At 39.4% G+C, this 72,089-nt stretch overlaps 4 protein-coding genes across 10 annotated transcripts in view; 3 read left to right on the plus strand and 1 right to left on the minus strand.

Annotated features, from left to right (window-relative positions):
• The first annotated feature begins 11,313 nt into the window (after window positions 1-11,313).
• On the plus strand, window positions 11,314-32,030 carry LOC104909038 (uncharacterized). Of its 5 annotated transcripts, none has more exons than XM_010698218.3 (11): window positions 11,314-11,611; window positions 12,608-13,333; window positions 13,424-13,785; window positions 16,337-16,408; window positions 17,470-17,568; window positions 20,692-20,751; window positions 23,125-23,190; window positions 27,427-27,555; window positions 28,172-28,222; window positions 30,537-30,677; window positions 30,774-32,030. In XM_010698218.3, the coding sequence occupies exons 1-11, from the start codon at window positions 11,431-11,433 to the stop codon at window positions 31,836-31,838; spliced, it is 2,952 nt and encodes a 983-aa protein (XP_010696520.1). In that variant the 5' UTR covers window positions 11,314-11,430; the 3' UTR covers window positions 31,839-32,030. The 5 variants fall into 5 exon arrangements, with proteins under 5 accessions (XP_010696520.1, XP_010696521.1, XP_010696517.1 ...); XM_010698219.3 differs by having other exon boundaries at window positions 12,608-12,964; window positions 13,076-13,785; XM_010698215.3 differs by having other exon boundaries at window positions 12,608-13,785.
• Window positions 32,031-35,896: 3,866 nt separating this feature from the next.
• LOC130589927 (glutathione S-transferase T2-like) lies at window positions 35,897-36,367 on the minus strand. The gene has a single exon (XM_057391571.1). The coding sequence runs from the start codon at window positions 36,365-36,367 to the stop codon at window positions 35,897-35,899; it is 471 nt and encodes a 156-aa protein (XP_057247554.1).
• Window positions 36,368-60,883: 24,516 nt separating this feature from the next.
• LOC104909039 (hypothetical protein) lies at window positions 60,884-65,559 on the plus strand. Its single transcript, XM_010698221.4, has 10 exons — window positions 60,884-61,724; window positions 61,827-61,921; window positions 62,344-62,411; window positions 62,497-62,540; window positions 62,696-62,773; window positions 62,859-63,012; window positions 64,394-64,546; window positions 64,637-64,747; window positions 64,870-64,935; window positions 65,019-65,559. The coding sequence occupies exons 1-10, from the start codon at window positions 61,381-61,383 to the stop codon at window positions 65,115-65,117; spliced, it is 1,212 nt and encodes a 403-aa protein (XP_010696523.1). The 5' UTR covers window positions 60,884-61,380; the 3' UTR covers window positions 65,118-65,559.
• A 148-nt stretch (window positions 65,560-65,707) lies between these two features.
• LOC104909040 (uncharacterized) overlaps window positions 65,708-72,089 on the plus strand; it is an 11,478-nt gene continuing 5,096 nt past the window's right edge. For all 3 annotated transcript variants that reach the window (XM_057391027.1, XM_057391029.1, XM_057391028.1), the window contains exon 1: window positions 65,708-72,089. This exon is cut by the window's right edge. The gene's annotated coding sequence lies outside the window, so the exon portion shown is untranslated.

Here is a 72,089-nt window from a genome sequence, read left to right on the forward strand (position 1 = left end):
TTGGCGTTTTTCATTGATGAGCCTAGGCACGTGATGTGGCTGTTGAGCCGATACTACAAGGACAGATGCTTCACCTTTTACACTTTCATCAAGCCTTGAGGCCTCTAATGGCAATGATACAATTTTTTTAAAAAAAAAAATATTTCTGTTTTTTTTTTCTTATAAGTCAACAAGTGGTAGGGGATGAGTTGAGGGGGGGGGGGGTATATGTAGTTGAGATTTCTGAAATTTTTAGTTTCGAGGGAAACAAAATTTTTTATTTTCATTACTCTAAAGCTGCATAATTGAGATTTCGTTGTTTTCCCTCCTTTATTTTTGCCTCAAGTTTAAAGTTGTGTAAAGCTGTGTTTCGTTGTGTAGTAAAGTACTCCTCCTTTTTGGATTTATAGTTTTTATATGCACGCGATGCGTGTGAAGATACATAGAAAATTAATTTTTCTTAGGGTTGTACAAAATTAAATTAATTGTTAATTATATCTAATAAATTAGGGATATTTGAATTGTTGATGGTTTTATTTGTAATCCCCCACATTTTTAAAGGATTTTCATAAATATATTAAGTTATTTATGTAATTATATTTAAATCCAAATGAGTTGGAAAATGATTTGACTTTTAAAAAGGGTTGACTATTTTAAAAGTCAACTAAAAATATTTTTTCTAAGCTTAATAAAGTTTGTAAAATTTTAATTAAGCGTGTTTAAATAAGAGTTTAATTATTAAAAGTATATTTGAAAAGAAACTTAATGGAATCGAAAGCCCAAAAGAAATAAAAAGGGAAAGGATAATTTGATGACTAAAGTCCTAACAAGCCCATCTTGTTAGTCATCAAAAGGTTTTAATTATTGAATTCCTTTTCCTAAGCCCAATAGGATTAGCCTATTGTTTTAATTATTGAATTCCTTTTTCCTAAGCCCAATAGGATTAGCCTATTTAAATATCCTAAAACCCGAATTTTGCCCTACACTTATTCTCTCTCTCCTCACTTGCACGTGAGTTCCGAAATCCTCCCTCTCACTCGACATTTTCTCTCTCCTCTTCCTCTTGAGCGTGATTTCCATCTTTTCTCTCAAAAATCGTTTCTTCTTCGCTAAGTAACGTTTCTTGTCGAACAAGAAACGTCACAAACCTTTTCTTGAAGCCGAAATTTGCTGGCCGCCGGTTCCTTGCTGCTGTCCTCAGTCCGGCGCCCTCTCTGCCTCCTTATTTTTGGTTGTTTTCTTTACTTCTCCTTTAAGATTCCATTAAAGTTCTAATTTTTATTGTTATTTTATTATTATTTGCATGATTTCGATTTGAGTTATGTATTTTATTATGAAATATGTATTTTTCGGATCATATGTATAAAAGAAAAATTTCAGATTTATTATTTTAATTTTAATCATGAAAGATGTGATTTTTAGGGTTTTAAATCACTAGAAATCGTATATTTAGAGTATGAATATGAATTTTGATTGGAATACGATTTTTATATTCATTTAAAATATTTTCAGAAGGTTTAGAAAATTTTATAGTTGCTGGAAATTCAGAAAGTTAATATTTTAAGGTTTTTAATGGTTTTTAATCACTAGAATAGTTTATCTATACTAGGGATTAAAAATAATGAGAGTTTAAATTTAAAAACGATTTTTAAAGAAGTTTAGAAGGGTTTGGGACGTTTTAAAGTTGCTGTATTTTTTTTAGTACAAGTATTTACTTGATTTTTGGTTGTTTTAGGCGGAGAATTCACTGTAGGGGACTTTTAGTGCTTAAAAGTGGCCTACCGTTACGTTTATACGAGGTACGTACATAGTCTACGTGCTAAATGGTTAGAAACATGCTCTAGGGATGTTTTTAATTTGTAGTATCATGTATAGGACCTTGTAGTTCATATATATGATTTACTGAGATGGCTTTACATGTTATTTGCTTGTATGCTACATGTAAACTAAGAATATGTTTAAGTATGACTTGTTTGTATGGAAGTTTGATGCAAGCAACTAAGTTTAGTTTGGTATTAATTCGTGAGTGAATTAATGTAAGTAAATTGGAATCATGGATTCTTTGAGTTTATCGATTTATCTTATAAGAACCGAGGATCTTATTTGGTAATTTGAGTTATACCTATATAAAGGTACAGTTTACTGTTGGCTAGGTTCAACAGGCAAGTTAGTAAAGAATAAAAGAGTTAAAAGAGTCTTGGATGCTAAGTTGTGAACACTTATTAATTCTAAGATTAAAAAGGAGTTTTGTGATGTTATGTGATTGTAAGTTGTGAGTATTATGTGCTTGGTTGGTGTCAACACAAGTATAAAATGAATTGCAACGTAAAGTGAACGAGAATAGGTTATAGACTTTAGACTGGTGCACGTCTAGAGTTGGACACTAAGGGTTGGGGTACATAGTCCGCCGTGATATGTATCTTCGAGGTTGGATTGATCACCATTCCTCTTTAGTCTAAAGGTTCCTCGATATCGTAGGTCATTCTGGTTTACGGAGTCATGACCGTATTTCCTATTTCAGTATAGTCAACTCGTCCCAATAACTATTCCATTTAAAGAAGAAATAAAAGTTAGAGTCTAGTTCAGTAAGAGTCATCTGCAGTTGTTATGTTATTATTATTTTATTCTACAAATTGTATTATAGTATCATGTTTAGGATTATTGTTGTCTGATATGTAGTATCAGCTTTGCTGATTACGTGCTTGTCTGTGTTTGTGATCATGGCTTTGCCTATTGATCCTGTGGTGATCCTTCGGGGGAGCAGAGTCAAGAAAGCATTGACATTACAGGTTCGAAGATGCATACCATTGGGGAATCTGGAATGGAGAGGCTTTTGTGATAGTAGTATTTAAGTTGTTTCTAGGAGTTTATATTTTCAGACTTTAGCTTTGAGTTGGTGTGTTTCAGTTCAAGCATTGTTTGACTCTTATTTCATAAGTTAATAAAGTTGGTTTTGTTTTAGTAAGTTTTCCGCTGCAAAATTCTGAGTAAGCCGAAACGTTATCACACGGGCGATAATGCCTGGGTAATTCTCTAAGTTTTATATTATAAGTATTTTCTAGAAAGAGAGAATTATCGGGGTGTTACATTATTTTTGTAATGTCTTTTTTTATTTTTTAAATTAATTAGGTAGTTTTCTTTTTTATTATTTAATTAAAGTAAGTAGTTAGAATAAGATATAATTAGGGTAAAATGGGGTTTCTAATATTTTGGTGTCCTACCCCTCTTCCCATATAGAATAGAGATAATATTTAATTATAAAGGACCCACTTGCATTGTAGTACTTTTTTCTTTTTAAATTGTTTAATAAATCAGATTCCAACCCATATGCAAGAATTTTCCGTTTCCTTAATATTTGTACAAGATTCTAAGTAGGAATAAGGAAAAAAAAAACAAAGGGAGTACCTTTTATCAATTAACTATATAATGCTTTTTTCCAAGTCAATATATACCATATTATAATTGACCTAGCAATATGTTCTTTATATTATTATTAGATGATTTATAAGTTACTACTGTGCTATAATTCCATGAGTCATATGTTCTTTTTTTTTTACATATTATATTCTTATTTATATAAATTATCTAAAAAAATCTTATTTACATAGGAAATAACATTGAATGTATCAAAATCTTAAAAGAACATACACAAACACAAACAAATACATCTTCTACGTCGTCACATCGAATTTTCTATAACAAATAATAACAAAAAATAGGAAAAATGAGAGCACCAAAATAATGTAAAAATACCTACTCTTCCTTCTATGTCGATTCCATCCAACATATCTTCGTCATTGTTAACGTCATCCGAAACTATAAAACGACAATCTGAATCATCTCGAAATTCATAATCAACCATTATTGGTATTATTTTTTATTTTTATTTTTGCAAAGTGAATGTAATCTAGTACTTTGTAATATTAGTGTCAATAATAAGTCGAACTAAAATATAATAGTGTTTGCCAAAACAAAAACTAATAGATAATAGTAGTTTATTTTTATTTTTTAAAAAAGTTTAATGTGATGGTAGTGGAGTTCCCTCAGCAGCAATTCGAGGGAATTATTAGCCGCAATTCATGGGACTAGAGACCATTTTGTTTCTTTTTTAAAAATTTATTTACATTTCATCACTTAAGAGGATTGCGTTTGATATTATTTGCTCTGCGTTTTGGAGCAGGAGCACGTAGAGGAAGGTGGTCTCTAGTCCACCATCCATGTTTTGCCAAATTACAGCTTACAACCTACAAAATTAATAAAAAATGCCACGCTAACTAGAAAAATCTTTGTAGGCTCAAGGCAGGTACATACGGCAAATGCAAGGTGATGAAGAAGGACACGAGCAATTATTATAAAGTTCTTCAGTACCATCTTCACACAAATTTCAGAATAATACAAGTTCTTCATTATCTCAAAACAAGTTTGTTGCTTCAATTAAATCAAAACAAGCACTTAAACAAACTTGCGAAATAGTAGCATTGCACTCTAAAGTACTGAGTATTGGACTGATAATGGTAATAGAGTGTATAATTCTTACTCATGAAGCTTTTGTTGTAACATTATGAGTGTAGTTACTCATGAGTGATTAAAAGTGATTTTTTTTAGGGTAAACGAACCAATATCATTAAGAAACGTCAAGCTCCGCCAAGGCTAAAACACCTTGCGGAAAATCATCAACAAAGAGTTGTTCCATGCCCATAGAGGGAGGAAGTCTCGCAACCAAATGGGCAACAGTATTCCCACATCTTCTAACATGAAAACATCGAAAGAAAAGAAATTATCACCTAACAAACAAATATCATCTACCACAAGATCTAAAGGAGAACGACCCGTCTTTCTAGCTATAATAGCTTTTGACAAATTGAGAGCATCCACTTTGAGTTCTACTGCCTCAAACCCATGTCTCTTGGCACATTGCAAACCCCACAACGCAGCAGCAACTTCGGCTAAGGGAGCAGGCCAGCGGGCCCTGACTCGACGCAAACAAACCAACTTGACACACCCATTTTCATCCCTCACAACCACCCCATGCATGTGCCTTCCTCCCCCAATACGGCTGCATCAGTATTAATTCTAAAACATCCCGAACCTGGAGGGTTCCACCTAGTCTGAGAAACCATAGAAGGGATCAGGGAGACCCCATAATGTACCACCTCCGCATAGGCTTGGTATTCTTTTACCAGCTTCACAAAACCCGCCACACCCACAAACTTGCTGCTCCATGGTTCACCATGATAGGCGGAATTCCCATAAGACCAAACTGCTCATGCTATTGCCATGAAAGAGAGGAGTTCAGAGGCTTGAAGTTTGAATTTGATCCACACACAAAAATCCATGAACAACGTAGTTGGGCCATCTACAATATACAATATAGTGAGAGAACATAGAGTTGCTCCAAACATCAGAAACAAGAGGACAATGAAATATAGCATGGAGAATCGACTCAGAAGCATCTGCACACTGGAAACACGTTGCATCTTCCACAACGTGACGATCATACAACCTACCCTTCATGGCTAAAGCACCCACACACGACCTCCAAACAACGTGACTTAGTTTGGGGGGTCCGCCAAGCTTCCACACAGATTTCCAAACCTCACCCAACTCACCACCAAATCGATCCACCCAGCCCCTCAAGTGACCTAACCTCCCTAGCCAATAACCAGATTTTGTCGTATACACCCCATTCGTGTTTGGCCACCAGTACAACACATCCGCTGGTCTCCGCTCACTAAGTGGGATTTCACGAGTCAAAGATGCATCATCTTCCGTCAGATGTGTAGAAAGAGCCTCCTCACTCCACCCACCGTGAGCATCCATCAAATTCGCGACTCGCAACGTAGCAGTGGACTCCATGTTGGGCGTGGGAACTAGAGTAGAAGAGTTGCCAGGGAGCCATGCATCCTCCCACACTCCTATTTGACTTCCATCTCCGACCCTCCACTTCAACCCTTCCAACAGAAGAACCTTAGCTCCCCAAATGCTCCTCCATACAAAACTAGGGTCATACCCTCTTAGCGCATAAAAGAAGGTACCATTTTTGCAGTACCTAACACTTATAACCTTGTGAGTCAGAGAGCTTGTATCACACAATAACCTCCACCCTTGTTTTTCTAAGAGCGCATTATTAAAATTTCTAAGATCCCGGAAGCCCATTCCACCATAACATTTCGGCAAACACAACTTCTCCCAACTAACCCAATGCATCTTACGTTCCGTACCTCGAGCAACCCACGAAAATCGAGCACACATGCTGTTTATTTCATCAAGAATACCACTAGGAATCGCAAACAAACTCATCATATACGTTGGTATAGATTGAATCACCGCTTTCAACAACACTTCCTTTTCGGCACGAGATAACAACTTCGCTTTCCATCCCTGGAGCTTTTTCCACACTCTCTCTTTTAGCACAACAAACACCATTTTTTTTATCTCCCGATCACCGTTGGCAAGCCCAAATATTTTTCGTGTTTCTCAACTTCCTTCACCCTAGACATATTTTGTTAGCAAACCTCCTATCTACCTCCACATTTTTACTAAACGACACTTCAGATTTATTGAAATTTATTTTTTTGACCAGATGCTCTTTCATACGTACGGAGGATATCAGCCACAAAAAAGCATTCCTGAAGTGTAGATCTAGTAAAAAAAATACTATCATCAGCAAAAAACAAATGAGAAATACGAGGCGTCGTATTACATACCCGAGCTCCATGAATTAATCCATCATCAGATGCCTTGGCCAACAGACTTGAAAAAGCTTCTGCACAAAGGAGAAAAAGATACAGAGACAACGGATCTCCCTGCCGGAGTCCCCTCGACGGTGTAATACACCCCTCCACACGCCCCATTTAGCTTGAAAGAGTAAGATACACCGGAAAGACAAGCCATTATACGTTGTATCCACCCATCACAGAACCTCATTTTAACCATCACCCTTTCTACAAAACACCATTCCACCCTGTCGTACGCCTTGCTCATGTCTAACTTGAAAGCCATCAACCCCCTTTTTCCGTTTGCCTTTCGTTTCATGTTATGAAAGATTTCGAAAGCAATCATCGCATTGTCTGTTATGAGTCTCCCGGGGACAAAAGCACTTTGGTGGACATAAATCAACTCAAATAAGAATAATTTCAGCCTATTTGCCATCATCTTAGAAATAACCTTATAAAGCACAATACAAAGACTTATAGGCCTGAAATCACCCATTTGTTGAGGATTTGAACATTTAGGAATTAACACAATACAAGTTTTGTTCATAGAACCCATATTTGCATTACCCTGCCACCACTGATTTACAAAATGCACAATATCTCCCCCAACAATATCCCAGAAACGCTGATAAAAAGAGCATGCATACCATCAATGCCGTGGGCTTTATTTGGGTGCATATGAAACAACGTCGTCTTCACCTCCTCTGATGTTGGTTCGACAATCAATATAGTATTGGATTCATTTGTCACTTTTGCCGAGATCCCTCCACGAGTAGCATCCATATCTGATGGCCGAGACGTCGCAAAAATATTAGAGAAATAATCACAGATTATTTTTCCAATGTCATCCTCTTTGTCTTTCCATACACCCTCTTCATCTTTAGGTCGGACAATTGAATTGTGTTTTTTCCTTTGTCGAGCCTTGTGATGAAAGTAAGAAGTGTTTTTTATCTCCGTCCTTTAACTCATTAACTCGAGCCCTTGCATGCCAATAAGTTTCCTACAATCTATGCATATCATCTAATTCCTCCACCAATTCACGACATTTACCAAGCATCACACCGTCTGGAGTACAACTTTGCCACCTCTGTAACTCCTCCTCCTTCTTCTTTATTTTGTTCTTCATATCGCCAAAAGTAGCTGCACCCCACCCACTCAAAGCCCGTGAACAATTCTTAATTTTTTCCTCAACACTCACGCCACCCATCTCCTCCCACACTCGCTTCACGATCGCATGACACTCCGGGTTGGACAACCAAAGAGCCTCAAAATGAAACAGTTTCCTTCGTCCCCTTCCGTTGTTATCATCTTGAGTACACAAAAGAATTGGAGCATGGTCTGAACGATATATGGGAAAATTGCGGACCCAAGCATGAGGGAAAAGAGCCCCCCCCCCCAACTCATCACAAGCAAGAAACCTATCCAACCTCTCCCTAATGATCGTGTTTAGATCATTGCCACATCGCCAAGTAAAAGAGCTCCCATGAAACCCCAAATCATGAATATCACATAACTCCACAGCTTCTCTAAACGCATCAATCATACAATCCCTCCTATTTGCACCCCCATCTTTCTCTGAGGCATAGATAATTTCATTAAAGTCCCCAAAAAATATAGTACAAAGCGATGTCGAACTCCTAATATCCCTCATCAAAGCCCAAGTGTGGTGCTTATTAACTCCCTCCGGCCACCCATAGACCCCAACAGCTGCCCAAATAGGGACATCACCCTCGTTACACACTTCAGCTAACACATGATGCATGGGTGGAATAAGACACAACACGTACATTCATATCATGCCACCAGAAACCTATCCCCCCTAACAGACCACTACTACTCAAACACAAACTATCACTGTACCCACACTTCTCTTTTACCAATTGCAATTTCTTCGAATCAATCATGGTTTCCATCAGAAAAACCATATTAGGCCTCTCTTTCCAACACCAGGCTTGGAGAGTTTGAACTGTCTGAGGGTTGGCCAACCCCTAACAGTTCCAACTGAAAAGTTTCATTGTTGTTCGCGGGGTTGGACATTGCCAACCTCCGCTACTGTCAAAGAGTTAACCCTCTCGTCCATCAAATGTCCGACCTTTAACCTATTTTCTGAGATATCTAGCTCTGTCATTACACTATCCATGCCATCCATCCCACCTCCATCCCTCTCACACTCCTTTCTTTTTACTTTTCTATTAATAACCATCCCATCAACATTTTTCTCCACCTGCCTACTAGGAATCGTGCATTTAAACTGCGGCCTTTTTTTGCTTTTGGTGAAGAATTCCCCATCATTTTAAAATAAAGTCCCTGGCCCCCTTATATTAACTTACCCCCTAACACTTCCATGATTTCCCCTGCATCTTTATTACACTCAACACCCCCAAAGTCAACCCCTCCTGCACCAACTCATTTTCACCACTTACCTTCTCCACCTCACCTCGCGTCTCCCTCTCACACTATGAAAACCTTCCATCCACATCTCTCACACGCTGTTGATCACCAAGATCTCTCTCAACAGATTCCTGTAAAGCATCGAGCTTTACATGCTCCTGAGTCACCACATCATTATTAATCTGGGGACTCTACACCGCAAATTCCTCATCCTTTTGTGTCTCACCAATATTCCCCAATACACCAGATTCAGCAATCACCTTCCGAGCATTGGTGAAAATTAAGAGCTTTGCAACATTTCACAAAGTTCTTCGCTTCTTCTTGCATTTTGGTGCGGCCCCGTTGAGGAGAGGCACGAAGCCATACCCCCCATTGTTTCTCCATACTACGCTCCTCCTCAGGAATCCTCTCACAGTCCCTTTCAATGTGTCCTATTATACCACACGAATAACAATATGTTGGCAGTCGCTCATATTTAAATTAAATCAACGAAAGGCCCCCGTCCTTGTTTCAAATACGTTGAATTCGTCTCAAAGGTTTAGTAATATCAAGACGGACCCGGAATCGTGCCGATTTGTCCCATGCTACATCATCGCTTTCAATTTCCATCACCTTGCCTAACACCTTTGCAATGGATCTCACATGGTTCTCTGACCTACTGTCCAGTGGCAAGTTAATTATAAATTCGAACCCAGAAAGGGCAGCGGGTTAGTTTGATATTAGATGGTTGCACACTACCTTTAATCTCTGTCATCATAACTAAATTCTGATCGAAGGTCTAGGGGCTTCCGTCAAGAATTTTTGCCCTATCTCTAGCATGGGCAAATTGAACTGCAAAAAGGTTGTTTTCAATCGGCCTAAAAATCGCACCTTTGGAAATAGCCCAAATTTGATTCATAGTTCGTTTAAATGCATCAAAATTATAAGGACGATCCGTCAAAACCTTACCAACAATCGAAAGTGATATGTCCCTGTTACACCTCTCGTCCGCGTCACCACTAAGAGATATTATTTCCTCCTCCTCCATAATGGTCAGATTTGCACAACGTTGTATAAGATCATCAACCATGGAGACTGTAGTCCTACCCTAGATAGAGTCACCACGCTTGAAAAATCAAGTAAAACACTCAAACCCTAGCAGAGCACTGGAGAGACTCTATAAATTTTAAAGTTTTTAATTGATTAGTCATATATTTAATGTTCTTTCTGATTGAAAGTGATTTTACTCTTGAACTATGTTGATTGTTACGCATGAAACTTTCGTTGTAAGATTATGATGGTTAGGTTACTCATGAGTGATTATAAATGATTTACTCATGAACTATGTTAAATTGAGTTATGACTTGAATTAATCATTTAGTTGAATTGAATTCTTCATGAATTTGAACAAGAATCTCCCCCATCAAGCAAAAAAAGAAAAACTCCCTCCCCCAGTCCCCAACAAACCGCCTCCTGCAAAAAAAAAAAAAACATGGTTGCTAAATGCAACCTCACTTTACTAACGCAACCCAGTAAAATACCTAAAATACGCCTCATAACTCGATTCACCATCTACCATTTTCTGCCTACTTTCTCCCTCTACCATTTCTCTGGCTTTTTTCTAGGGTTGTACCAATTTAATTTCTACGAATTCTTTCATTTGCGAGTAATTTCTCCATAACAACACAGGAAATTCAGTTATTTCTCTTTCTCCTTTATCCATTTTCTTATTTCAAAACAGCAAATTGCGAGTTACAATTTGGAAGAAAACTGCGAAAATTATTGAAGGTTTGAATTTACTGTTTCGTGCAATCTGCACGAAATAGAATAGACTATTTCGCGCAATCTGCATGAAATAGAATAAACTGTTTCATGAAATTTGCATGAAACATAATAGACTATTTCGTGCAGATTGAACGAAACAATCTTTTCTGTTTCATGCAGATTGCACGAAATAAAACAAATCAATGCATAATAATCGCCCGACAATGTATAATGACAAAAAAAATGAACAACATACATCAGATTAAAATTCGCTTGAGTCAAAATTTATCGTCAATTGAGTATCGGATTAAAATTTATGAATTAGGTCTTCTATGAAGTTTTTTTCCTCTAACCGTTAGACAGGAGGAGAGAATATTTTTAGAGAGATTTTTTTTTATAGAAAGAATATGATTACAAGGGTTTCTTGGGCTGCGTTAGTAATGTGAGATTGTGTATTTGTGTTTAGTAATCCAAAAAAATAATAATAAACCGCCCAAAAAAGGAACGGGGAAACGTTAAAATCCTTCCGCGAAAAACCCTTATTTTAGGGTTTATCAACTGATGATCTCAAATTATCTGCAAAAATCGGGGAACTTTTTTTATGTTGATCGAAATCATTGAAATGGAAAGCTCATCGAAGAATCTATTCAAAGAATTGTTTGGTCCTCCACCTCCAAGACGACCTATTCCTAGCAAAACTTTGAGTACTGTTGTTAAAATTTTCTCCATCTTCTCTGATCAAAACCCCTTCTCCCAACATTCTTCTTACACTAAACAATCAGGTACTTTCCCACATTTTATTCTTGCATTTTTCATTAAGTAGTTAACCCCAAATTTGGCTGGATATCCATGTACATGTGTTCATTTGGGTTTTTATCAATATATATTTGGCTTGTATCAATGTACATGTGCGTACCTCGCTCTATGTACCAGCGTATACACCGTCTAGGCATTGGTAGTTAGTGGTTGTCACTTTTTATTTTACTTCGTTTATTTAGATTTTAGTTTGTAGAGAATTAGAGGTGGTGTTGTAAAATTTGAATATTTTTGGGCTATATTTTGCTAGTGTTACATCAACTGTGTTGTCTTTTGGGTTTAAAAGAAGGCGAAATTCGGAATCATTTTATGTCGTGTATTCGACAGTAGATGTTGTATATGAAAATGCACATATTGTGTATTAGAAATTAGAATACATATGTTGTATGTGTTAAATTTATCACCTACTAACTAACTATATCATGATAGGTTTAACATTTGCAATTAAACATACAATTATAAAAGCATTAATGTTAGGAACTAGTAAAGCTCATATCTAACAAAGCTCACATGGAGGTAGACAAAATCATGCTTATTGTAGAACTTACCTTTTCATTATTTTTGGCCTTTGTTAATCAACTGTCCAAGGTTGTGTCTTTTGTGCTGTTATCCTTCTCATTACATTGAGTCATTGACTGCAGAATTTTATAATCATCTTAAATTATAGCTCTTGAATCCATCAGTGTCCAATTCATGAACTTCTCGATTGTTCGAATGTTGACATGATCATGTTTCCTTGTGCATGCCAAATGCTGTAGACATGTATGATTGATGGTGGAACTTGCAATATCTACAGCAATAATATGTTATAAGAGGGTGTAAAAGGTAAAAAAATGCTGCATACGTGGTATAATTGTTTTTTTTGCTTGGTGTAAATAATTCTGTTTACTGGGTAATTGAAATGTTAGTTGCTAGAATTTTTGATTGAATTTTGTGTTTCCTTTGTTTTTTAAATGTTTAAGATGATTCATGCAATGACGTGGTTACACCAAGAGGCGAGAAAGAAGCTTCTAATGAACTGGTTGGCTCTGCTACTGTGGAGGCTCAGAAATTATCTAGAGGCGGAAAAGAAATTTCTAATGAACTGGTTGGTTCTGCTACTGTGGAGGCTCAGATATTGCCTGTTCATGATAAGACAAATAATGATGAGATTGATGGGGACTTAAGTAAGGAAATCAGTTTCAGTGGCTCAAAACTGATAATAGATGAGTTGGGTAGGACAAATACAGAAAATAAAGCAATGGACAGATTTCCTTCCGACGAGGAGGGTGCCAATGATGCGATGGGTGAATTTGGCAGAGTCCATGAAGAATTGTCAGGTATCGAGAGAATCCTCATGGATGAATCTGATGATTTTGATGTGCTACAACTTCCAGACAAAGATAGCAACTTCGATTTTTTGAATGGTTTTAGCTCTATTTTGGACACAGATGTTTGTGTTACAAATTTCATAACTAATGAAAGCAAAGGAAGTGGAAAAATGACTGTTGATGGGGATATGAAGGAAGATCGGACAGGTGAGAAGAAACGAAAGGATGTGGAAGTAAACAAATTATCTTCTGGAGGCGATGAAGCAAAGTCTGATAATCATCTGTCTTTAGTCTTTTCTGATACAAATTTCATAACTCATGAAAGCAAAGGAAGTGGAAAAATGACTGTTAATGGGGATATGAAGGCAGATCGGACAGGTGAGAAGAAACGAAAGGATGTGGAAGTAAACAAATTATTTTCTGGTGGCGATGAAGCAAAATCTGATAATCATCTGTCTGTGCTTACAGTGACACCTGACTGCCAGAACCAGTATGTTAGGAAGAAAAGGAAGCTTTGCGAGAAAACGTCTCCTCAAGATCTGTCGGATAGTGGAGGTCTAACTTTTTCGGCATTGAAAAGTGGATATGAAGAAGGGGCTGTCTCAAATAGCATTAGGAAGGAGAGTAAATCTGTCAATGCTACCAAGGGTGTAACAGAAAAGACTAAAGACACATCTGCAAAGGATGTGAATTCAGGATTAGGTAAGCTTTCATTTATAGATAGCGGGACTTCGTCCAGCACGAAATTAAGGGGTCCTGATCCAGTTGTGCGTGGGAAGATGGTGAAACAAAATGTAAATGGTAACACAGGAAAGGTTTCTGCGATGAAGGTACCATGTTCTCTCATTGGATTTAAATATTTGATTCATGAACTAGTCTGCTGCTTTAGTTAACTTAGGTTTTGGAATTTTTTCTTCTCCTGAACATTTAGCTTGACAACAATGCCAAGGCTAGTGTTGGTATCAAAATTGTGCTAAATATTTGCTTATCTTTTCATGGAGTTGTATCGACTAGAAGCCTGGAACATATCTATCTTACTAGATAATAGAGTAGCTGCCTTAAGAGGCAAGAACTGTCAAGGGGATAGCTTTTCATTAATTCTCAACTATGTTTGATTCTCTTGAAACAAGATTTAGTATTTTTGTTCTGAGAGATGCTATGTAACTAACTTATTTTTTTGTCTAATTTTTATTTGAACGTTAGATTGTCAATAGATTAAATATGAAAATGGTGTATATAATTCTCAATTAGAATATGTTCGTTCTGGATTTTGGAATTGTTTTTTTTAATCCTAAATCATACTACAAATTCTATCCTTCACCTTTTCAATCTTTGGTGATTGAAGACATAGGAAGCACACATTATCTTTTAGTAACCTGAAATTCGAAATAAGGATAAACCCTAGCACTTTTCTTCTTGCATCTTTACATTTACATTTATATATATATATAGGGGAAAGATCACATGAGAATGCTTCTTACATGAGAAATGAGAATGAATCTCAACCACATGATTGGATTAGAGTTACAATACTTGTTTATTAGAGTTATATCCCCCTAAAAAATTTTGAGGCAATTTTTTTTTTCTTTTTTGTATTTTTTTCTAATATTTTTTTTTTGGAGTTACATCACTTTTTCATTAGAGTTAAATCACTTATTCATAAGAGTTATAACTCGTAAAATTCATTCTCATTTCTCATATAAGTATGTATTCTCATATGAACTCACTTCTCTCTCTATATATATATATGTGTGTGTGTTTTTCAGCATGTACCGTTTTCTGAGTCGATACTTGGCAGTTGGCAATAATAGGAAACAATTGGTTTTTAGTCTTTTGATGTCCAACTAATTTCTGTAAGTGCTATTATTTGTTGGTTTTATTTGTTTGTATTTAGTTACAATCTTTTGTCATTTGACATTATCTTTTAGAAATAGCCCGTCCAAAGCAGGGTTGCGAAAAACTAGTTAAGCCCTAAATTTTCTTCTTAAATACACCGTATGATATTAAGTCTTGAACTACCTTATTAAGTCTTGAACTACCTTCTTAAGCAATTAGAATATAAATAACCAATTCGAGTCATTACATGCGATTCCATAGATTATTGTGAATAAATAAAATGAAGCAACCGCGGAACTATGAGAAGTAACAAGCAGAAGTCTCACAACCAACCTGATAAGAATGGCATAAGTGCGAAACATCTTCCTTATAATAGCTGATAGATTTATGAGATATAAGAGAATAGAAGATTTGTTCTCCAAGCTATCCTAAAAGATCAGTTGTCAGCATGAATGGTGGCAAGGAAATAGGTGAGGGAGTGGATGTTGTAGATGAAGTCCCCTGAGCTATTGCATCACTTGTATATGAGGATGTGCTTTAGACTAAGGCTACAAAATTCTCAGACTTTTATTTTGATTTCTTTATCTAAGGATTATTTTATTCAACCTTTGGGCAAACTAATTCCACCTATTGTTTTTAGGCAAATTTTGGGCTTTCTTGGTTTTTAGATCTTTCAATGCCATGTTATTCAGGGTGTTCTTGGGAAGCCTGGTAATATTGGTTGTGGCGGTGGAGATTGGAGCATTTGTTGTTCTCATCGGTGAGCCATGAGCTGGTGGGAATTCAGAGAGAAATAGGTGGTCCATATTTTAGCTCTATTGTAATCCATCTACCATGACCTATCCAGATATACAAATGTCTTAAACTTTCTCATCCTAGTACTTTCCACTTTGGATTTGACCCATTAAATTATTGGAGCAGCTAACTATCTGTTGTTCAGAGTCCCACACTTTATCCACTACTTAATTTTGTTAATTTGTCAACAAAAAATTACACTGGGGGAGTTAGTAAATGTTAAAGCTAGCTAATTGTGGAATGGGACATCATATATCATCTCGAAGGCAGAATATTGGTGCTTATGCCTTCAGCCTTGTGCAAAATATTATTTTTGGTGTCCTTTTCCCTTTTCTCTAGTCTTTTCTTTTTCGATAGTTGGTAGCTACTATTAGTTTAAGTCATGCTTTGCCATACTTATATCATCCTATGTTAAAAACTGCTTATGGTGTATCAATTTTAGGGTCTGATAATCTTAATCAGTAATGACCATGTCTTTGGTTTTAGACAGCTGTTGATTTAATGAAGTTCTCCAAAGTGATCATCTGATTATATCCTGTTTGTGTGTAGCTGTTCATCTATGTTGATTTTATCTATTAGTAATTTCCTTCTCTACATTTATGAGAAAAAGAGAGAATCAAAAGAGAATGTACAAAGCTGGAGATCAAGTTGTATTAAAAAAAGAAGTAATTACACACAAACTAATTCATTTGATTGATGGGTTGAGTGGTTAATTTTGTTGAAAAGCTTATCTTTTGCTTTTATTGTCAGGTTGGAACTAATCGGCCAAAGGGTCGCGAGAGATTTCAGTACTCTCGAGAGGAGTTGCTAAAACTTTGGAAGGTAAGTGTTAACTGTTAATGTGGTTATGTTTCTCATTTGATTGTTTTGTCGGTCCTGTAAAGTTTAACTAAGTCCACTTTTCCATGTGCAATAATTTGACAATCTAATACTTATTGGTTCTTCAATTTGAGATTGATTCTAGAGTATCATTCAGAGAAACAAGTGTCATCATTATTTAGAAGTTTAAACTACATGTTCTCTTCTTTCATTCCTTCTTATGATCAATCAAATTTATAACTTTGTGGAGCTTAGAGTGTATGAAGAATTATGAAGCTTCTTACTTTTATGTTTAATAGCCTTGTTTTTTTTGGACTAGTTAGTGGTACCTTACATGTAACTGGACCATTTTTCCTCGTATCAAAGTGGTGAGGGCAGAATTTGAAGACTGAGGGCTTGTTAGGTATCACCACCAACTTTTCGATTTATTTGGTTTTGAAATTTCAAAGTTGCATGATAATTTCTAGAATGCTATGTTACTCTTGATTAATCTTGCGTAGCATCAATTTCTACTACTATCTTCAGTTCCTCGTGTTGTTGCCTAGAGACTCGAGAGAATCATTATCTGGGATGAGAAGAACATTTCTTGTATTTGTGTGAGTTGGGAGTTTGGGATCTCATCTGCAGATCTCAGGAGGAGGGATATGTGGGTTTTGAAACTTTGCTGACTAGAACTTCCTTTGATGGGAAGACTGGGTACACAGATTTGGTTCCTTGAGACAGGCACTTTCGGTTTTGTTTTAGACAGACATGTTTTTAGGAGTTTTCTTCAGCCTGCCTTTATCAACTTTAGTTTGACTATTGGTGCTCTATTGATGTACATTCTTTTCTTCTTACCAATGATATCTTTTGTGTCAATATTCCAAAAGAAATATTTTCAATATCTGATGAATTCAAATTCAGTATTCAGGAAGAATTGGATGAATACTTCTTGTTTCTTATGTAATCTTAAGTAGATTTAGTTTCGTTGATGTTTTGCTCTGACATTCTCTGTATTGCGTTATATCAGAATTCTCTATCACATATTTATTCTTGTGAGTTGCTTGATCTTTGATTTTGTGAAGATAACTTCTGCTCCTGAGGATATTTTGGAAACTGTACGAGAAATTAATGTGGAGTTACAGCATGGGAAAATCCAAAATTCTGCTGCTGGAAAAATTAGTGTGAGTTACATCTGGCTATTATCATAACTTTGATCTTTTTCTCCTTATCGTGTTCTAATATGATTATTGCTTATCCCTTTTATTAGTTTCATTGAACATGTTGATTAACTATACTAGTATGATCATGCCTATTTTTACTCTTCCTGCCTCTTAAATATGTCAAGCTGAGTGGATTATCGGACACAATTTATATGTTGGCTGGATCGAACCTCATGTTGGTCACTTCTATCTATTATGCAATACTAATGTAATTTTCTCAAATGTGACAATGTGCATAGGGGTCTGCATGAGTGTGTAAAGTTTCCAATTCTATGCTTATTATTCATGTATTTAGTGTCTGTATATTTTTTAGAATAGTTTAGAGGTTTCTGCTGCAAATTAGAAGATCAAGAGAGTAAGTATTACACATGATTCTATTGGATCTAGCCTAGGAATGTACTTGTATATTTAGGTTTTTGAAGGCAATGGTGAGAATTTCTTTTGCAAAATGCTTCAGTGTCCATATTGCGGTGCTTGTGCGAGGGAATGGTGAAGTCTCTCCCATGGAATATCAATATTTGTATCATTTAATAATATGTTAGTTTGGCTTCTTAATTATCAGAGGTGAAGGGAGATCCTCTTTTTTAAGGATTATCTATGGATTTGTTGAAATTTGATGAATGAAGGGTAATCTTGGAGATGGTTGAGAAGCGGGGCATCTGAATATTCAAAGTGGGGGAAGTCACAACTCACAAGGCATATTGTGAATGTTATGGTGTCAGTTATGGATACTTAAAGAACTCACAAGGCATCAAGTGAAGGTTCTTGGCAACACATATTTAAATACTATTTATCACCTAATACGTTTTACTCTTTTTGTTTCTTTCAGTTTCTAGGTTTTTTCATATAGTATTGTGGAATGGAAATTTAAATCGAATTTCGTCTGATGAAGATCTCTTTGCTCACACTTTCTCTCTGTATCATTCCGCTTTCCCTTGTTTTTTCAGCTGTCTCTTACTTCTAAAGATTTATTTGAAAAGCTCTGGCCCTTGTTTTTCATCCTGTAGCTCCTCTTTCATTGACTAAGATACTGATATAATGAATGAGAAGCGGGATAGATTATCTCCACTTATGGATTTTAACACTTCTACTGCTAATGTTACCCCCTCCAAGACTCAATAACTTCAACATAGGACATAGGTGTTTGGCATGATTATTAAACAAGAAGAGAGAGATAGAAAGAAAGGAGAATCTTTACCCATGTGATGTGGAGAGAGAAAGAGAAAACACCTACCAAGAAAAGATCATTTAAGTTATTTTAAAGAAAAACAAAAAGGAAAACGTCAAAGTTATTAAGAGATTGAGGGAGTAATTTTGATCATGTTATAATGCCTCTCTCAGTTGCTGGCATTTACCTCTAGGCTCGAGCATAGGCCAATGCAAGCATGTGTTCTCACCTGAGCTCTATCTAGGTACACTTAGCATAGCTGACAGTCAACACTGCCTCCCATATGGCCTCATTGATACTGGATTTACTAAACATCTATCCAGCTGCCCTCTCTTCAATCCTCTTGTCAAATCCTCCAATCTGAGTGCTACTGAGTCACTTGATAGCTTTGCCTCTGTGCACCTGCTCATATTTGTAGCACTAATATTAGATTTTACGAAATTTGGTCATAGGTCCCCAAATGCCTTATGTGACAAACTAACAAAAGAGACTATTGTAGAGATTGGGAAAGTGAAGTAGTTTGGATAACAATCAGTGGCATAAAGGAAAGGATTTGAGCTGTAGCCACCTGAGCTTTCTGGCATTTTCATCTAGTCAGAACAGGTATGATGCTGACTGGAAGGAATGTTTGAGGCGCAACACACTAGAGTACTGGACCTTATTTCATTATGAGAAGTAGTTGAGCATCGTATTTACTAACCTAAATTGTACTACAAACTTTGGTTTTCCTAGTCTTACTAAGAATGATGCTTTAATTTTCTAAGGTGCAATTGCTATTCTCTATTTCTCGCCGATCCAATTAAGTTGCTACAAATTTCTCCCTATACATCTCATTTTTGTCGCAACACCATTATTAGGTTTAAGTCTACCACATTCTTTTAGCAAATTATCCCAAATCTTTCACTTACTAGTTACTCCCACCTTAATTACTATCAACAACCCATGTCAGCCACTCAGCCCATCTACCATCCCTAATTACCAGCCACTCTCCCTCTATAACCTCCCCTCCTCCTCCCCTACTCTGGCCTGACTGCCTCTTCCTTAGCACTTATGTTTGCTGCTGTCTTCTTCTGGGTATCTTTAAATATTCTTAATTCACTGTCATCTATGCTTCTATGAGTCCTGAAATGTGGTTTGCGAGGGTGGTGGCGGGGTTTTGGTGACTTGCAAGGGTTCCTGGTGGCTGGGTTTACAAGGTTGGTGGTAAGTTTTTGACTGGCTAGGGTGGCATAAGGGGCCGGTGGTGACAGGGTTTGGTTACTGAAGAGGAGGGGGGGGGGGTTCACGTGCATGAAGCATATGTTGCGACTAATGGACGGTACAACTGTTTCCGGAGACTCTATTTTAGTCAGTGTATGTGAGGAGTCAAGGACAGACCTTAGTAACATCTTTACATAGATACATACAGTAGTTTGTAATTAAGTTGGATATGATGATTTTGTCTCTTTTGCGGAGAATGATATATAAAATCTGCGCTGGCCGTTGCGTTTATATGGCGGAGCATATGGTATCATGGTTGTGATAGTGACTCTTCTAGGTGCATTCTTATGTGCAATTTGGTGTACTTTTGAACCATTGCAGATTGCACGAATTGAATGTGGTGTGAGACAAATAGCTTTGCTTGAACATTTCTTGTGCTTAAGCTAACCTATTTTCTTTTGCAGTCCCTACCTAAGTTTAGTTTTATTTCCCTAATCCCTTCGAAGTGTATTGTGTATCTGTATTGATATTTTTGTTTTTCATCTCCCCTTCAGCTTCATATCTTTTAATGCCATCTTGCCCTGCTTTTATCTTTCTGTCTGTCAACTTATCTTTCCTCACTATGTTCTTTATATTGTTATGGACATGCTCAAATCACTCATCTTTTTGCTCCCAGCCTTTTCAACCTTTTTTTGATTTATCAATCATTATGACAGTGTGGGTCTAACGAGGGAAAACTAGTTGCTGTGACAAAGGACAAAATGGCCAAAGATAAGGTAAATAAGTGGTCTATGATTCGCATACGACAAGAGTTACTAGCTGCTCCTTTGTTGAAGTTGCTTTCTTTAGTTTCTCTGATGTAGTAAGTTCTAGATTTTATCTCGCGTCTATCTTTCCATGCTTTGTGCTTTTATGAAGGATTTACTTTCACTGAACTTTTAGCCATTTTTTTTCAATAAATGGAAAAGTGAGGCTTTTAATCGCGGATGCTGTCGCTTTATCGTTGAAGCGGCTTGTATCAGTTGTATGGAACGGATCGTGGCTAACGCAGCGTATTTTTTTTTTAGAAATTCACATGTACGGGATTTAACGTCATATTTGCAGATTTTATAGTGTAAGAAGTATTTCTTCATCATAATATATGAAACAACTCATATACATCCAAACTTAAAATCCCCCAGGAATTTATTCTCCCTTCTTGAGTGTGTGCATGTTGTCTTTCTTACTATTGATGCTTTTTCTTTCGTCATTCTGTCAAAAGAACGACCGTAACGGGAAAAAGAACGTTTTGACACGGCGCTACTGTTACGTAACAGATTTTTGTTACGAGAAGGACGTGGTTTTTGCTGTTGCTTTCTATAACAAGATTTTTCTGAACAATAACTTCCACATCTATTACAGAACGACCGTTAAGTAACGGAATGGTCGAGTTTTAAATCCATTGGGATGTGAATGAAACGGGTAGGTCTCATCACAAGCCCACACCAAGCTCGTAAGCTCTCATGAGTTCCGGGTAGTCTTAGGCATTTCATACCGCCACAACCAATGCCGTCTTGTCTTACTGAGCTAACGGCGTAAGGAAACCCTTTTTTTATTGGAGGGGATGGTTCTTAAGGAATCCTGAACGTGATGCTATTTGATCGGTGAGGCTGTTTTTTTCTGCCTTTCTATGAAATCCTGAGACTCGGAGAATTAGGCGACTCTTACAGATAAGATTGAGTAATAAATATACTTTAGTGAAGTAAACAAAAGGAAGTATACCATTGCAAGAGTATCTTGTCCATATGGCTTGATTGATACTCCTTACATCTAGAACTTCTGGACACATGAAAAGAAGAAGAGCTGACTTTTGTGGTAGGCGGTAGTAAATAGTGGTAATAGCATGTTGATAGGTAAGTTTTTTAGGAAAGTCTCTTCTCAGTGTCCATAATAGTTGTCCATTTTCGCATCTCTTTTTCTTGATAAATTTCCATTACTAGCCATTACCACTCTAGAGGTGTAAATGATTGGTATATCTTCCTGAAATGAAGTTCCATTACCGTGGGTATTGCTGTGAGAGCTGAGACAATCGTTTCAAACATACGTATGAATCCGTTGTCATTACAACCACTTATTACTGTCTACGAAACAGGCTGTGAATGTTATCATTTTTCTTAGGTGACATATTTTGTGGTATCTTTGTTTCTTTTATAAAGTTGGATTGATTTGGCTGTAAGAGAGTGAAATAAAACACGTGGGAGCCAGGAGTCCAGGTGATTCTTAAACCTTGAACTGTTGAACAGCAATTAGCTGGGTGTTTTCTGATATAGTTAAAATCTTGAACACCCACATTATCTCCTCTTTAAAATCCTTCAGCATTGGAGGCATCTGTGCTTCTCCCATTGGCTTTTCCTGTCCCATTTCCCTAGTGCTCTTCGGTTTCGAGTTAAGAGTGTCAGAATCAATGTAATTCGATACAGGCAGACCTTTGAGGGTATAGCTTCTCCTTGTCATGCTTTTAAGTTCCTTTCTTAGAGGTTTCTGTATTTGCTGGCATTAATTTCTGAGCAATACTTGAGGTATCTTGGCTTTGTAGATAAGTATTTCTTGATAGCTCAAGGGCTTAGTTTACTTCCAAACCAATACAGAAGACATGGTGGGAAGGAGATTACATGCTGCGGGGAAGGATAGATGCAGTGGAGGGGATTTTGAGAGCTGATGGCAGAAAGGAGGAGGAGACAAGGAGGAGTGACCGGGATAAAGGCAGACACAGGTGGGGGGAGTGTGTGAAAGGTGATGGTGGCAGGAAGGGGAAGAAGGGAGCAAAGGTCAAGGAGGAGGTTGGTCAGAGGTATGATTAGAAGATAGCAAGAGAGGAGGAAGAGAAGAGCAGGGGAAGGGTTCTTATTAATCTAGTATCAGACACGTCTGTTTAGGTAAGTGTTTCTAGGAGCCATTCGTTCTTAATCAATGGGTTTGTTTACCGACCTGACACATCATACTTGATGCCAAACCAAATAGGGCCTGAAGGAACTAGTTAAGCTCAAATGCAAATTTACATTTAATTATATATTGTGTGGTGTGTTGTTCCTTCTGCACCATCCATGATTGACGTTTTCTGCAGCATTCTGTAGTAACATTTCCCATCTTGGTATTACCATCAATTTCAGGACTCTAGCATCTTGAAGGATAAAAAACGAGGCTCTTCTTCGGAGACAAAGAAGGAAAAGAAAAAGGTTATTGCTTTTCCTCTTTTTTTTTTTTTTTTCTTTTTCTTGTATTGGTTAAAAGTTAAAATAGCTTCTGTTTTCTTTGGGCTCTAGGCCGGGTCTTCACTTTTTACCTTTTCCCATCTAATGTGTTACATGTATAAGTACAATAATATTGTTGAGAAAAGTGTGCCACCATGTTCATCTAATTCTGCATGAGGCTGTTGGATATTAAGGGGCCTAGATAACTCAGTTTTTTTGATATGCAAAGACATGGAGCAATGATGTGATATCATAAGATTCTACATCCCCGAAATATTTGTTTTAAATCTATATGCCGGGTTCATTACGTGGAGTTGAACTTATTGTGCAATCCAGACATTCTAAGACAAGAATGCCAGGACACATGATTACGAAAATTCAATGATTAAATTGATAGAATATGCTCTCGCGTGCAACAGAATTGATGAGAGGTTTTGGATCCATAGATTCTGTTTAAAGCCACTTTCAGACTCGCTAATTTAGAGTCAACTTAGATATGCAATCAGAGGTATTTTATAGTTCAACTCTACAAGTATGTCAGTCAAAGATCTTTCTATAGATGAAACATAAAGGATTGGCCACGACTAATGAGGCCTGTGTGCTGAATAGAGCAGTAGGAATGCTCCCATGTGACTGATGGAGAGAGAGAGAACCACAAACCAAAATTGGGAAGTGTTTCATCCATCAACAATGGAGAAAGTATAATGTGACCATAATTACCTTACCCCTGATATTGTGTATATCTTTGTTTGGATTACATTAAATGATATGATAGGTATTTTGGATTCCAGAGAATATTCTTATTATGTTGGTGTTGCCTTTCCAAACAGCGCTAAAATCAGAGATTGGGTTGCATTAGGAATTCTTGATGCAGCTACCTTGTGCTTTAAGTTCTATTGCTTTCAGTCTTGTTTGAAGTTTTGATCTGTGTCTTGTCTCTCGTTGCATTGAGTTTGGAGGCTTAGCAGACTCAGTACAAAGGTGAGCTGCATGGCATTCTTCTCGATCAGAGGACTTCCACAGGGAATGTTCCTCAATTCCTGTGCTGGATGGGACAGTCAGCTCATGTGGAAGCACGTTTGCGAGTAACTTGTCCACAGGGAAATTTTCTTATTGCTATTATAAATATTGCTTAAAAGATTTACAAAGCTCAAGTGAAATCCCATTAATGTGAGCGTTTTCTGTGTTGAAATTTATTGGTAGGCACCCAATCTATGAAGAGGGAAATACATGTTTTAGAATGTGCTACAAACTAGGAAATCATGAGCTAATTCTACCTGATGAGTCAGTCAGCTCAAACCTACCTTGTCACAAAATTGGTACCAAGAATCGAGAAATCCCCTTCAAGTGGTTGGTGCTGCACATATTTTAAGTTGCTTGCATGAACATCTTTCACGTATACATACAGGTGTATGTTTCACACTGGAGTTAAATGACCCCAAGTTTCAATTATACATCCATTTCCAACTATGACCATATGTTATAACTGCAAGCAAATCTAATCAACCTCAATCTGAGAATAATATATAAATAGCCTGTTCTTGCTATGTGAAATTGATTGATGAGAGAGGAGTCTTGATGAGTTATAGAGTGTGAAGTTCAAACATTTGTAGGAAAATAGGGAAATGGAAGAGTGAGACAGCCCCCCTTATTTTTTTCCTAGTGTTACCCATTTGTTTTTAGCAGGGAACCAGGAGAGTAATTATCTTAAACATGGTATAGGTAGTCCTCACTGGAATGTTCTATTATTCTTTATCTATAAAAGGGTAAGTTAGTAGATTTTGAATTCTGAGTGCCAGTTGACGGTTTCACTATAGCCTACATGTAGATCCATGGAAATTTATAAATAGTCTTTTGAAGGCTGAAGAAATAATGACAAATTCCTTTGGTGATATTTTAGAGATTAGAAAGACAAAAACAGAAGGTGATAGTTTTAAAAGCATTGAGCTGGGATTGTCACATCTCACATGTATAAAGAGGAGAACCCCCCCCCCCCCCCCCCCCCCCTTCTTTATTGTATGTACCTTATCTATTTAACTGCAGTTATTTTCTAACAATTCCAGTCCATCTTTTACCCGAATCAACGGTAGTTGATGTGAAAATTGCACATAATTTGTATTGATAAACTTTTTGCATCTGTAAAATTTTCATTTACACCATACCTTTTTAATAGTTTCCTCCATTTTTAAATTATACGTTGCTTTGTCTTTTTTCTTTTAGTATATCTGTTGCTTCTAAGCTCACTGATACAATATCACTTGTAACTTTAGAGCTATGTTACTCAGACATGGATAAAGTGTCGGGCTCATCGTTTTTGATCTGGAATGAAGTGTGCAAGTGCTACATCGTGTCGGACACGAGTCGGCACACGACATCTGGGTAAATGAAGGTGTAGAAGTAACTGAGCTTTACAGCACTGATGGCTAAGAATATCGATGCAGTGACTAACAATCATTATCGTGCTTATATTCGGAGGTGGAGGGAGTATATGGACACACTTAAAACTAGGAGCATCTAAGGAGACTAATATATAATCTGTATATGCTTTCTTTGGAAGTCAGGTTTCATGTAGACACTTGTATGACCTTCAGTTTAAATATCACAGCAGTCACTTGCATAAGAAACGATGTCAAAGTATGAACTATGAGCACATGACGGGCTTCTTTCGTTTTTCCTCAAGGAAGACGGTATGAATATAATTTATATGCAATTATCATCTATGTATAACTTCAAAGACATAGAATTATCTCTATAAATAACTAAATAAGAACCAGAATTGCAACAGTAGTGATTAACATTGACATAACAGAAGTAAGTGGATCGAGCAAGTAGCCAAATTCTAAAATGAAAAATCATTATTAATGGTCCACTTCAATCTTTATTTATAAAACTGTGATTTATGGAATTTTTAGCTAGGTTCCACATAGATTATCTAGCTAGATCAAAGTCGATTGTAGTATCTCTTACAGCAGATTTCTTTTGGTAAAAATCCTGTCTCATGTGAATGTATAATAATTTAATCAAGTGAAAATTTGTGTTTACTCTTCATTGCTTACTTGCTTTTATGGATGGGTTTGGCAGGTGATTTTTCAAGTTTAGGGTTTCCAGGGTCTTGTTTTGGACAGCAGTTGGGTTATGCTTGAGTTACTATTTTCCATCTATAATAACCATCTATCAGGAATCATGGCATTCTGATGATTACTTTGCATTCTTGCTGAGTCGGACTCCAGCATATCATTCACCTAGTTATTTTTCTGCCTCATTGTAACTACTAGTTGTTTTGGCAAATGGGGACCTGTTTCCCTCTTCCATTAGCTGTTAGCTCTACTCAAGGTCCAATATTGGCGGTGCCAGCTAGGGCTTAAAGCGAAGGAGGTTCTATTAACCCTTTCTAAGTAATCGTTCTAGGTTTTAGAATGATAGACCCTAAAATTCTGTGTACCAGTTCTTGGAGAAGCCCAATGTTGACTTTACAGGTTTGAATGGTTCGGCAATTGATATATTATCAATTATCATACTTAGAAGTTACCATGAATCCGGGCGGGCGGGTTGGGGGGGGGGGGGGGGGAGGAGAGCGGATCCTCCACATTGGAGGGTATGATAGAATACTTTAAGATTTGATCTCTAGTTGAATCTCAGTGGGAAAGAGGATCCTACTACTAAGCTTCTCTGGGGGTTCTTGCTTAGGACACCTGTCTCTTCATAGTCCTTTTCAGATGTATAAATGACTGTAACTTTCTTTTTTGGCTTTCCGAGCCTCTGATTTACTTCTGGCTCTCCTTTTCTGTTATTAATGTAGCAATTTGCTTTATGGAATTCTCATATTGTAAGGATAAATCATCTTCTAAACATATGGGTTGTCATCTGAGAGTAATAACACTGTAGCATTAGTTATAAGAATTATGTAGTGATGAGTGACTAACACTAAGAACTTTTACATATATGTGTTGTAGATGCATGTAATTGAAGTAAGAACTATCGTCTCGGGTCCAAAGGGTTATTGCATGTCTTTTCTGGAACTAATAGTGATTCATTATTGATCTGTTTCAAATCTAAAAGTAATTCTTGATCTGTATGAAAATTTTCCTGTTCTTAAGTAATTTACAGAGACTTATGCCTAATGCTTCATTTTCCTGACTTTGATTTTGATGTTATTTATTTGATCATTATTTAGCTTCTGAGATAATATATTCCATTTTTCCGGCTGATTTTGTTCTGCAGCGGCAGAAAAGGAAGAAACGAGCAGAAATGAACAAGAAACTTGGCGTAAAGAGATTAAAGCTTAAACCTCTTGTGAAACCAAAAGTTATCTCAGACTGTCGCCACTATCTCAAAGGAAGATGCCAAGAGGTTGCTTACTATCCATGCTTCAGATTCTCTTTCTCTATTTTAAATTTTTGATATGATGCGCGATCAATGATTTACTTCTTATTTTTTTTTTTTTCCCCTGGAAACTAGGATATTTTTCATGATTGAATTATCACCATGCAACTATCTCTGTTGACATTATTTATGCATTAGGTTGAATGATATTGTCGGGATGGTCTAGTTGAATTATCTGTCTTGTCTTGTTTATGTGATGCTGCACCTTCATCTTGTGCATTATATCTCTTGCGATGATTGCTTGTTACAGCTCAATGTCTACAATCCTCTTGGCTTTTGATTGATTGTTCTTCTGTTTGTGTAAAATTGTAAATTGAGTAACTGACCTCATGTTCTGCACAGTGGTGAAACTCGTTAGAAGTGACATTACGAAGATCAGATTCATCTATAGATGGATAAATGAGTATGTCATGTACATGCTATGTGATTAATCTGTGATCCTCTATTCTTCAGCTAAAGGATATGCCGTCTGCTAAAACAGTAATACATAGATGCTAGAAGCTTTTCCTTGTTTCATTGTAAGAAAATGTTTTTCGACATCACTCTGTTTGGTTTTCTCATATATGCTCGTTCTATTACACAGGGTGAGAATTGCAAGTTTTCACATGATGTGATACCACTGACAAAATCCAAGGTACAGACTGATGTTGTTTCTACTTATATAAGATCTATTGTGTAACTTGCCAACAACTGATAATTTTGTCTACATACATAGAGCAATCGTCTTCCACGCTTCTGCATTTTGATGTTTGATCATAGATCATCCTCTTTAACATAATTTGGTTATAGAATTAACTAAGATGAGGGGAAACCAGTCTTTTATGATTGTTTGAAAATAGAAGCACTTCAGTGTTGTTGCCTATAGGTAAATAGCTTTTGTTGCAATTTTTTTGCTGAAATGGGCACATTGTGGATAGTTCTACCTCTAAAAATGGCAATAGATCATGATTTTGTTGTTATATTATGGGATAGATCAAATTGGTGTTACCCTTGTGCAAGTTGATGTGAAGGACAAAAATAATGTCCTCGGCTTTCAGCCATCAGGCTGTCATGAATAGGTTGATTCACAAATCAACAAATGACTAGTGCCACTTGAACTGCAGGACCTGGCTTAAACGTATAACCTAAGGAGACAAAGTCCTGTTGTGAACAAGCTTTCCTCTTTCAATGCCCCCTTGCCCTTAGATTTCTGATTGAAATACCTTCTACGCTGCAATAAAATAGCTTCTACACTGGATTGACCTAAGCCTTTCTGTCCGGAGCAGTGTAACATAATTCACTATATAATTCGCTTTTTTAGTTCGTAGTTTGTCCAAAATGGGAAAAAAAAAGGCGAACACCGACCATAATTTGCTTTTTTCGGATCGCAGTTCACGGGGAGATTAGGGAATTATGTTACACTACTCCGGAGTCACCAGAGTATGCTTTATGTTATAGGACTGACGAAACTACATCTCAAACTAAGTTGATTGCAAGGGCTAAAGAGTGAGAACGTGACTTCATGAAACTGCACATGCTTGCAAGTTGTGAGATTGAAACTTCTCTTCTGTCGACAACCGAATCAAGAAGCAGGTTTTCTCGAGTTTGATTCCCGATACGTGCAAGGCAGTAATTTCCCAACCATTTTACAAATCTATGAACATTAATAAAGCAGTATTTTTGGAGTCCGATTACCTAATATCCATAAAGGGGCTTCTCTTCTGGACGAGGTAAAGAAAAACTCGATAGGAAAGGGAAATTTTCGTCGTGCTACTAATATAAAAACATAAACTTTTTGAAGAACCTGCTCTTCTCAATCACTATGAAACCTTTTTTGTCTAGATACTTTCTGAGTTTTTGTTGCTGGTGCGAAGCACCACTTAATATGAACTGACAGTTGATTTAGGGAAGTTAACAAAATAATGTCTTGATCCCTTATTATTAAGAAACAATGTAAAAGGGACTAAATAAAAATGAATGTGAATCAGAAGTGATCCCCGTGTGCCTATCTGTCCATAAATGGATAAGATATTTATATCTAATATCCTACACCACTAATGTGGGGTGTTGATATGGAAATGTGGAATCAATTGTTGTAACAGGCGATATATTGTAACAATCTAAACGAATGAAATTGATTTAAATTGGTTGATTAAACATAAGATCTTGAATTTGGTGGCTCCTTGATAAGACCAATATAAAATAATGGCGAAAATCAAATTAAACAAGAAAAAAAGAACCAATTAAGATTAAATTCTATTTGCCTCTCGGTCATACAGACTAAATGCTATTGTGCGTGAAACGAGATTACTTTCATCTACTGTAATTTGTACATTTTGGCTAAATCGTCGCTGAACAAGGTCTCCGTCCTTGATTCACCCCCATGTGTACATGAAAGGGCGTTGGGCGTGCTGCTGCTGTGTCATAGCTAAGCATCACTTCGTGATGCGTGCTACAAAAAGTGACCAGCAGCCTATAAACAAAGGGGTAGATCAGGGGCAGATCAAGGACTCGGAGGGGGGAAAGAAGTTGTATAGTCCCCCTTCCCTCCAAGTTTGCCACGATTTCCTTTTCGGTTTGTCCCTTTGGGGTTGCCCCAGATAAATATGATAGTGGGGGACTTCGACTTTACTCCCACATTCACTCTATTTGGTCTCGCCATCTTTTTCTTTCATGAATTCAGCCAAACAAAAAATAAAAATAGTGAACAAACCTCAATGCGCAAATAAAAAGGGATGGAGGGAGTCTATATAATTAGCAGATTTCCATATCATTGACAGTTGACCTGATGCATGTAATAGGGCTTGTCTACAAGGTTGGTGGCTGGGGGTGGGGGGTGGGGGGAAGGGTATTAGCCTAGTAGCAGCCACAAAAGATTGTTTTTTCTGTAGATTTGTTGCAGTTTTTGTGTGTGCTGTACGCCTTTAATTTTCTTTTGGGCTGATCTTCTGGTTTACTTTGTGCTACAGCCATGCTGTCATTTTGCACGTCAAGCTTGCATGAAAGGGGATGATTGTCCATATGATCATCAATTATCCAGTTATCCATGTAACAGTTATGTGGCTGCAGGTTTTTGTAGTAGAGGTGATAGCTGCTTATTTTCCCACAAGGTATTGATATGCATGTCTCTGAGACCTGCTCTGCTACTTCTCTTTGTTTTTTTTTTTCTTTTTTTTTGCCTGAAAACTATCTATGTTTCCCATCAGATTCCTTCAGGAACTGCAGCAGATGTCTCTAAATGTGAGCCTACTCTGGAACAGCATAAGTCAGATTCTAAACAGCAGTGCAATGCGAATGCGTCTCTCCCTTCTGAAATTGCTGCACTAAAGAGTCTCAAGGAGGATTTAACAAAGCAAACCAATCAGCAAGCAAAGGCACCAAAAGGTTTAAGCTTTCTTTCATCTGGAAAATCTTCACTCAAGGATGCTGGTAAGCATGAAGAAGCTTATTTATCTCAGAAAAGTGGTGGTGCTGCTGGAACTAGCAGTCAGCCAAACATAGCGACAAGAACAGCTGTCAACTTGGTTAAAACTTTGATGGATACACCTGCTTCTGACACATCTCAAGGATTGGAGTTCCCCTCATCTGATAGCAACTCTGTCGGCAGCTTAGAGAACAAGAAACAAGCCAATCTCTCAGTTCATGGGGATCATTCTAGCTTTCATTCCTTTGGGAAGACACTGCTGCAGGAGTCTGCTAAATATGAAAAAGTTGGTTTATCTAACCGAGCTGGTGTTGCTGGTGGAGGTGGTAGCGATGGCGGTGGTAAGCAGTTAAACAAGGAGATGTCAAGTAGAGTAACTGATTGTGAAAAGCGACAGAGTCACCCTGCTCCAATGAGCTGTAAGCAAAGTGTTCCATCTTCTGGTGGACCTCTATATGATAATTATGGCGGTGAATCACAAGCTACCTTGCCTACTAATGGACATTCTGATACTCAGATTAAAGAAAAAGAAACTGCAAATGGATCTGACAATGCAGTACAACAGAAACTATGGGGTTCTCCAACTTCTATAGGTCAATTCTCAACCAAGGTTGGGATGAAAAACACATCAAGTACATCTCAAAGGGCTCTTCTATCCACTCTTGCATTCGCGGCAAAATATGAATCAGGGATAAAAATGACTTCAGCAGCTACCTTTAAGGAGGTCGCTAAGAACGGAGGGAGTAGTAGTAGTGGGCACAAACAGAATGAACCATCAAAAGCTTCTGCAATTTTGGATTTTCTGTATAGTGGAGGCAATAAAGAGAAGAAAGGGGGAGGATCTTAGGTATTGGGTAAATTGTGGTAAATACTTGGAGCCCCAAGAATTGTAAATTGTTGAAATGTCTGTAACATGCTAGTCACCTTACATCTATCAAAATGACAAAAAGTTCTTGAAATGTGATGTATGGTTTTTGGCGAATACTACATCAACTCAGTGCAGCTATAAATTGATAAAAAAAAAAAAAAAAGTTCCTGATATCGTGGAGTTGGACTCTTTTATACATTAATGTATATCTCTATTGGTTGTTTTGCCTAAAAGGTAATTATGAGTTTTGTGAAAATCTTTTGAAGATGTTGACCATCTTAATAAAGATTTACCTATTGCTATTTCTCCCTTTAAAGGAATCAGGACCACCATATTTTTTTCGGTTAGACCCAGGAAGAAAAAACTGCATCAGATTTTGAAATATCTTTCGGGAAAAAGAGAAAAATTGTCTAGAAATACTAGCTTCCAAGTTGCAAGCCACTCTGCTAGGCAAACCCACAGGCTCAACTCAATGGGTTAGGTTGGCGCATAGCGAACTTTTGGATATCTCAACTTTTCTCTAACCCACTCTTTATTTATATACATTGGTCCAAGTGTCCAATTAGGAAAGCAAATGGGTAATTATAAAACAAAGAAAGAAAATGTGAGTATTAAATGATACTCACTCCGTTATATAATACAATGCTCACTTCTCATTTTTCACAAGAATCAAGGAAAATGAAAGGAGTTTTACAAATATATATATTTAAGTAAATATTTGTTGGGTATTTTTGTCTTGGAACTCGTTTTTTTTTCTTCTTTTTTCTTTAAAATAAAATGAAAGAGCAATAAATATTTATTGGAATAGTGTAAAACAATAAATAGGGGCACATATTTTAAAAGAAAGGTAGGGGTATTTTTGGAAAGTTTTATGTAGAGATGAAGGATAATTTAATCCTAATAAATTGATAAAAAAGAATTAGACACAACATTTTAGGACACCAAAAAATGGAATGCGAGCACTATATTATAAGACGAAGGGAGTAATTTATAAAAAGATAAAAGTAAAGGGGTGTATTAGATACTCCCTCCGTCCCAATTCAGTTGCTACATTTGCTTTTTCATAGTTTACGAGATGCAATTTTAAACACCAATATCTTGCGTTACACATATGAAAAAATTATAAAAAATTATATATTTGAAAAATACAAATTGGGACGAATCAAACAAGATCCAACATGACTATGTTTTTTCTTATGTATATGGAGTAAAAGATAGTCAAAGTTATGACGTGAATAGTGCCTATGGTCAAAATGTAGCAACTAAATTGGGAGAGAGGGAGTAATTAATGGTCAACGCATGATCCCAAATTTGGGATCATCAATTACTTTATTAATTTCTCACTCTTCCACCTCATTTATGATCCACAATTGATTTTAATGATCTCTTCACCCCCAATGGATGATCTATAATTTTAGATCTTCACATTCTCTTTCCTACTTTTTACTATACCTCATATATCTCTCTCCTCAATCTCCTTTCCATCCCATCTTTTTTATTTATTATGGATTATTTAAGAATCAATTAATGATTATTGAATGTAAATAATTTTTATGTTTGTGATTAAAAACTATTAGTAAAAATTAATTTCGTTAATATTGTACATAATTATATACGGTAATTAACTTAATCAGAAAATAATAATAATAATAAAATATTGCATTAAACAATAGAAATAACACATACATATAGAATTACATAACATATAACAATAAAAAAACGTAGCAGCTTAATTAACCCCTATGTTGCCCGAATTTAAGCCAAATATTTTCTACGAGGTCTGCTTTGAGACGTCTATGCACAACTTGGTCATGAACTCGACCCCTATTGTTCATATATATTTCTAGACTTGCTATGCGATTCTCACTAGTGCCGTATGCGAAAGGCTCATCAGAGGTCCCTAGATTCCTTTGCGTTGAATAAGTAGGGCATGGAGGATGGTCATAATCATTAGGATCTAAAGAAGGGAATATGAATCTCGTTCATCTTCAACTACCATGTTGTGGATAATAATGCAGGCGATCATTATTTTCCCTAACATTTCTTTATCACGCGCTAGAGCTGGTTGTCGAATTATAGCAAAACGAGCTTGCAACACTCCAAATGCACGTTCCACGTCTTTTCGTTTGCTCTCTTGGTTTTGGGCAAATAGACTTTCTTTTTCATTTTGCGGAAGACTTATTGTTGGAATAAATGCATCCATTAGGGATATACCATCTGCTAGATAATATCCCGTATCGTATTGGTGTCCGTTAACAACATAGTTAACCGTAGGTGCACGACCCTAAAAACATCATTAAATAATGGAGATCTATCAAGAACATTAATATCATTACACCTACCGGCGTTCCAAAAAAGCATGCCAGATCCATAGATCATAGAAGCAACGCTTCTAAAACCAATGTTGGCTTACCCGGTCTTCCCAATAAAGTCCTTTAAATTGAAGTGGACAATTTTTCCATCTCCAGTGCATGCAGTCGATGGAACCCATCATTCCTGGGAATCCTCGTTCTTCAGCTGCGTACAACAATCTTCTTAGATCTGCTTCATTGGGCTTTCTTAAGTATTCGTCCCCGAAGTGGGCGACCACCCCTTCTACAAAATGTCGTAGTGAATCTCTAGCAAGAGATGCACTAATTTTTAGATAATCGTCCACAGAATCCGCCGCTCCCCCGTACGCTAACAATCTCATAGCGGCAGTGCATTTTAATAATGATGATGCACCAAGTTTACCTGCGCATCTCGCCTTTGTTGGAAGAATGAATTTTGCGAAGTCAAGACTTGTTCTATGCGGAGGAAGACATGTTTTTATGCGAAATCTCCGCCGAAACATTTGTGGGGGATAAACGGATTCTCGGCAAAGTAGTCATTCCATAACCGGTGTCCCCTCATCAAGATCCCTTGGCACTATAGTTCTTAGGTCCTCTTGGAACTTGAGTTACCATTGCATATAATTCAGCTGGATTGGCCATCACAAACCTTTCCATCATTTGATCCATCAACCGAGTTGTCTGTCTGCGCCTTTCCGAACGACGCATGTACTCATTGTTACGAGTTATTTGAATGTGTCTGTAAGAATTTGGATCATCAGAATTGAAGAACTAGAAGAAGAAATATTGCTATTGTAACTTGATTTTGATGACATGATTTCTATATTTTTGTAGGGGGGGAATGGGGCAGGGGTTGTCGAGTAGAATGGTTTTGTGTGAATGGTTGAGTAGTTAGCATCGTAAGGTATATATAAAGAGAAGGTGAATTGTCAGCAATATTACACTGATATTGGAGTGAATTTGTCAAGTCATCACATGGTTTTAGTGTCTTTATTATAGCAGTAATAATGCATTGATATATGTAGTGCATTGTCAAATTATGACATGGTTTCAATGTCTTTATTATTGCAGTAATAATGGACTGATATATGAAGTGAATCGTCAAATCAAGGTCTTTATTATTGCAGTAATAATGGACTGATATATGAAGTGAAATGTCAAATCAAGGTCTTTATTATTGCAGTAATAATGGATTGATATATGAAGTGAATTGTCAAATCAAGACATGACTCATCAATAATATCATGATTTGAATCATTGGATACATATATTAAAAAAACTAAAAACATTTAGATTCATTAATTTAATACTTTCATACTACAACCGAGTCTAATACTAATTGAAAACTAAAATAACATTACATTGGAAAGTAGGAAATACATTAAATAACATTAATCTTAGTAAAGGAAAATCAGAAAATGACATTGGAAATAAAACCTTAACTAGATCTCTCTTAAGTTGTTGTTCTTCCTCATTTAAATCATTCCTTGATGAAAGCACGTTGAATAACTCCAAGTTGATCTTCCTGTTTTTGATTGCAATTTCTCCCTTTCTAACCGGACCATCTCACTGTTGCTTTCCTTTTCACGATTAATCCTTTGGATCCCGACTTGAAGTTCATTGTTTTTCTCCAAATTTAATTTTTGGACTTGATACATCCACTCTTGAAAGGCTTCTGCAGGCATGTTCAAAACTTTTCCCTTGCCTTTATTTTTTGGTGAATCCGTCGTTTGGAGTAGTTGGGTCTCCACTGCTTGGCGTATTTGGCTCACTTGAAGTGGAGTAGTTGCCAGTTTCATTGATCCTCCACCTCTTTGAGCCACTTTCTTGATTAACTGTCTTCTTTTTGCAAGCTTTGACAGTATCTCCCATAGGCTTCCATACATCATTAAGCCTTAAAATTTCCCAACAGTGAAGCTTATTGAAATCTGTTTTATTATCCTTTTTGTAGATTGCAAATGCAGTTTTCATGACGTCGTCATCAGACTCACCACTTTTCCGACGAGACTCTGCATGAGCATATGCACCAACAAATTTGGATACTTTTGCATGTATTCTTTTCCATTGACTTTGTAATTGACCCAACTCTCTGTCAAATGGTAAGATATCAGACTCCTTGAAACTTTCAACTCCTTCTTCCCAGCATCGATCTCTATAACACTTAACTTCCTTAAACATTTTAGTAATTTTTGTCCAGAAGATAATGCTTTTTGTTTAGTATTACTACCTTTATTTTGGCTTACGTTAGCCAGCCTTCACGAGAACCTCTTCTTCAAATGGCCTCTAAAATTTCCTCGACCCATTATCTTCTTCTCCATTGTTGTCATCATCACGCTCAACCGATGCAGCTCGAGACCATTATGAACTACTGAAGTTCGGAAATGACCCATCACCTTGTGACTGTTGGAAATGTTGAGACATAGGAAATGATGTTTCATCTTGAGAATAACTATAATTTTCACTCGAATTGTACAGATTTTTTTGTGAATGTGGAGCAAATTGAGAGTGAGAAGGTGTTTTGAGAAACTCATATTATGTTGGGGGAGTTGTTGGTTTAGTTGAATAGGATACATCATATTTTGTAAGTTGTATCCCATATGAAAATTTGGTTCAGTTTGAGAATTGAGATCAATTTGGGAACTAAACGATTGAAAACTTGGATTAATATGAGGTTGTTGTGGTCTTTTGAATTTTGGAGGGTTTTTTTTCTACGGTTTTGGGATCCATAACTAATTTTTATTAGGAGATAATTTATTTTTGTGGGGTAGATAAATAAAGGAAACAAATATGACTTTAATAACAAAATAAGCTCAAAAATAAGATGTGTAAAAATAGTTCAATATTGGTCTCTATTTATAGAAAAAAAATATAGCTGTTGGTGTTTTTTTTTAAAAAAAAATTTTAAACTGACAATATGTCCGTTGCAAAAATTTGCAACGTTAACAATTACAAATAATCCTAGCCGTTAGATTGGAGAAATGAGGGGCGTTGGATGTCTACCATGCAGCAGCAGTGGGGCCGCTCCATTTTTTCTTCCTCTCCCCTTCCGCCATATGGCGATGAACTCTTGTTTGCCAGATCGTTCCAACGATCTGACCATGACTCTCTCTCCTCCTTTTTTTTCTCTCTCCTATTTCTTTATTTCTCTTTAATGTCTCTCTCCTCATGATTCAAGTTTGAGATCAACCAATGGCTCTCCTCTTAGTGGTACTTTTTAAGGGATCGAAATTAACAGTCAAACATTTGAGCCTTATCTTGAGTACTGTAGATTAACGTTACGCCTTTTCTGTTTTTTCCAATCATTGATGTGCCTAGTTACTTACTCCATATGAAGTATATGCAGAATAAATATGTAAAAATAGCTTTTATAATTGCTGAAATTGGCATAAGATCTATGCACAATGGGTGGGGGGGAAAACGCCAAACAGAAAAAGGCAAAATCTTCTTTGTGTAGATGTGAACACTACACATGTAGAATATTTGAATCTGACATACAATAGTATTCTGGTTGGTACTTTGTAGGACAAAGAGATTGACATAAGTTTTAAGATCTGAGGATGCTCAAAGAATATCACGATTACTGATGAGTGATGACTGTGGCAGAAAACTTGTCTTGGCTACTAGTATAAAATTAAGGATTTTTAATAATTAGACAAGTCATTTGTGCTCCAAAAGGCTAAAAAAGAACAAAGAAAAAGTGTTGATTAGCTAGAGAATCATTAGTGCTGAATTTTATTAATCTAATTTGGGTAGTTTTTGGGTTGTAATGATGCATAACTAGTCTTTCTAAGTGTACCAATAAGATTTTACAGTTCAAATATTTTTTTCTTGAGTTTGATTCTCAAAATATGCATACAGCTCAATGTAAAAGAATATAATTATGAATTAAGAATACATTTCATTTTCATTTAATAAGGAATAAGCAGTTAATGCTAGAAGAAAACGCTATAAAAACACAAAATTATGATTGAAAAAAAATTTGTTGAGTGTATATTAAATATCTCATAAGAAAGTATTAAATATCTCATAAGAAAGTATTAGTGCAAGGAGGAGGGAGAAGTTAAAAAACAGTGGGAATAGATGATTCACTTATGTATATCATGCCCTAAATTAGACTTGAACATATTGTACACGAATGGATCATTTGTGTTCTTTATTTTATTATTGAATCTTATTTTATAAAGATACGCAGAGATGAAAAGTCAAGTATCCCTTCTTAACAAGATTGTATCTTTTTTTAGGGGATCTTAACAAATAACAAGGTTGTACCTACTTAATTCTCGTATATAATCATAACTACTTGAGAGGAGGGAGTATAAGAGATATCTAAAATCAATATCATAAAATGACCTACCTACTAATTTGAGAAGTGATACACTGAAATTTTAATAGGAGTTGATTTTTCCCCTCCTCTTAAAACTTTATGCGGGAGACATAACAAGTTACTCTATGATAAGATAATCATGGTAAGACAAATCAGATTTTGCAAATTTTCATATCCTATTCACCTCTATTGGGATTCCTAAATTATGAAAATAGGCGGTTTAATTTTAGCATAAAATTAGACAAACCCAAACCTATAACTCCTAATAAGTCCATTTCATCTCACTCTAACCTAACACTATCCGTAGACATCTCGCATCAACCTAGTCGTCCCTCCTCTTCTCATTCTTTTGTTTCCCTTTGAATCTCGAACTACAACATACAACTTTAAAAATAACTCGGGAGTCTTACCGAATGGATTAACCTACTCATTAAATAGATCAAATTGGTTACTAAATAGATTAAAGAATATGATACCGAATGAATTAAGTTAGTCGTTAAATAGATTAAACTAGTAACTATATTTAAAAAGGTGGTTCGTTATCTTCTTATTATTTAGTTTGGGTTGTTGCTTAATTTTATATTAAATATAGACGATCTTTTATATAAGACCAACTGATTAGGATTTGAATTCATATTTTTTCCTCAACTTCAAATTAGATTATTTTTCCTCGGATTCCAATAAATACGAGTCAAATGCGGACTATGTTATCAATTAAGATCACAATAATCAGAACTTCAGACTAATAATTATAATATATTTACTTGATTTTGAATATTGCAAATTAAACATAGTTATCTTCTTGTAATTCTCTATCATGGCAAGATTTATCAAATCTTTTATAAATTTCACCTCCTATAGAATTCAAATTTTGTTTTTTTTTTTTAACTTTTTTGTATGTACATCAAACTTTTTAAGTTCAGAGTCAATTGTCATCCTACTCTAGATGATATAAATGTAAGGACTAAAAAAATACTTGTTAAATGATTATTTATGTCAATAGACAAAACAAATGATTGTTATCACTGTGGAAAAGAAGGCAAAGGGATCATTTTAATAGTTAATCATGATAATGGATCTAATGAAAGCAATAAGAGTTACTAGAATGCAATGTAATTATGTAAGTGCATTACTTTTTGAATTTGATCCATGAATGGTCAAAAGTGTCTCATGTTGAATACTCTTGCACTTTTCTCAATCATTCTACTTCTGCATCCTCATGAAATCTGGAATTTTTGACCGGTGACGGTATCAAGCCACGATTAAAGAGCAAAGATTATTTGGCCTAAATTTTATTTTTGTCCCCAAAGTTTTTTGAGGACATTTTCGTAAGTTCAATTTATAACAACTCAGTAATATCTCTATTTTTTACTCCATTTAGCTAATTAGACTAGTATTTGGACCCGAGTGTTGCTCAGGGTTGCTACTGTTTTTCCAAACTTGGTATGCATTTTTTTTTTCATTCCACTAAAATATATTAAGGAATACTCAACATTAAAAATGTACAAATATAATAATGTGGGCACTTAAAGCATGATCAAAAGTTAGTTGAGATGGTAATTATGTCATGTATAATAGCAAGAGGTCACGGGTTTTAATCTTGTTGCAAGCTAATTTTACTTTTGTTAATTAACATGACTTATGTACACATTGGACAATTCTAGTGGAGTAACAGAGGTGCCATGTGGCGTGTATACATTGTCACACACGTCTATTAATATATTTGTATAGATTTTAGCCAAATAGTTTTAAGGAAAATTCACCAAAAAACACCTTTTGAAAGTTCAATTTTGCGGAGAAAAACCTTTTAAAACATTCTTTGCAAAAAAAAAAAAAAGGAAAAATTGTTTTAAATAAGTCAACCTTTGCACAGTCTTCCTATTTTAAGTCTATCTTTTGATTATCCCTGATTGAGTTTGGCTTGTATGTCTGTTTTCTTCTATTGAGTTTTAACCTATTTGTGACTTGTTTAGTAGGTTACTTATGATACGTGTTACAATGTTTCCTTCTTCTAAAATAGGTGAGGTTGGGGGTGCGACATTATACACGTATCATTACTAACCTACTAAACAAGTCACAATCAGGTTAAAACTCAATAGAAGAAAACAGACATAAAAGCCTAACTCAATCAGGGATAATCAAAAGGTACGTAGACTTAAAATGGGAAGACCGCGCAAAGGTTGACTTAATTAAGAAAAAAATTCCAAAAAAATAATCATAAATGTAATTATTTTACAAGATGAAACTTATTCCCATTTTTCGATGTTCACCATCTCAGTTCTAGCGTTGACTCTTCTTTTTTTCCTATATACACCCAACCAATGCTAATTTCCTTCCTTTTTCTCGTTGTGGCCAATTTTCCCTCTCTTCTCTTTTTTTTCGCTTTCCTTCGACTACCTTTCGATTCTGACGATGTTAGGTTTACGACGTTCGTTATCTTTGCAAAACCCTCTCTTGATCTTCTTCTATTGGTTCGTATTTAAATAGCTCAATCACCTTGCCCACGTCATCTTCTTCCAATTTTCGAATCTGAGTGTGAGAAGAAGAGAAATTGATTCATAATTTTCTTCCATTGTTCGTCATCTCTTCTTGTCATGGTGGTGGGGGTGTGGGTTTTGAGTGGTATTGGGGGGAATGTTGGTGGTAAAAGGTGGTGGAGGTGGTTGTGGCAATAATATAATGAAGAGAAGAGAGGGAAAATTGGCCACAATGAAAAAAGTGGAGGGAAAATTGGCCTTGGCGGGTGCACATAGGAGAATAGCAGGGTCAACGCCGGAATCGAGATGATCAATACCGGAATATGGATAGCTTTCATCTTGCAAAAAAAAATAATTCCGTGGTGTTTGGGCCCATTAGGCCCTTCCAAGGGTATAAGGCCATGTGGCACCGCCACCTAAGCATCGTGGGTCCCACCAATTACAGCATGGCTAATTCAGGCTTCATGGGTCCCCCCTGAATCATCTTTGAAAAGGTATCATCAATCCCTAAGTGAGCTGTCCCATCCAGCTCACCACTTTATGAAAATTCTCACCACTATAAATACCTCTTGTCCCATCAATGCAAAGGTATTGAATTCTCACCTAACTAACTGGAGTTCTCACTCTAGACTCTCTCTCTCTACCTCAATCATCAACTGACTTGAGCGTCGGAGGGGGATCCCGGAACAACCCCCGGGGTAGTTTTTCTGTGTTTTGCAGGTTTCCGGTGAACTGATAACAGCCCTGCTCGGACTGAGGACTTGTTCAGCACAGATCATTAACCTTAATTTCTAGACAGAAACAGTTTGGCGCCGTCTGTGGGGATAGTACAAAAAGTTACTTCGCCACCACTTCGAAAAATTCACTTGCTGCTCAGCAGGACTTAACCACAGTGCTAGTCAGCCATGGCACCATCCAAAAACGCCCGTAACAGATCTACCCAACCTCAGCGAACCGAGAGGGAACCCTCACCCCAACCAAGGAGGTCAGCACGGACTAGATCCCCATCAGTTCATACACTAGACCCCAACCTGGACCTCTCTCAGGAACTTCAACCTCTCCCTCTCGGGAAATACAGCATGTTGACCCTCAACCTTTGCTCACAGCTGACATAGCACTCATAGCAGCTCAGCTGCAACAAACCTTGCAGCAAAGCATCATGCAAATGCTGACCACCTCCAGCAAGGGCAAGGGCATAATCAGTCAACCTCCAGCCACGTGATGACAATGTCCAGAGGCCTCTCATAGGGAGAGCGAAACCCTCGCTCCATTCATGACCAGCCTAACCGGCAAGGTCAGCCGCTCGGAGCTTACTCGGTCTCAAAGGCCCCCTCCCGGCAAGATGAGCGCCCTCCTCTGGGCGAGAGGTCGGCCCCTCGGGAAGCTGCTCTCCGAAGGGAGGAGACACATGTTCTCCAGATCGCCAAGGGGGAATCCTGGCCGCAAACCGGAAGATGCTCGAAATATCCTTAATGAGAAACGCCGTAGTCAGGGGTATGATGCTCGTCAGTTCCTAGATCGCAAGGCTGCTCAGCGAGAGGGGCATGGTGATTCCGCTCAGTCCAAACCTCTAAGGCTCGGCAACGGGAGCCTCAATTCATGACCCCGTTCAAGCCGAAGATTATTGACACCCTACCCAAGGGAAAGTCAAAACCCCTATTGAACCATTCGCGGGCCTAACCGACCCGGAAGACATATGGCCACGTATAAGGCCAGATGAGTGTGCAGACCAGCTGCGAGGCCACATGGTGTCGGTTCTTCCCTACCACACTGAAAGGGCTCGCGCTAAATTGGTTCCAAGAATTGCCGGCCGGAATCATCACCGATTTCGCTGTACTCGAGGATATGTTTACCCATCAGTTCGTGGCCGGAAAGAGGCAAAAGAAGACTAGCTTACACCTCATGGGGGTCAAGCAAGAGAAGAATGAAAGTCTGCCGACTACATAAAAAGATTCAATGAAGAGTCCCTGAAAGTATCCGACCTGCAGATGCGTGGCCTTCGCTGCTCTCATGTCCGGATTACAACCTGGCCGGCTAAGATGGACATTGGCTGAGAGTGAGGTCAAAACCTTCTCAGAGGCCATGGCAAAGGCTCAAAGTTTATCCAAGCGGCGGACATTTGCCGCCACTCGGAAGAAGGAAGTAAGAAGAGAAAGGAAGAAGGAAAAACAGAGATCAGCCCAAACAGCAGAAAACGGGCGGTAGGTCGGATAGGTTCACTGATCATGGAAACGACCCTCGTTTCAATAAAACGAAGAGAAATATACCTGGACATCAAGCACAAGTCCATGCTGCCCAATCCCCAACCCATCCGGACCTCAGCCTACCGGAGGGACAAAAGCCAGTGGTGCGAGTACCACCGGGAATGTGGTCATACCACGAAAGATTGCAGGGAGCTGAAGAAGGGTTGGACAATCTAGCTGACCAGGGGAAGCTGAACCGCTACCTCAAGCACACGAGTGAAGAGAAGGGAAGCAGAAGGTCGGTCAGTCCAATAGTGGGGATACAGAAGGCTACATTGGGGTCATCTCGGGTGGCTTCGCTTCGGGGCCTAACCGGCCGAGCCAGGAAAGCTCACTCCAAAACCTCAAGCACCAGTACTGAGGTCAAACCAAGCCGGTCGGACTGTCCTTATGACCTTCGGGGAATCCAGTGCCAGTCAGTGTACCCCACGATGACCCCCTGGTCATCGAGCTCAAGGTAGCCAACTCCCGGGTAAGGCGAGTCTTGGTTGATAGTGGGTCGTCCGCTGACATCATAACTAGAATGCCTGAAAAAGCTGAAGTACAGCGAAGAGGATGTCATCCACTCGACCAGCCACTCATAGGCTTCGGGGGTAACTCGGTACACCCGTTGGGATCGATAAAGCTCCCACTCGGATGGGTGAGAAAGGCAAAGGCAGAAGCCTACCGATCGACTTTCTAGTGGTCGACATCCCCTCCATACAACATAATAATGGGCGACCCACTCTGAACAAAACAAAAGCTGCTATCTCCACTACCAACTCCTCATGCAGTTCGAAACAGATGAGGGGAAGGTCGGAAAAATTCAGGGAGATCAGCAGGCTGGACGAGAATGCTATGTTAATAGCTTAAAGAGCAGAACTGAGATCGACGTCCAAGAGGACTCGAAGAAGAGAAAAGGGAAGAAATTCACCAAGGAACTTGGGGGTGTACATAACAGAAAACCCCAAACAGTACGAACGACCTCAGCCAGCTGAGGAAGACGAAGAAGTAGAGATCGGGACAGAACCCGGTCGGACTGTAAGAGTGGGCAAGGCCCTAAACCCAGAAACAAGAGCACAAGTAGTGCAAGTGCTCAGGGAATACCAGGACGTGTTCGCCTATGAGGCCTCAGAGATGCCGGGGCTTGACCCCAAAATTATGTGTCACGAGCTGAATATTAAGAGGGTACAAGCCAGTCAAGCAAAAGCTAAGGCATCAAGGTCCGGAAAGGTGCAAAGCTGCCGCAGTGGAGGTCAAAAACTGCTCGAGGCAGGATTCATTGAGGAATGCCAGTACTCGGAATGGCTGGCTAATGTAGTGGTGAAAAAGCCGAGGGGCTTGGCGCATGTGCGTGGATTTCACAGACCTGAACAAGGCCTGTCCGAAAGACAACCATCCTCTGCCCAAAATAGACAGGTTAGTCGATTCGACAGCTGGTCATGCCCTTCTAAGCTTCATGGATGCTAATGCAGGCTATCACCAAATTCCCATGGCGGAACATGATCGGATTCATACCGCTTTCACCACCCGCAAGGGGTTACTGCTAAAAATGATGCCATTCGGACTGAAAAATGCCGGAGCCACTACAGCGGACAGTTAATAAAATTTTCAGTGATCAGTTGGGCGGAACATCGAGGTGTATGTTGACGACATGATCGTCAAAAGCAAGGCCCACTGATCACCAGACGACTAGGGAGACGCTGAGCACACTGAGGAAGTATCGTATGATGCTCAATCCTAAAAAGTGCGTCTTCGGAGTGAAAGGGGCAAGTGCCTCGGATTTCTGGTTGATGAAAGGGGTATCGAGGCCAACCCCGACAAGATCAAGGCAGTTCTAGAAATGAAATCCCCCCGGAACGTCAGGGAAGTGCAGCGCCTAACAGGATGTCTAGCTGCCCTCGGACGGTTCCTGTCGCGGTCGGCTGATAAGAGCCTTTCTTTTCAAGGCCCTTAAGAGAAAAGAGTTCACATGGGACGAAGAAGCTGAGCAAGCCTTCGCTCCCTCAAACTTCATCTATCAACTCTCCCAAGCTCATGTCCCCCTTGCCGGGGGAAACATTGTTTGTATACTTGGCCGTATCCGAATACGCCCTAAGTGCGTTCTGGTAGCCGAAAGGGAAGGGACAGCAACCCGGTCTACTTCATAAGCCATGCCTTCGGGGGCAGAAGCAAATATAGTGAGGTGGAGAAGATGGTCTTCGCCCTCGTCATGGCAGTAGAAAGCTGAAACCATACTTCCAAGCCCATCAAATCAAGGTCCTTACCGGACAGCCTCTCCGCAAGGTCATAGAAAGCAGGAACCACTCCAGTCGGATGACTGATTGGGCTGACCAGTTGGCTGATTTCGGCCTGGAATATGAGCCCAGAAGGGCCATCAAAGCTCAAGCCTTGGCGGACTTTATAACTGAATGCACAACTCGGCCCCCGGTCGGCCAGAATGAAGAGTGGGAACTATACGTGGATGGTCTCTTCCACCAAGTCAGGATGTGGGGCGGGGCTAGTGCTTAAGCCCCCGGTCGGAGAAAAAATGGAGTATGCAATAAATTCGAGTTCCTGGGGTCGAACAATGAAGCGGAATAGAGGCTCTCATCCTCGGACTTCAGCTGTGCATTCTTGCAGGAGCCACGGCCATTGAGGCCCGATCAGACCCAGCTTATAGTGGTCAGGTCTCGGGAGAGTACGAGGCCAAGGAGGACAATATGAGAATGTATCTGGCAAGGCACAAGAGTTCATCAAAAAACTCTCCCATTTCCGCATCAGCCACATACCCAGGTCGGAGAATCAACAACGACGCTCTGGCTCGTATGGCTAGTTCGCAGAGGGGTCAGCCCCTCGGACTATCATGTGGGAGGTGCTTCGCCAGCCCAGCATAAATGCCAAGGAACATTGATTCTAGACCGAACGCCACTTGGATGGATGAGGTGGTCGGATACTTAAGGGATGGAGTCCTCCCAACAGATGCCAAAGAAGCCGAAAGGATCAAGCACCGAGCAGGTTGGTTCTTATGGCATGACGAGCAGCTCTACAAGAAGTCATACACGCACCCATTGCTGAAGTGTGTAACCCCTGAAGAAGGAAATTACATCCTAAGGGAAATACACCAAGGGGCGTGTAGAGCCATCAAGGGGGGAGAACCATAGGGAAAAGCTCTAAGGGCTGGGTATTACTGGCCTACCCTCAAGGCAGATGCACAAGAATTGGTGAAGAGATGCCCATCTTGCCAAATCCATTCGGATATTCCCAGATCCCCAGCTACCCCCCTCAATCCCATTCAAGCAGTTCTCATTTGACAAATGGGGCATGGACCTGCTCGGCCCGTTCCCACCAGCATCGGGTCAGCGGAAGTTCTTGATAGTGGCCATAGACTATTTCACCAAGTGGACTGAAGCCGAACCCCTTGCCTCCATCACTGACAAACAAGTCCAAGCCTTCATTTGGAGGAACATAATCACAAGGTTTGGAGTCCCCGAGCCCTGGTCTCGGACAATGGTCGGCAATTTAAATGGACCAACTCGGGAATATTGTGCTCGTTTTGGAATACAGACCAGGTTCTCTGCCGTTGTCCCGACCACAACAATACGGCCAAGCGAAGCGGCCAATAAGATAGTGCTCAAGGGGATCAAAAAATCCCTTGACGCAGCAAAGGGGCTTGGGTGGACGACCTGCCTGGAGTCTGTGGTCTGCTCGGACAACGTAAAGGAAGCAACGGGACACTCCCCGTTCGGCGGTAGTCTAGGTAGTGAGGCAGTATCCCGTAGAGGTCGGTATCCCATCCCCTCGGATCACCTTTTATGACTTCGAGCAAAATGAAGAAGAAAAGCCTGTCAACCTCGACCTGCTGCCAGAAACAAGGGGCAACTCATTGTTAAGGTCGATCCGCTACAAGCAAAGAGTAACTCGGCAGTTCAATCGTCGAGTCAAGTCAAGGCCGATCCAGCTCGGAGATTGGGTGGTCAGGAAGGTCGAAGCTACGGGGCTATCACATCTGAAAGGCAAACTAGGGGCCAACTGGGACGGTCCTTACAAAGTAACCAAAGTCATCAAGCCTGGTACATTCCAGCTCGAGAATCCTGAAGGCATACCACTTGCTCGGCCATGGAATCTGGAAATCTAAAGAAATACTATGTATAGTCAATTGCAATTAGGGGCATATAATGTATATGGTCCAGGCCTCGAAATTGTAAGACTTAACCAGTCAATTTCAAGTTAATAAAAAGACTTAACCAGTCATTTTCATTGTTCGAATTAAACTTAACCAGTTTTAATTATCGAATTTACCGACAACTATATCTTTCGAAACTTAACCAGTTTCAATCGCAGTTGTTCGAGTTAAATCCGACCGCGCTATTAGCAAACTTAAACCAGTTCGAGAATCTATACTTGAAGCAAAATTGCAATGACAAAATAAAAGGTGCTCGGATAAAATAAAAGAAGACTTTCATTAAAGTTAGAAAAATATTACATCCTAAAACCTTGGTACTACCAAGGTAAAGAGCAAAAAGAAAAACAAAATACAATCAAAGGAACCTAAGCGACAGGGGGTCGGTCTGATCATTGTACTTCCATGATTCCTCGGACCTGGCCACCCCTTGGTCCTGTTCCTCAGCAACCTCCGCCTCCTCGCCATCATCTTCATCATCGTCCTCATCGGACAGAGCGATATGCAGCTCGGCGAGCAGGCCTGGTCTTCCTCCTTCAGAAGGGCATCATAGCTTCCCTTCACCTCGGACCAGGGAAGAGAGGGGTGGGATCTGGCCAAGGCCGCCTTCATACGCTTGAGGGCGTATCCACCCATCTTCTGGGCAGTAGAGCGACCTCGTTGACAAAATCGACAAGCCTTGGTCTCTTCCAACCGCAAACCATTGGTCCTCGGTTTTGGGAGCCTTTTCCAGCTCAGCCAGTTGGAAGCGCAGCTCGGTTATTTTGCCCTCGCCTCCACAACTCGGGCCTCAGCAGCCGTCTTGGCAATCACGGCCTCGTCCCTCTCCTTAATGAGCGCTGCTTGCCAAGTCCCACTGGCCCGCTCAGCCTTGAAATCTTCCTGGTCCCGATCGATGCAGGCTGCGTTGGGTTGACAAGGTCGGCCTCGGCTATCCTCTGGCCCTCCTTGGCAGCGCGGAGCTCCTCGTAGTGCTTTTTCGAGCCTCCAAGTCGGATACCTTGTCGGCCAGGTGCACCTTTGTTCCGAGCCACGTTGACCAGCCGAGCGGAGAACTGCAATACAAAAAGATTCAGTAATTGGCAAAGAAAAGCGGCAAAATTAAAAGCGAGAGGAGCTCACCTCAACCCAGCTGCGGAAGAGGTCGTTCGTCTCCTCCGGACCACTAGACTGCGCAATGTATTCCCGGTCGGTGGGGCTGTACAGGCACTCGACCGCATTCATCCAACGGGTGTCGAGCCCGTGGGCATCCAGTTCGGCGAACGGCTTAGCCAGCGCAAGGTTGAGCTCTTCCGGGTCGTCATGAGGGCGAGGGGTGGCCGGCGTATATTGAGGACTCTGAACCGGTCGGAAGTCCTCAGAATGGACGGAAATCCGGTCCCCTCGGACCTGTCTGCCCGCTCCTCGGTCGGGGACTATTGACTTCGACAGATTTGGCCTTTTTAGCCTTTTCGTCCTGGGACTTGGCCAACGCCTTCTCGGTCTTGGCCACCTTCTGAGGATCCCGCTCCTTTCTCTTCTTAGAAGCCTTAGGCTTCGACGGATCCTGCAAAGTTTCAAGGTCAGCTCGGAACTAGCAAGAAAAAGTACTCGGCCAAAACCCGAGACATACCTTTGGAGGGTTGGGAACTCCGATCTTCTTTGCCTTCAACTCAGCCTTAAGCTGGGCCGCCCTCATTGCTGCATAGTTCAACTTCTCAGCCATTTCGGGGTCGGATTCCAAGAGACGCGTCAAAGAACAAGCTGCAAAGAGAAGCATATTGTTATGAAGTTGAATATAAACAAAACAAACATGCAAAGTAACCCCCTCGGCCGATTACCCCTGGGGAATGTCCGGCTAAGCCCGACCGCCGACAGCAAGTGCTCGCTCTTGAAACGCGGCAGCTCGGTATCCAGTTGCTAGCTACATAGACTTCTCCCCCTTGAACAATTTGGGCCTCAGTCTGCATGTATATAGCCGCAACGGCTTCTTCCTCAGACATCTCAGGAACCCTGAAGTTAAGCTCGTGGTTGGGCTCGACATCCGGTCGGACTGTGGGGATTCCCCAGTCCCCTCCAAAGAACACGAAGGCGAACTCCCTCCTAAAGCCTTTTTGAGACGTAGGCAGGTCGAGCACCACCTTGTAACCCTGTCGGGCTTGAAAATACCACCAACCTGGACCGTTGTCTCCGGCCGACATCTCGACCAACTTGAACATATTGCGCCATAGTCTGATATGTCGGACGCTCAGCATAGCGCATAAGGTCTGAACAGCGATGATTCCTCCCAGGAATTCGGAGAGATTTGACTTATGCACAAATTGTAGGCGTTGAGAAGATCCTTCACAAAGGGAGTCAAAGGAAATCGGAGCCCCATCTCCATAGACTTATAATAGACCGCGGTGCAGCCCGGGGGAGGAAGAACCGTATGAAAGGCTTCCGGTCGGACTAACATATAAGGGTCCCTTATGTGAAACCTTGCAGCCTGCCCCCTCGGATCATCAAGAAGGGCCTTCATCAGCGAGGGGAGCGGAAACTTAGACCCCGGTCCTCCTTTCGGATCTGGATCCGGAAACTCCGGTCGGCCGGAGGTTGACACTTCTTCGCTGTCCGACATCGTCACCCTCACTACACCATCAGCAAGGTATTTATCTAAGTAACTGGCTTTAGAAGAAAAGGCCAGGGACACTTCCCAGGGGAAGGGAACAGCGCCCTGGGCCTCTTCCTCTAGTGACGATGAGGGGCTCGGAAGCAGAACCGCGTCGGGAACGGCCGAGGGGTCGGGACAACTTATTAAGGTCGACACCAACGTTATTCCCATCCCCTTCACCTCCTCGAACCGATTATAGGGAGGTGAGGTCGGAGGTGTCACCGACTCGGACGATTCTCCCATTATTGTATTGACAAGGGAGTCGGCCGAGGTTATTGAAAAGAAAAAAGCGAAAACTAAAAAAGCAAGAGCGTACCTGGTCGGACGATGGAAACCGGAGAAATTGCAGGAACCTAGAGAGAAGCGAGAGCTTTTAGAGAGAGAAAGTGGAGAATTTTTGAGAGATTTTGCACAAATGATTTCTCTCTCCTCTCCGTACAAATATATAGGCGTGCCTCGGGACGCGTCCCTTCGCAAACCTATCAAATACCTCCACATGGCCAATGGAAGATGAAACGTCAAAATTTCCAGAAAGTCCCATCTAGCTCAACTACCCAGCTGAGAAGCGCCATGTGGTAATCCCCTGGTCGGGCGAGAAGAATCCCTAACTTCACTCAGTCAAATCTACTAAGTGCTAGGGAGCATCTGGTCGGCCTCTCCAGGGCATGTTAGCCCCTGTCCGAGCAGCGCCCGTCAATCCAGAACCCGGTCGGTCAAGTTGGGGTTCCATCACCCCTTGCCCGACCAGGTCTCTGCTCGCCCCCTTCACTTAGCCAAGCTTGCTAAGTGCTAGGGAGCACCTGGTCGGCCTCTCCAGGGCTCATTAGCCCTTGTCCGAGCTGCGTCCGTCATCTAGAATCCGGTCGGTCACATGGGGCTACCTTACCCACTGTCCGACCAGGTCTCTACCACTCCCTTTACCCGGTCGGTAAAATTAGGTACTAGAGGGTACCTGGTCGGCCTCTCCAGGGCTCTTTAGCCCCTGTCCGAGCCGCGCCCGCCTATCCGGACCCGGTCGGCCTAGCAAGGGGCTCCTTGGTCTCTGTCCGAGCCGGTTCCCTCTCTATGGACCTGGTCGGTCAAGGGGGGCCCATTGATCTCACGGCCGAACCAGTCGCCTCATTCGGGACCTGGTCGGTCGATGTAGAAACTCACCTCATCTCGAGCCAGCCTTTTCAGCACGCGAGCTGCTGGGGGCTAAGAGCACCTGGTCGGCGCCTTCCCGACCTGGTCTCCTCCCGATCTCCCTTCATGGAGGTCGGCCTAACTGAGCCTGCGGATATCACCGACCTGGTCGGCGCCTTCCCGACCTGGTCTCCTTCTGATCTCCCTTCGTGGAGGTCGGCCTAATTGAACCTGCGGGTATCAGACCTGGTCGGCACGTGTCCGACCTGGTCTCCTTCTGGCTTTTCCTTACCGAGGTCGGTCTGATGAGAGGACTCTACGCCACCAAGAGGCTTCACCCGGTCGGACGGCTCTTCTGCCCCTTCCTGGCGTGGGGCTAAATGTTTGGGCCCATTAGGCCCTTCCAAGGGTATAAGGCCATGTGACACCGCCACCTAAGCATCGTGGGTCCCACCAATTACAGCATGGCTAATTCAGGCTTCATGGGTCCCCCCTGAATCATCTTTGAAAAGGTATCATCAATCCCTAAGTGAGCTGTCCCATCCAGCTCACCACTTTATGGAAATTCTCACCACTATAAATACCTCTTGTCCCATCAATGCAAAGGTATTGAATTCTCACCTAACTAACTGGAGTTTCTCACTCTAGACTCTCTCTCTCTACCTCAATCATCAACTGACTTGAGCGTCGGAGGGGCGATCCCGGAACAACCCCCGGGGTAGTTTTTCTGTGTTTTGCAGGTTTCCGGTGAACTGAGAAACAGCCCTGGTCGGACTTGAGGACCTGTTCAGCACGGATCATTAACCTTAATTTCTAGACAGAAACACGTGGTTTTTTCCAAAGAATGTTTTAAAAGGATATTTCCGCAAAATTGGACTTTTAAAAGTTTTTTTTTTTGGCGAATTCCTGATTTTAAATAGAAATTTTTAGCCAACTAGAGTTTTTTAAATTAAAAAACAAGGAGAGTTAGTGAACACTTGGCAAATTAATTTTTTTTACGAGTTTTGGACTTTGGTATTTCTTTTTTGCCAAAAAGTACCTTAACTATGATTCTTTTCTTGAATTATCTTTTCATTGTCCTGTTATATATGAACCTTGAAGATTGTTTTGCAAGAATTTGTTATGCTACTGCCGCATTCTGATCAAAAGTAAAACTTGATAAAGGTGATATATATTCAATTTGAGCAAACTGAAAGTGATCTTTGGGATCTAATTTGATGGGGTGTTTGGCAATTAGAGTTTTGGAGTAAAAAGAGAGTTTTGAACCACTTTTAGAGTTTTGACTAGTCAAAAACTCTAAAAGGGGTGTTTGGTAAAATAGAGTTTTAGAGAGAGTTTTGGAATTAAAACTCTCAAAATGAAAAAGCTCCTAATAGGAGCTTTTTCTTTAGAAGATTAGGTGAAATATGTTTAATGACTTTTTTGCCTCTAATAATAATACTACACATGTATTAAAATGTCTATAAATGTCATTTCACTCAATCAAATGACAATAAGCTTTTAGTAATCAGTTAATTGTTACCAAACACATATATAAAAAAAAAACATGTCAAATCATCCGTGAAATTTGCTGAACAAAAAGTTAAAACTCTAACAGCAAACTCTAAACTCTAACAGCTAAACTATAATCTCTATTTGCCAAACACCCCACTAAATGTGTGTTTTCTTCTATTTTTCCTTCTGCTTTGTGTGGGTGATGATATAATTCTGTTATTTTTTATAAAGGTACTAATAAACTAGTTTTTATCACTTGTTAAGAACTCGTTCGGTATTACTGTGGTTTTCTGTTGTTTTTGGTTTCTTGATTTTCAAAGTCATATAATATATGTCCTATAATGAATAAAAAATCAATCAAAGTTATTGGGAACATGATGATTTTGAAAACTAATAACTAAAAAGTGAAAACCACTTTGATTGGTTTTCTGTTTTAAATTGCTTATTTCGGTGCCTAAGGTCATGGTTGTGATTTTGTGAACTAGAGATGGCCAATAGTGCAGGCCAATCCAGCCCATCCAGCCCAACCCACCTCGTGGGCCGTGTGGTTGGGCTCGCAAAAAGCCCGATCAGCCCAGCTCGATTCGTGAAATTGGTGGGTGGGTCATGGGCCATATTTCTTAAGCTCAGCCCACTAAAACCCGCTACTAAAACCGCCCTGTCCGGACCACGAAACCGGTCCAGCCCGACCCATGAACCGGACCAGCCCAGTCCAAATTATTATTGAACCTAATTGTATATATTTTAATCAAATTATATATATTTTAATCGAATTGCATTTATTATAATTCAATCAAATTTTAAAATAATGAAATTATTCATTAATATTAATGATTGTATATATTTTAATTCATTTTTAAGATTTTATGTAACAATAATGAATAATTTCTATGATAATTTTGAAAAAAAAAATGTCATGCCGGCCCGCCAGCCCGGTCCAGCCCACTAGACTCACGAATCGCTTTTCGAACAGTAAAAACCGATAACAGACCGGTGTGGGCCAAGATTTTTCAGCCCGCGGACCAGCCCACCCAACCCATGAATTTCACAGTTCGGTCCTGTGCCGTGAAATCTCAGCCCAGCCTGCTACGGCCCACGGTCTGGCCTGCCCAGCCCGCACCAGTGGCCATCACTATTGTGAACCTTTAGCTTGCAAGGTACAATAGTTTACATGTTACTCAATTTCACTTTATAGATAAAACTCAATATTTTTCAAAATGATTTTGGAAAACTACCATCAATCCAAATAAGCTAACTAAATATAATTAGCTTTTTATTAAAGTTACTTACAATTTGGGCTATTACAATTCATACGCATGAAAACAACATGGTCTATGGACCAATTAGCTAAGTTTTACATCTAGCATGTGTTGAAACTATATGAATGGAGTACCGAGAGATATTGTTTCTTATCGAGATTCAAGATTTTCATCTAACTTCTGACAGAAGTATAACAAACCTTTGGTTTGAAACTATTAATAAGTATTTTTTCATCCAACGACCAATTATCAAACTGAAAGACCACAAAAACCTTAGAATATATGTTAAGAACTTATGTCATGGAATATCAGGATTCATGGAAAGATCATTTATATCTGATCGATAGAGTTCTCTTACATCAACAATTTTCATATTTGATATGGATATTTTAATACAATTTTCATGTGCATTTTAATGAAAATATGAGACTAGATTGTGACCAATTATGTATCTACTATCATGAGATATCAAACTTCCTAGTTAAGTAAGTCTAGTTGAAATTGAAATATCACGGACCAACACTTGCTCTACTCTTAGAATTCTTACCCTATATTCAATGGTACCAGGGATTATTTGGCAAATACTATAATGTAATAAATCTATTAGGTGTATTAGAAGACCCAATTGGGAGGACCATTACCAAGAGGGGATTTGGTTAACCACTGTACTATACTTCATAAATAACCTCCGCTATTCTGAATTGTGGAAGGACCACCAAGAAGTACAAGAAATGATTGCTGCACTTCGACCTTGAAGCCATTATCATCATGAATCTATGATCAATTATGAGACATCCAATGTTTAGACCAACCTATCAAGCGTAGAGTATATTCCATCATATTTTGAATATATCCTGATGACCGAAAAAAGATGGCATACTCTAGGCTTGATGGGTTGGTCTGAATATTGGGTGTCATAGAACCGGTCGTTGATTCAGGATGACAGTGGCTCGAAGGTCGTAGTGAAGAAATAATTTCTTATACTTCTTGGTGATCCTTACACAGTTCAGAATAGCAGAGTTCATTTATGAAGTAGGGTACGATGGCTAACCAAATCCCCTCTTGGTAATGGTCCTCCCAATTGGGCCTTCTACATTCAATAAATTTATTACATTATAGTATTTGCCAAATAATCCCTGGTGAGGGAGCGTCGGTGTGAGAGAGAGAGTGCCGGTGAAGTGGGGCGGAGAAGCAACGTCGCACGCACCGAGAATGAGAGAGAGAAAGTCGCACGCACCGAGAAGAGAGAAAGGAAGTGCGAATCTGCAATGTTGCCCGAGAGGTCTTGAGTTTGCCGGAGAAGCAACGTCGCCGGCGAGATAATGGTGTTGGGTGAGCAGCAATGAGTTTGCAGGTGAGAGAGAAGAGAGAGGTTTTTTTGCATGTAACTTAGGGCTCCAAATTACGAATAATGCCATTGGCGCCTGGGGGAAAATGTTTTGGGTAAAGCCCAATTTGCGTAGGATGGGACTAAGGGTACGACGCAAATTGGGCTTTTGCAACGCACCAAAGGACCATGCGACGCAGATAGTGTGATTTTTTTTTTCTTCAAGGAGGAGACGATTTGTGTCGTTTGCGCTAGGTGGTTCGACGCACATTGAGCTTTTGCAACGTACCTAAGGCACATGCGACGCAAATAGCTCGTACTGGTGCTCATTTACCCATGTTGTGCGTCTCACTCTTCTTTGCGTGCGATGCAAATTACCCTTTTGCGTCGTTTTGCTTTACATTCGACACATTTGGGGCGACGCAAATCGTTGTTTTTCTACTAGTGGAAGTATAATTGTTTTTAGTTGTGAATTTTGATTGGTTTATTCTCTATCATTTAAATCTTTCACCAATTTTTTTTTTTTTTACTTTTCAAAGTTAAATTCTATGAACAAAATAGAAATTTTAGTGAATTTATTTATGATTTCTAATATTATAATTTTTTGTTGATTTTTGAATTTAGTACACTACTTCATAGAGTGTGAAGAAAGTGGACACTTTGATTTCAAGTCAAATTTTTGTGAATATTTTTGTGAGTATGCATTGACGTTGTAGTGTATTGGTTGTAGTTTGTAAGTGAATTATTTAGTTTTGTAAAGTTTCCTCATTTTAGTGATTTGTATAATGTAAATTATGCAATTCTATGATTTTAGTTGACTTGTGAGTAATTGTTATAATTTTATTGGATTTTTCTAACCTATGCACCTAGCGCAAAGGTTAAGCCTTATCTATTCAATAAATTAATTAACTAAAAATATAATATCCTCCATATAATTATGATAATTATATATTAATGAAAATTTGATTTGATTTAAAGAAAAGATAAAAAATATATTAATAAGAAAACTAACTATTTAGCATAATAATAGGGAGGATATTCTATTTTTGTTAATCAATTTGTTTAATAGATAAGGCTTAACCTTTTGCACTAGGTGCATAGGTTAGAAAAACCCTTTGCAATTTACTTCAAAAACATTTTTATTGTTGTCTTGAACAAAACACTTGGTTTTAAAAGTTAGTAAACTTATGTCCAAAATTTATTTGAAGTAGAATTTGTTTTAGATACCTATAATCTTTAATAAAAGCCTTTTTAATAATTCAAAATTTTTAGTAAATAAATCCTTTAAATATTATAAATATTAAGTTATTAAAAATACTGAGTAGTACATGCTTATGATTCGAAATTCAAGGGAATACCATAAAATATAATCATATTAGGCTATTGATCGATCTCATAATTTTTTTTGGGAAATTTCCTCAGGTACTCCTGAAGTTTGACATAATTTTCAAATTACCCCCCACATTTGGGGAATTCCTCAGATGCCCCTGAGGTTTGAGTTTGGGTCTAAAATGCCCTTACTACTCACAGTAGGTTAACAGACGTATATCTCAAGCGCGCCAATGGAGGTTAATGTTATTAAATGGGGCTCAAATATGCTTGTTCTTCATCTTCAACCACTTTAAACCTAATCTAACATTAATTTCCCCAATTCTCTCTTCCTCTTTCGTCTTTGCTTAGTTCCTGGAAAAAATTGCGAACCCTAAAATGTCGTCCTCTTCTAAAATTGTTGGTGAAATTGTGGAAGCTTTTGTGTATGAAGCGAGAAGATGCAACAAGTGTAGGAAGAAGATGGAACTTCGAGTTTCTGAATCCAGAGACAACCCTAACAAATTATAGTACAAGTGTGTACCTTGTGACTACCACTATTTTTGGGCGACACCAAAAGTATCTGAAAGGGGTTTTATCAAAATTGCAGGGGAAATTGGGTGAATGTGGTGAAGAAAAAGTTATGAACATCTTGTATGATTTGGTGAAGAAGATTGATGAGATGACTTTTCTCATTAGGTTAATTGAGTGGGGGCTGTTTATTGTGATTATTATTGTGCTAATTAAGATGTAAGACTTTTGTTTTTAGTTGGGTGGGGGTTGTTTTGTTTGATTAAGATGTAATGGTTGCTTGCTATGAAATGAAATGAATGAAAGAACATTTTTTATGTTGCATTTGTGCAAAATTTTCCAATGTATATCTTCAAAAAGTGCCATCAATTGAGACTGCTAATTACATAACATTTCTTGCTTCCAAAAAAAATGCCATAAGTTGATGTTCATAGATAATGTTAAATACACATCACAAGTAACCTAAAAAATTGCCCTAAGTTGTTAATTACATAAGTTTGTGCATCAAGCTTAAAACACATTCAAATTGTCTAATGAAAGGACCCAAAATAGAAGCTTAAGTTGGTTGTGAAGAGCTTGCAGTTGTGTACTTTGCCTTCTTGGGTTTTCTTCCCTTTTTTGTTGTTGGTACCTTCAATCTGAACAGTAGGTTGTGTGGAGACACCCTCTTCCACTCCTGCACTCTTCCTCTTTCTTCCACGACTAGCTGCCTTCTCTTAAGCTGCTGTTAAACCTCCCATGCAACTCGTCTTGTTATGTCCAAGCTCATTGCACTTTGTACACTTGATGGTAACATACCTCTTCCCCTTCCTTTACTCACTAGACTGCCTCTTTCTATTTTTAGGTGGTCTACCAACAGTTCTTTACACCCTAGGTGGTGCAATCATAGGGACTTCTGCAGGTGTCCATTAGGAGGGATCAGGCATGGGTGCAATATTGAGCTCATAAGTCAACTTATATGTGGCAGATGTGTAGTAATGGGAGACAAATGGCGAAGGATTGATCCTGCTATTGTTGATAACCCTACAAGCATGCTTGCAAGGTATCCCAGTAATTTGCCACCTTCCACACATGCAAGACATGACATTCATATCCAAAGGGAATGATGCCTTGCCCTCAGCATACCTTCCAGCAATCCCAAAATAGGTCTAACTCTATCAAGGCCCAAGGTGGCATTAAATGACCCTGTGAAGTTGTTGGTATTATCATCACAGCATAGGATGGTGTCAAATTTATGCCTGGCCCACAACTTCAATGGTATCTTCATAAGATACTCATAAGTTTCAACATCAAGCTTCCTGATCTCTGTCATTACTCTATTGAAGACCCATCCATTGTAGGCATCAGCAGCTTGCCAGAATTAGGCCTCAAAATATGGTCCACCATACTTTCCCTGCATCATAAAATAGAAGTCAATAGGTAGGGACCAGTTACTTAATTACAAAAGTGTGGGACCACAATACTTACACTGAAGTTTTTGAACAAGTGTCTACAACAAATTCTTCTGGAAGAATTTGGGAAACTTGCTTTCAATGAAGCTTCAACCCCCTGATTAATATTGCAACAGATTATGCATTGTAAACAAGAAAAGAAATCATAAAACTCTTAGGAAATTAATGATAATGTAGTACCTTCATTCTGTCATTCATAAAAGTCCAATCATCTCTGTCTGTTGTTGCCAAGGTTAGCCTCAAATGCCTGAAGAAGTACTCCCAACTATCTAAACTCTCCTCACTAACCACTGCATATGCTAATGGAAATATTTGTTGATTTCCATCCAGGGCTATTGCAGATAGCAAGCAACCATTGAAACTCCCTTTCAAATGGCAATTAGTGGTATGCATCCTTTCATAAACCCCTTGAACATAGCATCAAAACTAACATCAATCCTCTTAAATGTTAGTGGAGTAGCAGGGCCTTCATTAATCCAACTGATGAAGGCAAATGCATCAGGGTTGTTCTCCTTAATGATACAAACATAATAGGGCAACTGCCCATAAGACTCATCATGTGCTCCTTGGATCTCTTTCACAGCTTCAGCCCTAGCCTTTTACATAGTAGACTTGGGCACAATTACCCCATATTTCTCCAACACCAAATCAACAAGTGACTGACCGGGAACTTCAAAATTAGCCCTCACCTGATCCACTATTTTCCCTGCAAGCCACTTAATACCAGCCATTGGGTTATGTTCAAGTCTGTGACAAGAATGTGGCTCACTTAGAGACTTAATTGCCCATGTCACTTTATCAGGCAAGATAGAGACATGCAATCTCCATCCACAATCTTCATTTGCATAGATCATAGTGTACCTCTTTACATCAACCTTAAACCTCACCAAATCAGGCCCTACTTGCATAGATAAGTCCCTAACTGCTTGCACCATATGTTCCTTATCTAAGAACATATGCCATTGTTGTAGCTCTATTTGACCAAACGGTTATTCAGTGAACAACTTCCCATTCCTATAAACCTTGTACAGATAACTCTGTCCTTCAACATAATCACCTAAAACAGGAAACCCCTCATGCACATCATCTTCATCTTGCTGTCTGCCTACTTCTTCTTCTACAGTTTGGCGAGGGTCAGTTTGTCTGTGTTGTTGTCTTTGTGATGGTTGGAAGGTAACCCCCTTTTTAGTTGTTCTCTTTAGTACCCTTCTAGTCATAGGTTTTTGATGTGATTATGTTGTTTGGGTGGATTGAGTAGGCTGGGTTTGGGTGGGCTTAGTTTGAGTGGGCTGGGTTTGGGTGGGCTGAGTTTGAGTGGGCTGGGTTTGGGTGGGCTGAGTTTGAGTGGACTGGGTTTGGGTGGGCTGAGTTGGCTGGGTTTGGGTGGGTTGAGTAGATTGGTTTGGGGTGGGCTCAGTTGGCTGGATTTCATTGGGCTGGGTGAAGGTGGGGTTTTTTTGGTATGGCATTTGGTGCTGCTTTTTTTGGGGTCAGTTTTTTCCTGGCCTTTGATTTTGGTGGGGTTTGCTTTTGGGCCTGGGACTCTGTGAAGTGGGGACTCTGAGGGGAAGCACCAAATGGATTGGGCTTAGACCTTGTTCTACCTGTTGGGCCTGAACAACTTTCCTGAGACTGGGCCCACTTCTTCTCTTTCTCAAGACTTACAAAAACATAGTCCACTCCTTCCTTCAGATCCCCATCAACATCAAACACAGGGACCTCTTTAGCCAAAGGTTCTATATTTATGACCTCATCCCTCCATCTATCTCACAATGATTTATTATTATTTTATTTAATAACTTATTATTATTATTATTATTATTAATAAATCATTATTATGAATTTATTATCAATTAAATAATATTGTATTATATTATTATCACTACTATTAGTTATAATTTAATTCAGTTCAGTTCAATTCAGTTGCAATCAGTTTAGTTTAGTTTAGTTTAGTTTAGTTTAGTTTAGTTTAGTTCAGTTCAGTTGTTTTATGCCCAAAAAAACATACTCTTAGTGTTATTGTTCACATAACATTAACATATAATCACTTATGTTCTTTCTTAGATACATTGCTTAATTCTTTAGTTTAGACAACCTCTTGTAACATCCTTGCTACAACAATAGTATAATATTAAGAATACTTTCAATTATCTTCTTTATATTTCTTACTTATAAAAACTAACTCCCAAAAATACGGAGTATTACACTGAATGACCATCCCATCTCATCTACAAGTACAACAATCATCCTAACCATTAGAGGTGCTTTCATGTACTACTCTTTTTAAAACTAAGAGGGCCAAGGGGTGCTTCTTAACTAACTTTTGGTGGCTTTTTCATCCGCTATTGACTTTTGACTTTTACACTTATTTTGCATTTGACAACCAACATTAACAATCGATTTAACCAAACAATTTTTATAAACAATCTATATTCAAACAACCAATATAAAGAAACCAATTAAAATAGCCGGCTTAAAAAACAGCCAATTGCCAATCGCCAACCGCCAACTGCCAACAACCAATTACCAAAGCATCAAAATTAGAATAAATACCAAAGATTGCAAAAAAAAAAAAAAACCGACGACTGTAAAGACGTGGAAGCCATTAATAACTGTCGTAAACTGAACACTAAAATATCCAAAAAATTTCCCCCAAAATTTAGCTCTACCTTGGCCACGTCGGAAAATCCAGCGCTCATTTTAACCTTTTTCCCCCCTTTACGCACTCTTCTTTACTTCAATCTTCCTCTATAAACTAAAAATCCCCCCAATTTTTTCTGCTTTCCTTTCTCTCTCCTCTGCACACAACAGAGAAAAAAAAAACCTCCCAATTCCAAAAATTTGATTCGATTTCTTCCATTTCTAGGGTTTCTAGATCGTATATGTCAACAATGAATCGAAACGCTTTGCCTCCTTCTCTCGTCGCCAATCTTCAGCAAGTTTTATCATCCAGAAAAAATGTCGAAAAACAACAACCACCTTCCGAGTCCAACAACGAGTTGACTCAGTCCACTGAACAACTTCATCAACAACAAGAAATACAAGAAAAACAAGAAGAAGAATCTCCTTCTTCTGCTGATATTGAGTCTATTTCGGAGGAAACGAGCTCGAAACCGGTTATTTTGGTCACTAATGGCGATGGAATTGAGTCCTCTGGTCTAATATGTCTTGTGGATGCTCTTGTTCGTGAAGGTCGTTTCGACGTTTACGTTTGTGCGCCGCAATTGTTAGTATAATTTGTATTTTTTTCTTTGAATTTTTTTTGTTAATTTTGGCGATTTTGAGTGATTTTTGATTTACTGAGAATGATGAAGTGGTTGTTTTGCAGTGATAAATCTGCATCTGGACATTCGTTGACAGTTCGTGAGACAGTTGAGGTGACTTCTGCTGAAATCAGTGGTGCCACTGCTTTCGAAGTTTCTGGTAATCTCTTGTGATTTTTTATAATCATTTGATTATTTGCCGAAATTTTGAGTTAAGTATGATTTAGTTTTTTATCATCTATTTTCTGTCAGATGTGATTTAAGCAATATCATGTTACAAGGTATTTTGTTAGGAATTCAGGATTACGTTATCTTCTGGATATTTGGCGTGAATTTGATTAATTAGACGTCTGATTTTTTATTACAATATGGAGTTGAGAAATTTACCTACTGTTAATATGCAAATGAACTTTCTTGTTTCATCCTTTCTTCATTGTCGGTGATGATATGAGATTTTTGACATGATAATTTTGTGGATGATTTGGCATAATATTATTGGCTTGTATTTCGTTTTTCGGAATTAATTTCGTGTTGTCGGGCTCAGTATTTATAGCCTGATTGTCATGTTTACATTTTGATCAGGTACACCTGCAGATTGTGTGTCATTAGCTTTATCTCAGGCATTATTTTCTTGGTCAAAGCCTTTATTGGTATGTTTTCTTAGTTGGTGCATTTTTGAGTTGATAATGGAATTTCTTGTCATCTTATGTTAACATTGTCATAATGAAATTTTAGGTACTAAGTGGAATTAATAGGGGATCAAGCTGTGGTCAAAACATGTGAGTGTTTGGTGGTTTTTATTATCCAACATTTTCTTATGATTTTCCCTTGGTTACCTGTTGCAGTGTACGTTCAGTTTTTTACATCCTTCCCTGCCTTTTCCGCCTTATGTTCCATATGTTCTCATCAAGTGTTCTTCTTTGTGAATGAATAGGGTGTATTCGGGGGCTATTGCTGGAGCCAGAGAGGCATTGATACATGATGTGCCGTCACTTTGTATATCAGTGGACTGGTAATTAACTAATTATCTTTCTTATTCAGTTTCTGTTATTTGGTTGTCTTCTTTCTTCATACAGTCAATATCAATTGTGATGTAGGAAAAACAATGTAAATTCTGAGAATGATTTCAAGGATGCAGTTGAAATTTGCTTGCCGTTGATAAATGCAACAATTAGAGACATTGAGAATGAAAGGTTCCCAAAAGGCTGCTTTCTTAATGTAGAGATTCCAAGTTCTCCTTCCACTAACAAGGTTTGTTGGTGTTGCTGTTCCTAGGGCACTCTTCTGTTTCCATTTCAGCTTCTTATCATTGTCTAATTTAGATATGATATTTGTTGCATGCGTTGATGAAAATTTACTGTTCTTTTGTCTTATTGTAATCTTGGTTGAACTCTTTTTTCCCCGCTTCTAATTTGGACTGATGACGTACAATTAAATTCTCGATGTAGGCGCTAGATAGTGGGTTCTATTTTTTTAAAGATAATTTTGGCTTCAGAATTGCATAATTTCAATCTGATCTGATGTAACTGGGAGTTTCATTGTATCTTTGTTCAAGACATGCTAGGTGTGAATATAGGCAGTAAAGTAACTGTGGATGATAGTACTTATCTTTTCTTAAGTCAGAAATTAATACTTAGTCACAAATACCTGTAGTACATAGTATAGACTATAGAATATGAAGTCAGGGAAATATCCTCTTGAGAAATACATCTTTTACGGACAAACTTTTGATAGTTCCTTTTCTATAATTTTTATCAGCTTAGATATTCGTGGATGTTTAGGTAAAAATGTCAACTTCAGAATGCTTCTAGGATGGAGGAATCCTATTTTGGTTTAGGGAGTTTTTTTTTTTATTAGTTTTGGCTATTTTTTGTGGGTTTTGCTCACATTCTTCCTTCCAGTGCAGAGCAAGGTGCAACAATCTAATCATGAATTTTAGTTTCTATTCAAAAAAAAAAAAAAAATCCTTAAAGGCAATTTATACTTTGCCATTTCTGCCTTCAAGAACAATCATTACTAGCATCACTTGTATTATTTTAAGATTTATGAGTTTTTCTTGATCTGTATTTAGTGGCTGGAAAATAGTTTCTACATGCTACACATATGACATATCATATTGAATTTTTGGATGTGGGCTGAAGGCCCTTTCTTTGTGAAAAATCTAAAGCTATCCACACTTGAAATATATGTTGGAGCAAGGAAATTCTTGTCTCCCTTTTTACGACTCTCTTCTTGTGTTCTAACCATATTGACAAGTCACATATATTAAATGTTGATTATATTAGGCTGTTGTGATGGCAAATTCAAGAGGGGTTAGACACATTCCCGACGGAGGAGGAGGGGGGGGGGACAGCAAGTGAGCAAGGGACAGAATAAACATATATACCTGACTCTATTTTGAGAAAGTTGGCACAGTTTGTCTTTTGATGTTATTCCAGCACCTAATATCAAAATGCTTGACTTTGTCCAGAAAAATTTGTGTGGACCCGCAGTTCAAACTTCAAACACTGGTTTGAGTTTAGTGTTTATCCCGTCTTTTTTTGTTGTTGGCTGTGCTCATATGATCTATTTAAGAAAAGATCTTGCTATGCTTGGCAACTTTATTGGTTAGTATGTTTGCTGTACTTGTCAGGGTTTCAGATTGACAAGGCAGAGCTTATGGAGATCTAGTCCTTCTTGGCGAGCCATTTCTTCATACAAGCACCCGTCTGCTATGAATTTTATGGCCACTCAGCAAAGCCTTGGTATCCAGCTTGCTCAGCTGGGACGAGATGCCTCAGCAGCTGTGAGTACTTTTTTAATTTCTTCTGAGTTTTTGCTTTACGAGTTATTGCTGTTTATATGTGAATTCTCAATTACAATGTGTTGTTTTTAGGGTGCAGCACGCCGGTTGAATACAAATAGAAAGAATGTAGAGGTTGAATCTGTTGGTGTTGCAGCGAAACCAAACTCCCAACAAACAATTAGAAAACATTACCGCCTTGAGGTATGTATATGGCAATTATTTACAGCCTTCTTCAGCAGAAGTTTCCCCATCATTCTGTTCTTCTTGTTCTTTTTTTTGCATCTTACATATGGCAGTCAAGACATTCTTTGCCTATTCTGCAGTTCTTGGATGAGGCGAAAGAAGATGGTGATGATGATCTAGATTTTAAGGCAGTACAAAATGGATTTGTGAGTTCTAATCTTCTTAGTCAATAATTTAACATACTGCCTACCTGTGATTCTTTGTTGATCATGTGCATTTGGGATGTCAGGTTGCTGTGACTCCTCTGGCTTTGTCCTCAGACCTTCAGGCAGAGATTCATTCATCTGTGTCAAATTGGCTCTCATCAGCCCTCACAGGTGAACGATAATGTTTCCCATAACCAATATCAGGGTGATTCTTTTTTTTATTCAAAGACAGAACAGTCAACATACTTTTGGGCCGGTTTGTTTACCTCCTTTGATTGAAGGAAGCACATATATTATTTGTTCATGTGCTGACTTAGATAGATCGGTGTGAGTGATTGCTTTCTTGTTACACTTTTTTTTTTGTTAATTGCTTAATTTTGAAAAAGATTTTCAGTCATGCTCAAATTTCAGCCATCTGAATTCTTTGTTGTACAGCGATCATTGGACCTTTCTCCATTTAGTTTAAGAGCTATAAAAACAATTCAATTCTTAGCTTGTTTGTGTATTTTGGTTGTAACAAAACACCAGACATATGTTTGTGAATACCTTGATTTGTGGGGTTTGTAACAATGATAACTCCTTTTAGTTTTGCGAAGCTTAACCTGGCATACACAAATTTGAGTACTCTTTTTTTATATGTACTTTTGTATTTTGTATCTTTGAAACAAACGTGTCTACAATTTAGACAAATTGAGATACACAATTTTGTGGTGGTTTACACGAGTAACGAAGTGAGGATAACAATGAAGTAGTTATAAAGTACTTCATAGGTCTCCAACAGGACAAGGAACAAAAGTATGTGCCTGTAATTTCCTCATTGTTTCTGAAGGAATCGAGTTCTTTGGCCTCATAAGCTTTCACGTTTTCCCCTTTGAGCATTCTTCTCAAAGCTAGTGCCTTGTGAGAACACTCATGACTTGTCACCGTTGCCTTTTTGTTATCGTCTTCCACAAAATTTTGTCCATGACGACATAAAGAATCTGCGCATTCTTGCAATCTAAGTATATGAAATCTTGTAACAGCTGATGTGGGACGGAAGAAATTTCAACATTCATTCCTTAAGGAGTTATTTTAATAATCTCGTGTTGGAGCAATCCAGATTATATGGGGGCTGATCAAGTTCCATGACGGTCCTCATAGACCGATAAGAATCGTCATGGTCAACGCATTAACCAAAGAACCGTTGATTTTGTCATATCTGTTTCATGAGGATACCTTAACGGTACTCCTCCCTGGGCCACTCTCATATGGGTCTGGGCTTGATCCAGTTACTATCTAAATGCGCCTACGAGCCTAAAGATAAGTATTAAAGGAGGATAGAATTGTATTCAACCAATAGGAGCGTAATCCCACTATAACAAGGACTCTTGCCAGCTCTTATAAATACCCTGTTGATCTGAGTCATAAGGTACGTTCACAATCATTAATATACTCCACTTGAGAGCTACTGGTTTACCCAATTGCTGACTTAGGCATCGAAGGGGTGTTCCTCGGATCAATCCTCGAGGAAAGTTTACGTGTTCTATTTTGCAGGACATCAAACACGCTTATATTCGCAGAGGATACCGGTTCACACCTTACCACTTATTTCATACCGGAACAATTGGCGCTAGAAGGAGGGGTGAACTATACCTTTAAGTCTCAAGCCACAATTTTGCCAGCATAACTACTCTCATGGATCCTAATCAGGATTTGGGATGCTGGAAACTGATGAGAACAATGTCCCACTAGGGAAAGCACCACCAGGTTTTGCAACTCCGTAACCGGTGGTAGGATCGTCTAAGCCACCCACAGACAAGGGGAAGAAAATCACTGAGACCCCTCAGTCGGGTATCTTTGAGGCGCTCCAGCACATGTTCACTCCAGAACAACTCAAGGGTGCAGCGAATGTTTTCTAGGCCATGGCCAGCCAGACACTATCGACCGGTCAAGCAGGTAGTGTCCTCTGAGTAGAACCCATAGTCCAGTGAGAAAGATGTGCTCACTGGCAACGGGTCGCTAGGGAGACCAAGGCAGGATTGACCAGGATCAGGTAGCAAAATCGAAGACCTCCACTGAGCAGGTGGGGGGAGAGAACAAAGAAGAGGCTCAAGAGACCAAGATCCAACAGTCAACTCAGCTAGAAGGGAAAGAGAATATCGATGAAGGACGCCGCTATCCCAAGAAAATCTCCCTTTTCTACTGCCATCCTCCAGGAGCTCATGGAGAAAATCAAAATGCCGACATGCAAGTATGACGATAAGACTGATCCGGAGGATCATATCTCGGCGTATGAGGGCCACATGCTACTGTACACTGACACCTACTCGGTATGGTGTAAGGTGTTTCCCTCTACGTTGACTAGACTTGGGCAGACATGGTTTAAGAGCATACCACCGGCAACTGTCTTCGAAGTCCGCCAACTTACTTCCATGTTCGTTACGCATTTCGTCAGTAATAAACGCAGGGAGAAAACTACCGGCGAACGAGCTGATGTCCATCAAGCAAGGAGACTCAGAGAGCTTGAGGGACTACGTGGGGCACTTCAATGTAGAAATCGTCACCATCCCTAGTATGCAGCAAGAGGTAGCCACTAGGGGAAAAAAAGGAAGGGCTGCGCATTTCTTAAAAGCGCAGCCCTACTAAGTGAAGGGCTGCGTTTTTTGGGGCACGCGCAACCCTTCATGGGCTTTTTTTTTATTTTGAAAAAAGCGCATTGGGCTTAAAAGACAAAGTGACTAGGGTTTACTCCCACCCTCCCTCATTCTCTCAGTCTCTCGCGCGCTCATTCTCTCAACCCTCACAAAATCTCGTTCTCTCTCTCCTCTCTCACAACGGCGTCTCTCATTCTCTCAACCCTCACAAAATCTCATTCTCTCTCTCCTCTCTCACAACGGCGTCTCTCATTCTCTCAACCCTCCCTCGTCTCTCAATCTCTCTCGTCTCCTCATTCATCAAAAGTGACCATATTCCGGTGAGCACGAAGTCGAAGTCTCTCGTCTCAATCTGCCGAAGTCGAAGTCTCTCATCTCAATCTGCTGAAGTCGAAGTCGCCTCGTCTCTCAATCTGCCGAAGTCGAAGTCGATGTCAATCTGTCGAAGTCGAAGTCGATGTCTCTCTCTCGTCTCAATCTGCCGAAGTCGAAGTTGATGTCTCTCTCCGACGAGTTTGGCGGTGGTCTTGTTAGAGATTTCAACCTCAGATCTATAATTTTAGGTTTTTTTTTTCATTTTTGTTTATTTTTTATCATTTTTTTGTTTATTTTCAGATTAATTTATTTTTTTAGGGTTATTTTTTTTTTCATTTTTGTTAATGTTCAGATTATTTCATTTTCAGATCTATAATTTTAGGGTTATTTTTTTCATTTTTTGTTCATTTTTGTTAATTTTTGTTAATTTATGTTTTTATTTTCGTTCCTTTTTTTTTTTTCTATTGTTCGTTTTTTTTCATTTCAACACTAAGATTTCTGGAATAATTATTGTTTTGTTATATCTGTTATTTAATTTCAGTTGTATATTATTACATTATTTTGGTTGTTTAATGATATTCATCACGCCTTTGGTTGTTGCTGTTTTATCAGATTATATATTATTTCAATTTTTTTTTTAGTCTAAAAGGGCTGCGCTTTTTACTTAAAAACGCAGCCCTTTACTTGTCGAAGGGCTGCATTTTTAGGTAAAAAGCGCAGCCCTTCACTTGTAGAAGGGCTGCGCTTTTTAGTAAAAAGCGCAGCCCTTTGTTGTGAAGGACTGCGTTTTACAAGCGCAACCCTACTTGAAAAGTGAAGGGCTGCTATTGAAAGGGCTGCTGTCAAAAAGCGCAGCTCTACAGGCCATTTTCAGCGCAACCCTTCTTCATTTTTCCACTAGTGAGCGGTCTTAGCCCTGATGACATCTTTAAAAGAAGGGACTGCCTTCAGAAGCTACCTGGGACACAAAAAGCTGACAAGCCTGACAGAAGTCTTGGGGAAGGCAAATGACTTCATCCGTGGAGAAGAGTTCGACAAGGCGGCAACTGCTAAAAGGCCGGAAGGAGATGGAAAGGAGAAGAAGGACAAGTACCGGAAGGATAAGAAGCCGGACATTCCCGGCAGGTGAGAGGAAAATAATTCGGTAAAGAAGGGTCAGGAAGAGCGATCTGACCAATACCGCAATTACACACCTCTGACCATGTCAGGGTAGAGATCTACGAACTCCACAAGAAAGACGATAAGTGGCAACGGCCTCGAAAGATGTACTATAAGGACCCGGATAAATCGAAGTGGTGCGAGTTCCATAGGGATTACAGTCATGTCACAGATGACTATAAAGACCTGAAAGATGGGATAGAAGACTTGGTGCGAAGAGGCTACTTACGCAGTACCAAGCAAGAATTGACCGGAAATCCTTGTCGTGAGAAGACGAAAACGGCAACAGGAAGTCTGTGAAAGACCGGATTACTGAAATTCACGTCATCTCAGGAGGTCCGGTGCATGGGGGAAGTATACATGGTGCTAAAGCTAGCCTGAAGGAGGTTAGGCACCAAGTGAATTATCACAACACCGGAGAGTGGTCGGCACCCCCAAACACGCCGTCCGTGGCCTTCACGTTAGAGGACGCTAAGGGAATCATCTATCCTCACGATGATCCCTTGGTAGTATATCCGCAAATATCAACAGCGATGGTCCATCGCATACTGGTAAATGGCGGCAGCTCAGCTAACAACTTGTATAAAGGCACATTTGAAAAAATAGGCCTCGAAGTGTCATGTCTAAAGCTGGTCTCGTATCCCGTGATCGAACTTACAGGGGCATCTGTTGTCCTAGAAGGAACCATCAAGTTACCAGTAAAGATAGGTGAAGGATCCCAATCCAGGGATATGATGGTCGAATTTCTCGTCATCGAAGTCCCGGTTGCCTATAACGCCATCATTGGGTGACTTCTAATCCATGATGCGCAGGCGGTAATGTCCACCTATCATTTGACAATGATTTACACGTCAAACATAGGGAAGCCGGAAAAGATCAAGGGGAATCAAGAGTCAGCCAGGGCATGTTACCTGACGGCCCTCAAGAATTCCGATCACAAGCGGCCGGGAGAGACGCCGCCATTAGAGAGAAAAAGGCGTCGGATAGAGAATAAGGATAAACGAGACCTGTCAATGGAAAACTTTTAGGGAAGGCCGGCAGACCTACCGAGACCTAGCCCGGAAGGCGAGACAAAGGAAATTAGCCTAGAGTTGCACAGGCCGGAAAGAACGATGAAGATTGGGGCAGACTTGGCAGCTGACATCAAGATTCACCTGATAAGCCTCTTGTGAGACCACGCCAATGTCTTTGCTTTTTCCGCAGACGAAATGCTGGGAATTGACTCAGCATTTATGGTCCACCAGTTTTACGTCAATTAGGACGTAAGACCGGTAAAACAAAAGAGGAGGAACTTCTCCTCAGAGAAGAACGCATCCATCAAGAAAGAGGTCGATAAACTGCTGGCGGCAGATTTCATCGAACCCTGTGACTATCCGGAGTGGTTAGTCAATGTGGTAATGGTCAAGAAGGCCAACGGGTCATGGCGGATGTATGTAGACTTCACTAACCTCAACAAGGCTTTCCCCAAGCACTGCTACCCATTGCCTAGGACTGGCCAGTTGGTAGACTCCACAAGCGGCCACGCTGTGCTGAGCTTCATGGATGCCTTTTCTGGGCATCATCAAATCAGCCTGCTAGAATCTGACAGAAGCAAAGCGGCCTTCATCACCGATGCAGCGGTATACGCTTACAAAGGCATGTCGTTCGGTCTCAAGAATGCCGGTGCTACCTATCAAAAGCTAGTAGACAAGATCTTTGAGCATCAGAAAGGCGGAATGTGGAGGTGTACGTCGATGACAGTATCGTAAAACGCATCACGGAAGAAACTCATTTCATCGATGTAGGGGTGACATTTGCAACCCTCCGCAAGCATCAAATGAAGCTGAACGCTAAAAAGTGCGTATTTGGGGTGAGGTCCGGCAAGTTTCTAGGCTTCATGGTAAGCGAGAGGGGAATATATGCCAACCCCGAAAAGATCAGGGCCATCAGCGAGCTACCTGAGCCAAAGAGCATTCGAGACATCCAAAAGCTGACAGATAGTATGACGGCCCTAACCAGATTTGTCTCCAAATCGACAGAAAAAGCCCTACCATTCTTCAAAGTCCTTAGAGGAAATAAGAAGTTCGAATGGGGGGATAAGCAAAAGCAAGCCTTCGAACAAGTCAAGGAGCACTTCAAGAGGCTGCCAACGATATCTTGGCCGGAACTTGGGGACAAACTGCAGCTGTACGTCTCGGTATCTGAGAAGACGGTAGTTGCGATGTTGCTGGTTGAGAAGCAGGGGAAGCAAAGCCCCATATACTTCATAAGTCATGTCTTGGCGGGAGCAGAACAAAGGTATGCACTGCTGGAGAAGATGGCATATGCCGTGCTCATAGCGGCAAGAAAGCTGAGACCATACTTCGACTGCCATACCATTAAAGTTCTCACCAACCAGCCTTTAGAAAAAGCACTCCATACGCTCGATACAACTGGAAGACTGCTCAAGTGGGAAATAGAGCAGTAAGAGTTTGACATTGAGTACCGGCCTCGCACGGCTATTAAGGCCCAAGCATTGGCAGACTTCATTGTCGAGACAACATACGCGGATGCAACTGATCTTGCCGGTATCTGGCAAATAGCTGTTGATGGTTCAGCCGCACAAGCAGGAGCAGGGGCCGACATAGTAATGACGTCCCCAGAAGGGGAGATTTTTTAGTATGTCGTACGTCTTGGTTTCAAGGCTTCCAATAACGAGGCAAAATATGAAGTAGCCCTGGCCGGAAAAAGCCTGAGCATTGCAACGGGGGACAAGAAGATTCTGATGATGACCGACTCCCAACTGGTATCAAGCCAAATAGAGGGCACCTACGAAGCTCGAGAGTCCGTCATGTAAAAGACCTGTGTAAGGTCAAAAGCATGACGGTCGGATTGGAGAGCTTCGAAGTGAAGTTGGTACCACGGACAGAGAACATGGCGGCCGACGCCCTGTCCAAACTAGCTAGCTCAAGTACCAGTGACATGAAGGGAGTGTCATGGTCGAGACACTGTCAGAGATAAGTGTTGACACGTCCCTATCTGTAGTTAACACCGTCAGTCAGGGAATCGAATGGTATGATGATATAATGG

Source organism: Beta vulgaris, chromosome 8 (genome assembly GCF_026745355.1).
Source record: "Beta vulgaris subsp. vulgaris cultivar EL10 chromosome 8, EL10.2, whole genome shotgun sequence".
NCBI lineage: Eukaryota > Viridiplantae > Streptophyta > Magnoliopsida > Caryophyllales > Amaranthaceae > Beta > Beta vulgaris.

Bases quoted from the DNA above. Each gene is read 5' to 3' on its own strand.
- LOC104909038 (XM_010698215.3), top strand. From the start codon at position 11,431: ATGTTGATCGAAATCATTGAAATGGAAAGCTCATCGAAGAATCTATTC. The intron at 17,569-20,691 runs GTGAGTTACATC...TCATTATGACAG, and splicing joins CTGCTGCTGGAAAAATTAGT to TGTGGGTCTAACGAGGGAAA. The intron at 27,556-28,171 runs GTTGCTTACTAT...TCTATTACACAG, and splicing joins TCAAAGGAAGATGCCAAGAG to GGTGAGAATTGCAAGTTTTC.
- LOC130589927 (XM_057391571.1), bottom strand. From the start codon at position 36,367: ATGTTTAAGGAAGTTAAGTGTTATAGAGATCGATGCTGGGAAGAAGGA.
- LOC104909039 (XM_010698221.4), top strand. From the start codon at position 61,381: ATGTCAACAATGAATCGAAACGCTTTGCCTCCTTCTCTCGTCGCCAAT. The intron at 62,774-62,858 runs GTAATTAACTAA...ATTGTGATGTAG, and splicing joins CTTTGTATATCAGTGGACTG to GAAAAACAATGTAAATTCTG. The intron at 64,748-64,869 runs GTATGTATATGG...CCTATTCTGCAG, and splicing joins GAAAACATTACCGCCTTGAG to TTCTTGGATGAGGCGAAAGA.